The 72,089-nt window shown below is 27.6% G+C and overlaps 2 protein-coding genes across 3 annotated transcripts; one reads left to right on the forward strand and one right to left on the reverse strand.

Moving 5' to 3' along the window:
• Positions 1-16,754: 16,754 nt before the first annotated feature.
• LOC100212853 (TNF receptor-associated factor 4) lies at positions 16,755-42,961 on the reverse strand. The gene is made up of 7 exons (XM_065810060.1): positions 42,639-42,961; positions 27,081-27,135; positions 22,615-22,719; positions 22,249-22,410; positions 18,749-18,826; positions 18,572-18,649; positions 16,755-17,698 (listed from the first exon to the last, which is right to left on the reverse strand). The coding sequence occupies exons 1-7, from the start codon at positions 42,893-42,895 to the stop codon at positions 16,991-16,993; spliced, it is 1,443 nt and encodes a 480-aa protein (XP_065666132.1). The 5' UTR covers positions 42,896-42,961; the 3' UTR covers positions 16,755-16,990.
• Positions 42,962-43,689: 728 nt separating this feature from the next.
• LOC100211626 (GMP reductase 1) lies at positions 43,690-58,875 on the forward strand. 2 transcript variants are annotated; one of them, XM_065810062.1, is made up of 3 exons: positions 43,774-44,103; positions 55,477-55,677; positions 57,701-58,875. In XM_065810062.1, the coding sequence occupies exon 3, from the start codon at positions 57,702-57,704 to the stop codon at positions 58,743-58,745; it is 1,044 nt and encodes a 347-aa protein (XP_065666134.1). In that variant the 5' UTR covers positions 43,774-44,103; positions 55,477-55,677; position 57,701; the 3' UTR covers positions 58,746-58,875. The 2 variants fall into 2 exon arrangements, with proteins under 2 accessions (XP_065666133.1, XP_065666134.1); XM_065810061.1 differs by lacking the exon at positions 55,477-55,677 and having other exon boundaries at positions 43,690-44,103; positions 57,701-58,874.
• Positions 58,876-72,089: the final 13,214 nt, after the last annotated feature.

Raw genomic sequence — 72,089 nt, forward strand, 5'->3', positions numbered from 1 at the left:
TGTTAAATTTTCAAGACAAAACAAAAATACTTAATGATACAAAAAACTTGCGAGGAACAGGGATTTATGTTAATGAGGATTTCGCTAAAGAAACGATCGAAAACCGAAAAAAGTTGTGGGATCAAGTCAAAAAGCCGCGACTCGATGGTAAGTATGCAGTTATTAAATATGATAAAATATTTTCTAGAGAATTTCGGAAGTAAATGTGTTCGTTCTTAAAAAGAATTCCTTTTTAATTTATTTGTTATAACTAATCATGGCTTTAAAAAGTGACTTTGAAACTCTTGCCTTTAATTTTTTTGAAACAAAATTTTTTTCATTACACGAAAACTCCGACCCAGATATTAATTATTTTCATGATACAAAAATCGAATGTTCTTACTATTATCCAAGTGAATTAAAAGGAATTCTATTTAAGAATGTTAACAAAGAAAGCAAAGTTTAAATTAGAATTCTACACGTAAATATCAGAAGCATTAATTGTAATTTTGAAAAGTTCCAAAATTTACTTGAGGAATCTAAATACTTTTTTAATATTATTAGCTTAACTGAAACTTGGGCTACCTCAAACGACACTAAAAATTCTAATTTTTATCTTTCTCATTTTGAAATGATTTCTCTTGAAAGGCAAATAAATAGCGTGGTGGTGGAGTTCTAATTTACGTTCATGAAAATATTAGGCATTGCTGTAGAAATGATCTTTCTGACGGCAATGGAGAAATATTAACAATTGAGATTATTAATGAACGAACAAAAAACATTTTAATTAGCTGTTGTTATCGACCGCCAAATGGCGTAAGCGAGAACTTGAGCATGTTTTTACAGCAAAAAGTTATTGCGAAAGGTAACAACGAAAAGAAAAAAAACTTTCTAATTAGTGATTTTATTATGAATTGTTTTGACTACAATGACTATAACAAAGTTAGAAATTTTTATGATGCAATTTTTGAATCTGGAGCAATTCCTTTAATAAATCGTCCGACTAGAGTAACAAAAAATTCAGCAACCTTGCTGGATAATATTATTTCCACAGACTTGTTCAACAGTGATATAAAATTGGGCATCTTAAAAACAGATATTTTAGACCACTTTCCTATTTTTCTAACCATAAACACTAACCAACCACAACAAAAATTAAATAAAGTTATAAAAAAAACGTTTTTTAAACCATCAAATATTGAGCCTTTCAAAAATCAGCTCTCGTTATTACATTGGAAACACTTAAATTTTAATGAAAACGCAAACAACCTTTATGAAAAGTTCTTTGAAACATTCACCTCTATTTATGAATCTAATTTCCCAATTGTTACAGTTACATTAAAAATAAAACACTTTAATAATCCCTGGATTACCAAAGGATTCAAAAAATCATCGAAAACAAAACAAAAGCTATACATTAAATATCTGAAAACAAAAACACCAGCTAGTGAAATAATTTACAAAGATTACAAAAATCTTTTCGAAAAAATTCGAAAAAATTTAAAAAAAACTTACTATTCAAAATTAATTAATAAAGTTAAAAATGACTCAAAAAGCACTTGGAAAGTATTCAAAGAAATTACTGGAAAACAAAAAACATGCTCAAGCTCTTTGCCACAAATGCTGAAAGTCGATAACAATAGCTTGTATGAACCACAAATAATAGCTCATGAATTCAATAAATAGTTCACTGAAATCGGATCAACTCTGTCAAGAAAAATACCAAATACCCAAACCTCATTTTATGACTTTTTGGTACCTATTGATAAAGATATTTGCTCTGAAGAATTATCTGCCGAACTATCATTTGATGAGTTTGAAAAAGCTTTCAAATCCTTAAAAAAAAATAAGGCACCTGGTGCAGATGAAATAAACGGGAATATTGTTATAGATTGCTACGAACAATTAAAAAATGTTCTTTTTAAAGTTTTCAGAGCATCAATTCATCAAGGTATTTTTCCTGAACGTTTAAAACTTGCCAGGGTTACCCCTATCCATAAAGAAGGCGACAGATCCAATATCAGTAACTATCGTCCTATCTCTGTTCTTTCAATATTTTCTAAAATTTTAGAAAGAATTATCTTCTACAGAGTATACAATTATTTTAATTACAACAACTTATTTTATGACAATCAGTATGGTTTCAGAAAAGGAAGTTCAACTGAACATGCCATTATTCAATTTATACATAACATCTCTGAATCTTTTGAAAAATCTCAATATACACTAGGTGTTTTTATTGACCTATCAAAAGCTTTTGATACGGTCGATCACCGAATTTTAATCAAAAAAATTAAACATTATGGTTTAAACAATAAAATTTTAAAATGGTTTAAAAGCTATTTAACAAATCGAAAACAACTTGTGTATAGTAATGATGGTCAGCAAAGTGAACCCCTGAGCATAACCTGTGGTGTTCCACAAGGTTCTATTCTCGGACCACTACTATTTTTAATCTATGTAAACGACTTAAATAATGCTTCCAAATTGAAAAGTATAATGTTCGCTGATGATACTAATCTTTTCTTATCCCATACTAATGTTTATGAACTCTTTTCAACTACAAGCAACGAACTCAATCTCATTTCTAATTGGTTCAAAGCTAATAAATTAACTTTAAATATTACCAAAACAAAATGGATTATCTTTCACTCCTGCGCAAAAAAACGTTTTTTACCAAGTAATATGCCTCAAATTTATATTCATAAAACGATAATAAAAAGAGATATCGTTATAAAATTCTTCGGTGTTTATCTTGATGAGAATATTACTTGGAGAAAACATATTGATCATATAAGCACAAAAATTTCTAAAAACATTGGCATTTTATACAAAGCCCGAAATTATCTAAACAAAAAAAACCTAACCCAACTCTATTATTCATTTATACACAATTATATAAATTATGCAATCATCGCCTGGGGAAGTACGGATAAAAGTAAATTACAACATCTTTATCGCCGTCAGAAACATGCAATCCGCTTAGTTAATTATGCGGATCGTTTTTCACATTCAAAATATTTTTTTGATTATACGAAGGTTTTAGATGTTTATAAGCTGAACGTATTTAATGTCTTATGTTTTACTTTTATATGGAAAAACGATTTATCTTTATTTTTTTTTAACGACCTTTTTTTTTTAAAACCAATAAATAAATACACATTAAGAAATTTTAGTTTTTTAAATGAACCTTATTGTAGAACTAAGTTCAATCAATTTTGTATTTCATATCGTGCACCCCATCTTTGGAATAAAATAGTATTACCAAACTTTGATCCTTCTATTACTCTTCCTGTTTTTAAAATTCAGTTAAAAAAATTAATTCTCTCTACGGACAACATTCTAAAATTCTACTAAAAATAAATGTAAAATGTATTTGTTAAATCTTCAGCTTATTATATATTAAAATGTGTTGTATCTTTGCATAATGTAAATACGTTAAATCTTATATGTATATATATGTATATATATATATATATATATATATGTGTGTGTGTGTGTGTGTGTGTGTGTGTGTGTGTGTGTGTGTGTGTGTGTGTGTGTATATATATATATGTATGTATATATATATGTTTTGCATATATTTATATGTGTATGTGTATGTGTGTATGCATATATGTATATATTTTATTTTATATATATACGTTATAAATATTACTTTTTAAGGTTCCGATGATAAGATCCTTATGATCTTCTTTTGGAAACCTAGCTTTATATTGTTAGTACGCTGAATTGTATTATTTGCGTAATTGTATTACGACTTATGTTTATGTATTACGGCTTATGAATTATGTAACACGACTGACATTGTAAACTTAAATTAATAAAAAAAAAATATATATATATATATATGTATATATATATATATATATATATATAAATAATCGACAAAAAAAACTTTGAATAAATAAATAAAAAATATATATGCTTATTTTATAATGTTGTCAACGAATTTATGACAATTTCAATATTTTTTGAGCTGGTTCTTTATTTGAACGCGGAGTCAGAAGTTTGCATAGATTGTTCAAAAAAAAATTTTAAAGAATATTTCCATGATGTCGCTGCATCTCAAAGTTGTAAAACTCATAAATCATCATTTGAATATTGCTTAATGATACTCTGCATACTCTATCCTTAATTGCATTAAAAACTATAAAAGAAAATATTACCAATTGACAAGTATTATCTGTCGGAATATTAAGACCACGGTCAATTGAGTCTATGTATTGTCCATACTTTTGGTGGTAAAAAGTGGCTTTATCTAGTTATTCATTTTCTGATGGTTTTTTATCTTTACGAGTTAAATATATACCCCAATATATATATATATATATATATATATATATATATATATATATATATATATATATATATATATATATATATATATATATATATATATATATAAGAGCCATATTTGTAACAAGAGAAATGCAAGATTCAAGATCTGGTAGATTGTCAAATATCTCAGCTTAGAGCTCATCCAATAGAAAATCACAATTTCGACAAGAATGGGTTTTGAATGAATGGGTTGTATCAAGACTTATCTCCACAGCTGGGTTATCAAGTGATAGAAAAAGATTAGCTCTTGAAATATTCAACTTTTCAAATCACTTATTGTGCTACTATGAAATATGTACCTACTGAACTTTGACGCAATTTGACTAATTCTTTTTCCAATAAATCAGTAGAAAACTCACTAAGAATGGCATACTGATGTGAGCATGTGTGGTAAATTGACTGTGCAGTGTCACAACTAATTTGTTTCTTCCTTTTACCTTGTTTTTCAACCATCTTTAAAGCCATATTTCCAAAATTTAAAATACTTTCTTATCTATTATCAATAGGATCTCTAAGCACTACTTGAAGCTTAGCTTGAATATTATATCAACACCTGTTACCTTAACATTGAGAACTTTTTTCCATGACCCAACAATGTTAATAAGATCTGCTTGTTTTTCTTTTAAATGCTGCAGTACTGTATGATTAATTAAAGTATGATAAGTTTTGTCCCTTAAACAGGTAGAAACTGACTGTCTCTCAATTGGCTTTGGAAATATTGAAACTTTACTTAAGTTGGATAGTTTAACTAAACTTTTGGATTTAAGTTTTTTTAGATGAACCCATTGTGCATACATGCTCCTTTTATAAAAAATAAGTTGAGCAGTTTTTTCAGAAAGCCCATTATTTCTAATGTTTTTAAGCAAATGGACATAATCAAAGATTAAGAAAATACTTTCATTAGTCAACCAAGGTTTATCTGGAGGTAAAAAATTTTGAAAAGTCTCTGATTAATTCCATCACATATTATAGCTTTTACTTCACCCGAAGACTACTTTATTGATTGGATAGTGATGTCGATTTGTTTAAAAAGAGATTGAGAGTTTAATTTACTTATAGGTATCATTTTGGAAATAAAGGATGGTCCACCGAATAAGCAATTAACCATTAGACCCAATATAGTTTTTGCACGAAAAGTTGAATCGTCTATTGCTTTTCTGAATAATGTATCACCATGGTATAACAATATTTTTTAAAGATAAACCTGATCATGCAATAAAAATTAAAATTTCTGTTTTTCTTCAACCGATAGAAAAATGTTAGTCAAAAAATGCTTCTCATTTAATTTAGAAACTTTTAAAGTTGTTTTTGTCAAAGTTCATACAGAACGTAATTGATTATAAAAATATCTTGATATAGCAAAATACTGAAAAGATCTAATAATAACCTCTTCAGAATAAATCTTACTACCAATACACTGTGTAACCATAGTAGCTAAATGTTCATGAAACAATTTATTTTCTACCGTTAATTAAATTCTTCAAATAACGTGCACTTTGTGTTGATTTTTGAAATTCTGTTTATAGAAACTGTAGGAATTTTTTTTCGGCACCATCATGATAAATTTCAATATGCAAATCCTCACTAATCTTGATTAAAATACATGGAACTCTATTTAAATAAACTTGTGAGGGGTCGTCCATAAAGTACGTTCGCCAAAAGTTTTGAAATTTGACCCCCCCCCTCTCCCTTGTTGCCATGCGTATTTATATGCCCCCCCCCCCTTAAAAAGTACGTACGTTTCTCAATAATCCCCTCGCTCCCCCTTCAACTTTTTTTCTCAACAAAAAAGTTTATTGAAAAAAAAAAGGTGAAGGGTACCTTAGATACTTTATACGACCCCAAAGCCCTTTGTTTGCGCATTTAAAAAACGTCTTTAAATATATATGGAAATATTATTTATAATAAGTCTAAACTTCTTCAATTTAATGTGTAAGTTTGGCCGAAAGGATAATTTGGAGGTAAACACGGCGGAAACTCAAGTTCGATTCCCGGAGAACTCCCACTGAACTTTTTTTTTGTTTTAATAACGAATCAAATAAAAATAAACTATACTCAAGGCGGACGTTTTTTTCAGACACTCCTTTTTAGTAAGTAAACAACGAGTCTTACGCGAGATCAGTAGTATTGAAAACAAAGGCTAAAACCCAATGCCGAGGGTAGGCTAGCCATACTTCTTAATTGAAAAGAGGGAGGGGGATTTGGAAGATTTTGAGACGCTAATGATTCGTTTTTGGGGGGACTCTAACCCATCAACCACAGCCCTGCTAAAATCTGTTTTTTGTCGACCCAAAAAATAGGCCTTATTTAGGGCCAGTATATAAGGGGTGGCATGTGTGCATGGCCCGCAGAATTTTTTGATTTTCCAGATGGAACACTTTCACACATCGTGCAAACTCCAAATTTAAGTATGTTTATATGCCAAATGAGGTGGCCTTGCAAAAAATTAGGATGGCGGAGGCCTGGGAACAAAAAGCCCTAAAACGTTTGCCTCCCCCTTCCCTGCTCAAACGTGAGGGTAATATGTAGCAAAATTTTCAACTTTACCATCTAAAACTCAATTTAAATTTATCGATAGATTTTAATTTTTGTAGAAAAATATTGTAAATTACAAAAGTTATGACCATGCAAAATTTACACCCCTCTCATTTGGGGGACGTAGGTCGGAAAATTTGCATGGTCATAACTTTTGTAATTTGCAATATTTTTCTACAAAAGTTAAAATCTATCAATAAAATTAAATTTCGTTTTAGATGGTAAAGTTGAAAATTTTACTACATTAGCACCCTCACGTATGGGCAGGGGAGGGCAAGCATTTTAGGGCTTTTTGTTCACAGGCCTCCGCCATCCCAATATTTTGCAAGGCCTCCTCATTTGGCATAGGTATAAACAAACTTAAGTTAGGAGTTTGCACGATGTGTGAAAGTGTCCTATCCGGAACATCAAAAAATTCTGAGGGCGCCCATACATGTGTGTGTATAGAGGGAAACTATACCCTCCACTCCATATACCATACATCTTTTTATGTTTGCAAACTAGAATCTTTAGTCAGAATGGAACTTTTCTATTGATTAGCTGGATAATTGTGATAAATTAAAAAAATCGAAGTACGTACTTTTAAATTGAACCCTCCTCCCCCCCTCCGCCCCATACGTTTTCGTACTTTTTTTGAAGACCTCCCTTCTCCCCCCTATGAGCGTGATAATTTATGGATAACCCCTGATTGTAGATGAATAGTGTTATTATTCATAAGCGTACTAATTGAACACCTGAATCTCTTTTATTATTTAAAAAAACTTTTTTTATTTCAGTTACTCTATCTTTTTTTTAAAAAAAGTTGATAGTTCATCTTGAGTGAAATTTCGAAAACACAAAGAAGCACGACTTGTTGCCCGTAATGGAGGAAGATGGGTGGAAGTTCTATATTAGTCGTGTATTAAGAATGTCGAGAAAGAGTTTGGTAGAATTGAAAAACCGACGAAAAAGACTTAGGGCAAAACACAATGGACTTAAAGCAAAACACAAGGGAAAAGGATTAAAATGAAAATTCATATATACCTGATAAATTTAGATAAGATAGTTAAGTGTTTTTTATGATTAAAGTTTAGCTTTGACTTTACCTTCAGTTTTCAGGTATTATGTATTTTAGTATTTTTGCGGAAACGCAAGATTTCAAAACACGATATCAATCAATTAACCCATAGGTTTTATATAATGATTTTTACTTTTTCCATTTGACTCTTTTAAACAGCACCTTTTCCAAAAAATTTCATTAAAATCCAAAAAATTTCATCAAAATCCGAAAATTTTCATTAAAATCTGAAGAAGCATTTTATGGAAATTTAAAGAGATTGATTTGAAAATTGTAACTTGAGATATTTGGTTTCAAATATTCCAGTTTTGCCCCTTGTTTTCGGGTTTATTTCCGCCATTTTGAATAGTTGATAAATATTTTAAAATAACTTTTATTGGAAATAATTTATCTATATATTGTATCACAATAAATAACCGACTTTTTCATTGAACCTCTATTTTAGATTTCTTTCTGTGATACGTATGGTTTTCACTGGACATAGGACAATCTGAATTTTGTGCATTTCTTCCAAAACCTTGAAGTATTACTATGAACTGGCAAATTCACCTTTTCAACACGCGAATTTAACTGAAAAACGAACCTAGGGCATATGTGTAACCTGAATTTAAATAAAAGATAAACTTGAACTTTTGAACCGAGTTTGAATTTTAAAAACACATTTAATAAAGAAATTTAATAAAAATAACGAAAGTACATCTTAAAAAAATGAAAAACTGTTACTTTTTAGCTTGTATCATAATATAATATATTTTGTGCAGTTCAAGTTTAAAATGATGACTTCAAATCAAACTGTTTTTTCAAAAAGAGAAGGAAAAATTGTAAAATCATGACAAAAACTTTTGTCATTAAAAAGTTCTTTTATGTCATAGCCATTAACCATATTTCAAAACATGATAAAATGCAAGTGAAACAAAGCAATTTTTTATTTATTAAAAACTATACGTTTACAATTCAGAATGGGGAAAAAAAATCTAAAAATGCAGTAAAAACGAGAATTGAAGTTATGGAATCTTTTAAATGTTTTTGAACGAACATGAACAAAAGAGCATTAACAACGTTCATTAAAATTTCGCATGTCAATTTTTTTAAGGAACAAGATTGTGAAAAATATAATGTTAAATATTTAGGATTTTTTGAAAGCGATAAATAAGATTTAATAAGTGATGAATAGACTTTGTGTCTAGAAAAGACTTTTAACTAAAATTAGTTGACTAACTAATTAGCCTATGAAAATAGTCGAATGAATTTTTAGTATGATTAAAGTTAGTCAAGATGACTAATTAGTTGATTGACTTTAGGCGTAACTAAAACTAGTCACATTTATATTACCGACTACATTTCATCCAACTAAAATTAGTCAGCTACAACAAGAAAAATATGTATTATATGTTAAATACTGTTTTACCGCATTAAAAATACCGTCCCAAATATGGTTCTTAGGAGCCTAGCACTTCGCTTTTGTGACAACCTTGTGTCTAGAATACGAATATGCTTATTTTCTATATATTTAATTTTAAATAAGAGAAAAGTACTAAATTATCAACGCAATCTTCCATTATTTGTCTCCCAAAACTTGCTATAAAATAAATGTGAAAGAATTTAAAAATAAGAAACAAACAGTTTCATTATACTTTTAATTAAAATGTACGAACATGTAAGCACGGAATTGTACTTTAATTGGTTGGTATATTTAAGTTTCCTACAATTTATGCAGAATTTAAGCTAAAACAATTTATTAATTTTATGTAATACTAAATGTTATACGTATTTATCGTATTTTAAATACAAACAATAACAATTAGGAGAGCATTTTTATTTAGTTAAAAACTAAACAAATTGCTCATAGAAAAGTTTTAAGAGTCTTTTTTTACCAATTTCCAATGATCAGTTGTCACCTTGTTTTGCTTTGCACACAAATTACTTGATGCGTCAGGGAAAAGGCGTTCACTTATTGCACTTAGTGTAGTAGGTGTACATAAAACTACTATTAAATATAATAAAGTATTGAAAACACATGTTGATTTTGAACGTCAAAACTCTAAAACATTTTGTTCAATGAATGACAATTTTATATATTCACTGATTTTTTTTTTTTAATCTAAATTTACATTTTTGTCACTATTACTTCTTCATCATCGAATGATAGTTTAAATTTATTTGAATCTTTTGTCACCCTTTTAATTGGAACTATTTCACTAACTTTTTTTTGCAAAATAAAAATCTGACAAAAAATTCCTTTACGCAATTTAAATATTTTTTTTCTCGTATTTTTCTAAGAATTGAAAATTTTTATTATTTGGATCCAAAAAAGTAAAAAAAAAATAGCTCGTAATAAAAAGAATTGTTCGCTAATTTAACTATTACCACCGTATGTCACTGATATCATTGATGAACAATGAGAATAAAGTAGGTCCTAGAACACTTCCAAGTGGAACATTACTTGTTACAGATATTGTGTGAGAAGAAACATTGTTTAACGTAACTACTTAAGATCTTATATGTAAATAAATGGTTATCCAGTTCAGAATATTGCCAGTTATGCCATAAAGTTTTTAATTTAGGATGTGAAACTGAATCAAAAGCTTTAATAATTATTCTAAAACCCGTTTTACGAGTTGCTCACAGCTAGTTCGTATGAATCTTTTTACGTTTATTAAGATTATAACAAAAGCAATTTTAACAGCACATTTAAAGGAGGATTTTAACAGCACATATGATGGAGGATTTTTTTCTTATTTAGTTGCTCCTCAAGGTATACTTAAAATAAATAAGGAGCATTTTGGATAAGTACCTCCAGATAATAAAAAACTTCTGTTTTGCTATCGTTATGAATTAAATGAATCTTTATATTATTAATTAACATAATTTAAAAATACATTTTCTTGGAAAAAGTTTTGAACGGCGGGAAACCGAAATTTCTCTAGTATATAACAGGAGACCATTAATTTGAGTTGTCAATTAAAAAATTCCTTAAAACTTATTGCACTGAGATATTTATTGAACATAATATTAATTAGGAAAATTAAATTAATTAAAATTTATAGTTTTCTGTCATTTAATAATAGATTAAGGGGTCCTCCATAAATTACGTCACGCAATTTTCGACCGTTTTTAAACACCCCCTTCCTACCCTCGTCACAACATCGTAACACTTTAGTAACAAGTCCCGTATGAGTCGTCACAAAAACACTAAGCCCCTTCTTCCCTAAACCGTGACATAATTTATGGACGTCCCCTTAGTTGTCTAATTGTTGCAGTATTATTGTCGTCACTATATATATTTGCGTTTTTATGCGTGTAGAACTAAACAAATTACGATTATATGAAGGAAATTCGAAAATAGTTCTGTATAATATACTTCGTTTAAAGATATAGCGCCATCTATTTTAAAATAATTTCTTATATACACTTTTATAATTTATGAACTCACTTTAGTTATAAATTGAAAAAAATCATTTACAGCTTTCAATGTTTGGAGCTATGGCTCTAAAGTGGTTGAAATGGATAGGATGGTTAATATGTAAATACATTAAAGTGGTTTGGAGCTATAGCTCTAATGAAACTGCTGCACTGTAAATTGTAACTTACAGCTATTTGTAAGTAAAGAAATGGATATCAAGTCACTTTTACACTAACGCATAATATATCTTAAGCAAATTAAAAAGTTAGTCGACTAATTTTAGTTAGATTAAAAGGCTAGTTGATTAAAGTTAGCTACACTAAACTGCCAGTCGACTAACTTTAGTTAAACTAAAAAGTTAGCTTTTTATATTTCATAAAGTTAATAGGGCAAGTTAACGATTAAAAGACGACTCAAAAGATTGTGAATATTAAAGAATGTTTGAAGAAAAAGACTAGACAAATAAGAAATTTTGGAGCACTTAGGAACAGTCACAGAAAAAGGATGAGACTTAATTGAATGACGATTTCACAAGAATGATTTTTAGTAGATGGCACAAGAGACGCTAGCTCTTTAGAGCAGTGCCCATGATAGATTTATAGAAAAGAGAAAGAGAAGCAACATTATGACGATGTGATAGTGGTTGGAGGTTAGCTGCAAGAGCAGATCCAAGTATGTATACAATACGTTTTTGCACCTTGTCTAAAAGAGAAAGGACATTTTTGAAAGATTCGCCCCCAGATAAGACAACAGTATTCTATAGAAGGATGGACTTGAGATTTATAGAGATAAAAGAATCTGGAGTAAGAAAGTGGCGAGCACAATAAACAGATACAACCTTAGCAGATTCTAATTTTGCACCTTAAGAAGAAAACTTGTGGAGAAGACCAGCATGCCAAACTTTATAAAAGGCTTTAGAAATGTCGAGAGCAATCACCTTAACATCTCTACATCTATCTAATGCACAGCAAAACCTATCTGTTACTATCGTTAATAGTTCAGTAGTAGAACGAGAAGACCAAAATCTATATTGTAAAAATCCATAATCAGAAAGTAAGTTATTAGATTCAAGTTGAGAGAATAAATGTTTCTTAATTAAAGACTCGAAGAAAAAAAAGTTAGTCGACTAATTTTATTTAGACTAAACTCTTATTCAATTAATTTTAGTTAAATTTAAAAGTAATTGACTAATTTAAGTTAGACTGAAAAGTTAGTTAATTAATTTAAGTTTGACTGAAAAGTGGTCGACTAAATTTAGTTAAAAGGTACCCCAAGAAATATAAAGAAAAACTATTGAAACTATAGTAAAACTTTATTTTACATACATAAAAGCATCGTTAAAACTTATAAAAAGATATTTTTTTATTTGAAATTTTTTACCTCGATTACCCAATTAAAAAGTAAAAATAAGCAAATTTTTGTGAAATAGTTACATTTTTAATAATCACAATAGTTTTCTATTTTTATATAAATTTTATACCAGTCATTTTAACGTGAAATTTGAAACATATTTTAAACATAGTTTTAAACTTAGTATCAAAATTTAATTGAGAGAAAATAAATGAAAATAAAAGAATGCTTTAAAAATGTTGCATAAAAAACTAACATAATCTAAAAAATTAGGAGAGCCAAACAAGAGCTGTATCATAAATCAAAATTTTAAGAACTAAAATGCGTAAAAAAAAATCTTTTCTCAAACTAAGCACTGGCGGTACTGCAATGCGATTACGATTAGCTTTCAATTGCGATTTTTAGATTTGCGGGCGATTAGTTACGATTGCGCTGTTTGGTTAGGTTATTGGAAAGTACTTTTTTGCATATTACGATTGACCATTAACTAATTAAAATGCAACTTTTTATGATTTACAAACATTACAAAATTTAATCTCAGGATAATTTTTATTTAACTAATACCATTATTTTATGCGTCTCTGAAATTAGATTGTACCGCCGATCAGTGGCCGCCCAAAAATGTTCTTTCAGAATATTTTTGGGCGGCCTATCATGCATAGATAGCTTTTTGCAAGGCTAGCAAGTTAAAGTAGTTGCATTGGTTTGCTAAACCAACATGTTAGGCTTCTTGCTTAACTTTTCTTTTCCTAGCTCTTACCCTCTTGCATTTTAGGAATCAAGGAAATGTCAATTTTCTTAGACATTTGGACTCTTGTTAATCTAACTTAAGCTTTGCTTACGGAAACATATACGAAGTAATAATAACATTAAAAAGTAATAAATAAATACTTAAAGTAATAATAATATTTATTTCATAGTTAAGACCTCCCTACAGGTAAAATTCTTTAGGTAGCGTCTTAGTTTTATTTTTCCACCGTGCTAAAACGTTAATATTCTGAGAAGAAACTATTTGCCATAAATCCTATAAATTGCAAAAACCCGCGATTCAAAGCGACATTTTATCGCTTTTTATCAAAAATAATCACATAATCAAAAAAATCAGTCTTTTTGCATAATTATTTCAAAAGTAATTGTTTCGCAAACTTTTTACAAATGTTTTGTTTATATATTTGCTCCTACGATATTGTTTCCAAAAAAACTATTAATTTGGTAGACATAATGCTGATTTGTTAATAATTGATTTATACAATATAATAAATAATTTATATAATATAATATAAAAAATTTATATAATATAATAAATAATTTATGCAAAATTTATATTCGTTAAAGATATTTTAATTGTTAACTAAATTGAGACTATAAGTTAGTATATTTTTGATTTTAAGTAAATGCTGAAAATGTTTTTCATAGTTACACCCGTAGCAATGGCATTTAAAAAATCTAAATTGTCTATATATAAATCGAACCAAAGTTGTCATTGCCGGCTGCTATTAGAGTCATTTTAAAACCTATTTTATGGATTAAATGCTTTCATGGAATGACCCAGAATGTCAATGAGCTTGCATGAAATGACCCAGAATGTCACTTAATGCAATGGTTAGGTCTCGATGCCCTAAAAGTCAATATTGCATTCAAAAAATGATTAAAATTGCTGTTTGTTCAGCTATTGTTTATTTTAATGATGGATTTAATGGGCATAATGATGTATTTCAATTTTCAATTATTACTCCTGGAGCTTCATTTTGCATAAATGGTCCAAAACGAGGCTTATGTCTCGTTTTGGACCATTTATGCAAAAGTTTTTGTAAGAAATCAAGTAGTTCATTTAAAAACCAAAGAAAAGTATTAAGAGCTAAAAGTGAAGGTTTTATTGATTAACAGACAAACACAAATTACTGTAAGTCTTATAGGACTGATGCATATTGACTTTTTTTTGTGTGAATATGCTTGTTATTTTCAATTTAGTTTCTTATTTTCGTTTTTCTGAGTTTTCGATTTTTGCCTATTTTAGTCACTCTTTCCAGAATAAAATTTCTCAGACAATTTAAGCTAAAAATTTCCCTAGTTTTTTTTTTTAAGATTGATCAACGCCTGAACTAAAATGGAAGTTGTTTTACTTGTTATTTTTTGAAATTTTTGTCTTGAAACAAACGTAACTTTAGTCATTTTATCATTTAAATTGTCTTTTATTTATAAAATCTAAACTACTTAATAGATTTTATTGATTTTAGTTCAAATTATTCTTCATACTAATACAAAACTCTGTGTAAAATTTTATTTAATGAATAAATATGGTTTAAAAGTTATAAAGGAAAAGTAATTGGGTTATTTTGGGTCCTATCATAGTTTATTGAGTCCGTAAAAAAAAATTTTCATATTTTTTTACTTTTTTATACGAGCATCCTGTTATATGCAGTAAAAAGTGTTTTAAGGTTAAGCAATTAGCAAGATAAGTTTGATGGTATAGGACCACCTTTACTCACGTTATAGAGACAATTTTTTTTCTTAAAGAAAAAAAGATTTTACATTAAAATTTTTATTTTCTTCAAAAATAATTAACGGGGCGAGGGTCCAAATAAGCTGCGGATGGTCTGCATGAAATCTTAAAGAAAACTTTGTAAAAAAATTTTTTAAGTCTGTGCTCGTCTTTTTAATAGAATTTTACAGTTTTACAATAAGAAGTTATAAAGTATTGAACTTTATAACTTCTTATTGTAAAACTGTAAAATTCTATTAAAAAGACCAAAAAACAGTATTCTAAAACCAAATTTGAAAATTTAAATAATAATTCCATAATTTTATAAGGTTTTTTTTAATATTTTAGCTAAATATTGAGTTATTTGATAAAAAATTATAGGATTTACCTTTCAAGATAGACTTGAAAGCTAAATCTATCACCTTAAGATGTTGTTTATAAAGTTGTCAGCGTAATTACGTTGTATATAAAGTTGTTGTCTGTAAAGTTGTTCAGCGTGTTTATTCCACCTTGCGTTTATGCAGATTTTCATTTTTTCTAGTTTGTGTAAATATAACGCGTACATTAAAAACACACACATTCAATTAAAAAGAGTTTAAAAAAATTTTAATTTATTAAAAAGAGTTTAAAAAAAAAAGTTGCTTAAACAATAAACTAAAAGGAAAAAACTTTCGGTGGTGGTTATTTATTAACATAAATATTGGAACAGAATTTTTTTTATGACAAGAACTTTAAAATCAAACCATTAAACGTTTTTCTTTATGGTATGAAAAGAATCGGTGCAAAAAGCTAACAAAACTTTCAAATTATAAAAATCTATTGACAAAGTTTATGCATAGGTGAAATTTTTATTTATTTTTTATTTAGCCGTATAATACCGTATAATGTTTCATAAAGATAACAAAGACAATAAAGATTTAGTCTTATCAATAGAATAAAAAACTAAATTTTATGAAGAAGTTTGAAAAAGATGTAAAATAATTCATAAAAGCGGATTAAAAAGTTAGTATAATTGAAATTTTAGAAAAAAAAAACATAAAAAAACTTTCAATTAAAATTTGTGCTCTAAATGCCTGAAGCCAATTTTCCGAACATTTTTTTTTGGAAATTTCTGCGCGGGAAACTTTCAAAAAAAAATCTGAATGGAGAAACGACTCAAGAATAGACCAAACCTATGCAACTTTGTTAAGGTTTGGTTATATATATATATAAAACACTGTTTTTTTATATTTAAAGTAATAAAACATTTAAGAAAATAGTATGTATATATGTATGTATATATATATATATATATATATATATATATATATATATATATATATATATATATATATATATATATATATATATATATATATATATATTGCAATAAGTAAGTTGCAAACAATATATTTATAAAATTAAGTTCTTATCAATTAAAAATTAAATAAAAAAACTTTACTTTTGAATAAATTTGTATTAAAACATTTTGAAAAAAACTGATTATAAATAAACAAAGGTTTGCTAAAAAACAATTAAGCAAAAATTACTTTTTTAAACTTAAAACAAGTTTTAAAATTTTTTATGAGCAATATAAAATAAGAAAAATTAGGTTTTTTTGTTTATTAAAAAATTTTTGAAAATAAAAATGTTTGTTCGCAAGGTTTACTTTGAAATATTTACATCATTTGTTATCTGTTTACTGCTCGCAGCAAACTTTGGTTTAATAATTGTGCTTACATGCTGTTTAAACTAATTCATCGAATTATAAGTTTTTGTTATTGTCAAATATGTTCATAATAAACATTAAATAAGTTATTTATTTATTTTTTCTTTTTGCTATTTTAACGTCTTCTTTTCTAATTTAGGGTTGAATTTCACACTTGATCATTATTGTATTATTCATAGTTAACCCAGGGTTGCTCAATATTCTATGGGGTATTATACATCCTACTCTTTTAGATTGTGATACTGGTTTTGTAAAATATTCAGGATCGTTTGCATGAGGATCTATAATAAAAGTTTTATGTTCTCTACTTTCGCTTTGATCCAGCAGAGACATTGTGATTTTCTTTGTGAATGGCCAATCTAGCAAATTATCGTATTCTCCCTTCATTATATGAAGAAATAAAGAGATACCCTTTCCTCTGTACTCACCATATCCGTTCAAATAAATTTGCAAAAAGAGTTTGTAACCAAATGGAGCTGAATAAAACGGACTGCTACATATGTCTTGTTCTTTTGACGATTTGTACTCTTTAGATATTCTGCTAGCTATGTTATCTATGGACCATATAAAGGCGTTATTTGAAGACGCTGATACTAAAAGACATTTATTTTCAATGTTAAAAATGTCTTTTTCTAACTCACTAACACGTTTCTCTGTAGATTTAACTGATCTTTCAACAAACTCTCCACTACTTATGATGGAATCAAATAAATTTTTTAAATTATTGATTTTTTCTTCATGTTGACTAACAGTTATTTCAAGTGAGTTGACTTTGTCAATTGCTAATGAAAGATGAAGGTCTGAGGAAGAAATTGCATGATTTTTTTGTTCGTCTTTTGTACCCTAAATTATATATATATATATATATATATATATATATATATATATATATATATATATATATATATATATATATATATATTATATAATTAAAAATCAAAGTATAGCATATATATAATGAGAAGGGAGCTGGATTTAAAATTTATAGGCCTGGAGTTAAAATTTCATCTTCATGGAAAGGATATGGAAAACAGAGAGTAAAAAACGATAGATTCTTAATTTTTAAAAGATGTGCTCTAAGGAGGAGGGAGGAGAAGGGGGATTAAAAGGAAGGGGGGTGGGAATTTTAGTCCAGATCCAATAAACGAGAGGGTGGGGGTTTTAGAAAGTAGGGGGAAGGGAAGGGAAGGGGGATTTTTCTCAAATCTAATAAACAGGAACTTGTATTATAGTTTATAAATCCAAACTAATATTTTTTACAAACCATGCATAAAACTATTTAATTCTAGCATGGCTTGCAGTCAAATGAGCATTTTCTAACAGCTGCATTATCATAATTTCAATAGGATTTAATATACTGATATAGGTGTAATACTTTGGTGAGAAATAAAGCAAAAGCTCATTTTAAATAATTGAGATTTACTAGGCCTGTTTACATGGAAAGTTTTTATCTTTATCACTGACGAAATAATTATTTTCTATTTAGGCCGATTTTCACAAAATGTTTTTTAGTTATTAAATATAAATTTTTGTTGTTAACAAGTAAAAATTAATAAACGGGGTAGGAAAACTTTCCAAAATTAATGTTCCCCCTCCCCCTTGTATTAAAGATTTGAAAGTAAAACAATATATATTAATTTATACATAATAATTTACTATTAATACAATTTAGTATTAACAATCACAGTACATTATTATGCAAATAGTATTAAATACCTTAAAAACGCACCCAATTTTAAAGTATTGGCAAGGTTGAAGAGTTAATGGACAATCATTTTCAACATGATTATTCATCTAAAATATAAAACACAAACTTATTATTTTTATTTTAACATTTTTTGTAGTATAATACTATAAAATATTTTTTTTCAAGAACACTATTTAAAAAAATACCATAACACGTAATATATCTTTTTTTCCACATTTGTTCACACACTCTATCGGTTGTTCTGGGCACTTGTTTAAGTGGTTCTAAACAGTATAGAAATATTATAAAATGTTATGATCATATTTATAGAGACACACTCAAGAAAGCTTCCACAGAGTATCAATAGAGTATCTACTCTTTATTAGCCAACTATAAAATAAATTTAGTTTTTTTATTAATTATAAATTAAATTGAAATGAATGCTTAAAAGAATTTTTTAGGCCTCTGCCTTAAAAGCATCACTTTAAGCTATGAATGCCCTACTTGAGTCTCATATGACAAAATTTGTCATCCCAAAATTTACATTAAAGCTAAATTTGTACTCAGTCCAACACCACACACCTTATATGTGGAAATTTTTCCCCCAAGATTGTATGTGGAAATTTTCCCCCAGATCATCAAAAAAAACTTGAATAGTTCAAATCTAAAGCAAAACATTTTTTATTATCTAAAGGAGTTCAACTTACATACATTTTTGACCCTTTTTTTTTCCTTTCTAAAACACATATTTACGCTCAAGGATGTTAAAAAACAATATGAAAACTACACATTACAATTTCAAAATAATTTCAAACCCAAAAAATTCTACATATATATACATATATATATATATATAAAATATATATATACATAATTATATATACATATATATATATATATTATATATATTATATATATATATATATATATATATATATATATATATATATATATATATATATATATATATATATATATATATATATATATATATATATATATATATATATATAAACATTTTAAGGAACTGTTTAAGTTTTAAAAAAAAAAAAAAAAATTGAAACAGTTATGCAAATATATTGATTTGGCGTATTATTTTTGGAAAATAAGCATGCAAAAATAATCAATTTAACAAAATTTAAAAAACTAAAGCTCTGTTACATAATTAAATATTGTCTCTTTTTTCAACATAAATGCCTATGCACATTTCTTATTTAAAAACCTTACATTGCATTAATTAAAGCTTTTTTCAGTTCTTTATACTTCATTTACTGTTTATTTAACTATTTAACATACAATTATGGAGGATAGAATCAACCTAATACGGTTAAAATCCACACTTTAAAATGATTTAAAAGAAATTAGAACAACAATTATCTAACTCAAAATTAAAATGCAATTACTTTATTTGAGCTTAAATAATAAAAGCTCAAAATATATAATTATAAACTTTTTTTTTTTTTTTTTTTTTTTTTTTAGATTATTCACCTCCCCAAGGCCCGAGGGGGGCCACTACAGTCGAGGAGGCTACTCATTTTTTTTGTGTTTTTTGTGTTGTTTTTTTTAGTTATTATTCATGGTGCAACCCTCTCTCAACTCTTTAACTCCGAAACACAAACCTTGCCGAGCAAGGCCGCTGCGCGGAGAAACTAAGTTGAGCGCGGTACTTCCAGGGACGTGGTGGGAGTCGAACTCCGAACCTCTCGCTTACAAAGCGAGCGCTCTTACCACTACACCACTACCGCATGATATAATTTCTATTTGATATAATTTCTCTTATTGAAAGTTGTGAATGGGATAAGGTAAAAACTATATGGATTCTTCTTGTTATGAGATTAAAACCAAATGATTTATTAACTTTCAGTACTCTTAATACAGAATGCAATGGCTCAGCTGTTTTTAAATTTTTAATTCAAGATTTTCAGACAATTCAATTTAATTGTTCAACTTGTAACAAAAATATTTGTCCAAACATCAATGAGTTTGTCTTGGTTAAAAACGAAGAGAATGTAGCATATTTAAATATTGAATGAACTATAAAATCTGCCTTAATGATTCTACTGCAAAGATTTTATATTTTCCATTTTGCTTATTTGTAGAAGTGCTTCAAGAAGATGAACTAAATATAAATGATATCCCATTATCATTTATAACTGATAAAAATTGTTTTAGTTTTATGTTGTACAATATTTGATAAAGATACAAACCACTCTAAATCAACATTTTTATGAAATAGAGATTTTTATTTGGTAGATGATTTAAGCAATTAAATCAAAAAAGCTACCAAAAATGTATAATATACAAACTATTTTTCAATATTTGGCCTATTATTATTAAATATTGGCTTTAAAATATTAGTATAAGCAATATATACATACATATATATATATATATATACATATATATATATATATATATATATATATATATATATATATATATATATATATATATATATATATATATATATATATATATATATATATAAATATATATACTCCCCGTCGACCGAAAGACATTAAAGTAGGACATACTCCTATATTTTTTAAAAAGAATTTATATCTTAACAGTTTATATCAACTATGAAATGTAGATTTACAAATTTTGTATATGAAACTTTAGGGCTTTTTTATTCCCAGCCTCCAATCATCATAATTTTTTGCTAAGCATCATCATTTTACATAAGTATAAACATACAAATGTTTGAAGTTTGCTCCATGTTTGCATCTCATACACCAAAATATGTTGGATCCATCACTGTATGTTAAAACTAAATATTTAACTAAAAAGCCTTTAACTTAATAAAAATCAGTACAAACAGAAATAGACATTCACAAACTTTGAGTAAAAAAATAAATTAAAGATCATGTAAAAGATGAGGTCAACGGACGCAACAAAAACACTTTTTGACCTTTGACATCATGCAAAATAGTAAGTTACCTAGAAATCTCTTCAAGTTTATTTAAAACCTTTTTTCTTTAAAGTTCAATACATGTCAATAAAATTGTTAGTATTAAATATAAGGTAATCTAATATTTATTCAAAAGGTGACAGGTATATCAATTGTTAAATGTTTTATATTTTGGGTTCCCCAAAAACGCACAAATTTGTACATACTTTATGGATGCTCCCTTATTATGGATATTAAGAATATTTTTAAGAACTCATTATTATGGATATTAAGAATATTTTTAAGAACTCATTATTATGGATATTAAGAATATTTTTAAGAACTCATTATTATGGATATTAAGAACATTTTTAAGAACTCATTATAAGCATAATTAGTAAAAGGTTTAATTGTAACTTTATTGTTAATACTGCTGGGTTTTCAGTTTTCCATCATATTGTAACCGGAACTTTTACAGTGTCCTAATTAGAAACCTATTTTAGTTTTATTAAATAAATTATCATTTAAGTCAAACAACATCAAGCTGTTAATTTATTTACACTGAAAATATGAAATATTTTAATAACAAAACATTAGATAATAAAACATTCAATGTTTTAGATACTGAAACTGTTTAAAATTTTTATTATTTAATAAGTTAAAATAAAAATGTAAAATTCTGAAAAAGTAAACTGAACAATCATATTATTTAGAGACCAACTAAGGTAAAAAAAACTGATATAAAAACTTCAAAATGGTGAATGAAATCATGGTGAAATAACATCTTAAAAAAAAAATTGTAAAGTAAGAACAAACCTGAAAACTGTTAAAAAAGCATTTTTTCCAACAATATTGACACTCAACAATTCGGTACTCACAATCTGACTGTAGATGACATGTTACATCTTTACGCATAATAAAACTTTTACATTCATTTGGACATGCTACCTCCACATAAGCGCAGCTTGTAATATGATTCTTTAAAGAATTTAAAAATAGTTTAGCAAAATAACTCATAAACAGTTTATACCATGCATACACAAGGAAAAATACAACAAATCATACAAAAAAAATTTGACAAAAAAATTGATTGTAAATAATTTTTAAAGTCTTAGAGATTTAAAATTTTTTTTACATCTATTTCATAGATATATTAATTTAAAATAGGAGAATAACACTTACATCAATAGACCTTAAGTCTCCAACCCAATCGCACTCACGTTCAAAATGACGACATTTAACAGGAGATGATAATATTACTCTGTTTGCCGCTTTATCTAGAAAGATCTAAAAACAAAGTATATTAACTTTAGTTCTAATTTATTTTATTTTTGTCAGTTTATTTATTTTAACTTGAGTAATAAAAAAACTTTAACAACAACATTACAACGAAAAATTATCATTCTAGTTTTAAGGGGGTAATAGTAACAGTATCGAAAACAGCCAAACTGAACTAATTTGAAAAGGGACTTTTCGGATTAATATCGAAATAAAGAATAAAATCAAAATTGTGAAAAAAGAAATAAATTGTAAAAAAAATCCTAAAAGCAGTAAAAGATCGAAATTAGTAGAAAATGATTAACATTGAAATAATTAAAATTTGAATAATGTTAAAAATTAAAAAAATTATTATGATTCAATTTTTTTAAATTGATAAACTTCCTGCCCAAACCAAACCCTCAGTCGATGCATGCCAAGCACTTGTTGCATGTTCTACATATTTGTCAGTTGAGGAAGCAACACTTCTCGCATGTTCTACCTCTTTGCCAGTTTCTTAATTCCTAAGACCAAATTTCAACATTATTTCGTAAAGGCATTTTTGACATTTTTTGGCATAATTCCTTCTAAATGAACTTTAATTTTTTTTTTCTCGAATTAATTCCTTAAAATTAATTTTCAATAATTTCAAAAAAAAAATTTTGATCAAAAAAATTTCGATATTAATCTGTTTTCAAGCCATTTTTAAAAATAATTTTCTGCTTTCCCGTTTTTTGGTATCTTAATATATAAAATATTATTAATGAATGATTGAAAACTACAGTAGAGACAAAAACTCACACATATACAAACATCTCCATGCTAACAATAATTGTTTTGATAATTCAAGCATAAAATCAAGGAAAGTTTATTCATTGAATGGAAAAATTCAGATATGAACAAACAGCTAAACAGTTTATAAGATATCTCTTTTCACATATTAGTTTAAAATATTTTAAAAGTAGTTAATCTTTAGCAAAATATTTAAATTTATTTTTATTGTACTTTTTGTTATTGCCTATTTTGTCATAATTGTAAAAAAAATTGTAATTTATATTTAATTATTGTAGAATATTTGTATATAAAATTAAACAAGTTTTTAAACCCAACTGAAGACGACTATAAATTAGTCAAAACAAGAATTGTTGTTTCATTTGTTAAAAATATGGTTTTTATTGATGAGTGGAAAAAATTTGTCTTATTTCTCAACTGTTTTCTCAATAGTATTCATATTGCTTCAAGTCCCAGTTTTTATGTATAAAAATTAAGAAAAAGAAAAAATTATGCACAGTAATGGAAGTGCCTAAATATTTCAATAGTTTATAGAAATTTTATAGAAATTTTTTTCCTGGGTTAACATACTGATGTGAGAATATTGTCCTCTTAATAAATCTAGAGCTTCCCAAAGCAAAAGTTTTTTTTCAAAATCAGCAACCTTTTAAAAGGAATGTAGATTATTTTTTTTAACTTGTTGCAAAGGCTAGAAATTTTAATTATAAAATAATAATCAACTTTTTTAAGTTTAATTCAATGTAAACTTTGATTTTTCAACTCTGTTTTAACAGTAATACTTCATAGGATATTCAATAAGAAAAACACACTTAATAGAAAAAAAAACTAAGAGAATAAACCATGTTAGATTATTAAATCAATAAATCAAAGTAAAAACATTGCAGAGTTTAGAGCAGTTTGATTGGCAACTAATTTTTCACAACTCATCCTAATATTGAATAGTTAATGTTGAGGAAGTAATTTAAAAACCTGGTCAAGATATAAGAAGTAGGTTAGACCTTGGTCTGACAACTAAATTAAAAGAATTTTTAACATCTATGATTGTTGAAACAAACTTTTAAACTAATAAACTTTCAAGAAAATTAAAAAAAAAAAGAATATAAAAAATTACATAATAGTGCTCGTTCATGTCATTGTTTGTCTACAAACAACGACATGAAATATTTAATGCATAATCAATAAATTATAAAAAAGTTTACAAATATATAAATATACTAAACTTAAGAAAATACAATTACTTTCTTTTTTTTTAAAACAACACAATAAACTGCAGTCTCAAATCCTTTTTTTTCCTAACTTTTTTTTAAAAGTCTTTCATTCTTTTGTTTTTTCTGCAAGTATAAGGCTCAATCTTTACTTATCTTTTTATAAAACGCTAAGCAATGTATAAAATAACTAAAATAATTTTTGATAGGTTTTAGTTTTTCATCATTTTTTCCAGTATTTACTACTTTTCTTGTTGTTACATGGAACAAGAAAAAAATTTGTTGAGAGTAATTGTTATCAGTTGCTAACAATGAGTTAATTAAACATTTTATAATTATAAAATAATGATAATGCATTATTTTTTAGCACAGATTTTACTTTCTACTCATCAGAATACTAAATTGATGAAAATACACAACATTTAAAATTTTAAATGAGTTTCATCTTCTTTTAAATAGAAATACTTATGTTCTGAAAATAAGTGAAACTTAATTTAAGAACTTGTGGTTCTATGGTACCGTCAAAGGGGGTAACTTTGGCCACACTTCGGTAAAAAGATTATTTAGCTGATAACTCCATTAAATATATATTTTTTCCCACTTTAATACATGCAAATCATAGATTACACTTTAACTTTAATTATTATGTGGGTATTTAATTTTTCAGCTTTTTTTAGGTTGGCACTACTGGCAGTAAAAGTTTTGTTGTTATGGTTACATCAATATTTACCTTCCAAACTTTTCCATGTACACCTAACTAAATACGAATTTACAAAGCAAGTAAGTACTCTAATTACTTATATATATATATAGTTGTTAGACATTATCTAAATTATTACAATAATATGTAATCAATTTTTTTTGTTTATTGCTAAGAATGTTATGGCATAACCTATTCCAGCCTAAGTGGGGTAACTTTGGCCACTTGGAAAGAATCTAAACATGGAAGAAATCTGGCAAATATTCCAAAAGATATATTCCCTAGACTGCTAAAAGAGCTGATTGATGAACTTTATGCAGAAAAAGGAAACAATATTGTTTCGGGATTTAGAAAAACTGGTATTTATCCACTCTGCAAAGAAAATGTTCTTAAAAGACTTCCGCAGAAAGAAGTGGACTCCAGCATTGTCAGTGAAACCTTTATTGAACACATTTCTAAGAAAAGAGATGAGTGTAAAAGTAACACAAAAGAGAAGAGGAAGCGAAAGAAATTGAATGCACTACCTGGCAAAAGCATTTGCTATGAAGATTTGTTACTCTAGGAAAACGTCCCTTCAAAGAGCAATGGAGGCAAAAGTAAAAAACCAAGAAAGATTATCTGTGAAGAAGAAATTGGCAGTCCTGATAGCATTAGTGATGATGACTCAATTATGTCACTCCACAACATTTCAGATAATTTAAACTTTTCAGAAAGTGAAGATAATACTGGACTTGAAAGACAGGATTTTCCTACAATGAGCTTGGACGAAAAGAAGTGTTTGAAGGAAGGCAATTTTGTAGTGGTGTTGTATGACAAAACTACTATGCAGGACTCATTGACAAGATGCCTGATGTAAATGAAGAAGGGCCAACAATTGATTGCATGGAGAAGAAAAGCAAGTGCTGGATTTGGCCCCAGAAGAAAGACAAGTTAATTTACAGTTGGAAGGATGTCATTTCAAAAATTGAGCCTCCAAAACTATTGAACAAAAGAGGACATTTTAAAGTTCCTGAACTGGATGTTTTTTTTCCTTTTTAAGTGCTTTAGTTTGCAACTAAAATCTTTTAGTTTAGAATTTACTTGACAGGTTTCAGTTTTACATGTGTAACCAATTTTTTCAATTAAGTTCAATGTTGTGTTTTGCTTCTAATGTTTTATAAATAAATAAGATTTTGAATTTTTAAATTTGTCTATTACTTTCCTTTGGGCCATAGTTACTCAATGGGTGGAGTATCTTTGTACTAGAATATTTTTACAATGCATTTTATATGAGAAAACAACAAGTGGTCAAAGTAACCCCAACCCCTGGGTAACTTTGGCCAAATTTTTAAAATAATCAAAAATAAATATTTTTAAATATTTAAAAAAGTGGTATGGATGGATAGGGAATCTTTTATTTAATAGTTTAAAAATGTTTTTACTAACTTACTACAATTCATATTAAATATAACATTACTAAAGTGTTAAGGTGCAAGTTTTTTGGTCAAAGTAACCCCCTTTGACGGTATGTAAAACTTTTTGCTAAGTACCAATTGCAAATGAACATGTTATTACAATTACAAAAAAATGTGTTTATTTGCAATAATAAAAATTTTATTTTAGTAAGATAAGCAAAGCAAAACAAAGGTGAAGACCATTAGTTTTTAGAAAACAGTTTCATATAATATTTAACACTGTAAATAATAACAACTTACTTTATCTAAATCGATTACTTGCCTATCAAGAGGACAAAACAAGATTCCTTGTTGTCTAAAAAGAGATTGTACAAGTATTAATTTAAAAAATATTTAAATTGATTTACTTCTAACCTCTTTCAAAAAACTGTTATTTATAAATGCTTTTTTAAACTATGCATCATTTTTAACATTATGTCGTATAAAATTGTTATATCAATAGGAATTTATAGAATATTTTTTTAAGTATATATAATACTTGTAGGGGAAAGCAGAGAATACTATACATGTTTTGCGAAGTGCTAACCACATTTTTAGACAGTAAAGAAATTTTAGAACCCACAAAAAGGTGTTACTTGGGACAATGGCTTCGTTCAGGTTCAAGTAACTCTTTTATGGATTTACTTGGTTCAATCAAGATGACTTAGAAAAACTATGAATGTCAATATACTAACTCAAATTACAATGGAAAGAATCATTTTTGGTGAATATTTATTGGAAAAAAACAATAATATAATAACAATTAATACATTTTAATGGAAATTAGAGTTTATAAAATAATTGAATTGGAATTTAATGAAATTAAAAATCTTTCAGATTAATTACATTCATGCTTCAATGAATTTTAAATTTATCAGTGTAATCAGCATATGAACAACTTCCAAGTTTTTGTTTATATTTGCAGCATATTTTTGTAAGATAACTTTAACTCTGACTTGTGCTTATGGTTCTGATCCAGAGTTCTTGCTTAGAACCATTAGGGCTGAGCTTCGTAGCCACTCTGAACACATTTGCCATATTTTTGGAGCAACTTAATAACCTCACACAAAAATTAAAATAAAATAAAAAGATAAAAAGCAAAACAAACAATTATAATGTAAACTGATAAAACAGAAAATGTAATAAAAAAAATGTTTGAAAATAGGTGTTTTAAAATTGGAGGGTAGCCATAAACTTAACTATGATTTCACTTCTTCTACCAAATGTATTAATTAATGGCAGGAATGATATTAACACAGTTTTTTGTAACTAATTTTACAGAATTTTTTAGATTTAGAGTTAATTTCATCCAATATTATAGGAGCAGAATTATTTTTGTGTAAAAGAATTAGTTTTAAAAGTTCTCAACACAAATGTTTACTTTTATTTTATTTTCTGTTTTATTTTTTTTATTTTTACAATTTACTTCGATATGAATTGCTATGATCCGATATGTTTCGATATGATTCCGATAAAATATCGTTTGGGTATCGATATGCACAATATCAATATCGCTTTTAGCGATAAATATCGCATAATTTATCGCTAAAAAATGTATAACGATATTTTTTGAGTTTCGATATGATTCGATACGTTCCGATAAAAAATCTTTTGGTTTCGATATTTTACAATATTTTGTATTAAATATAACTTAATGTTTAGTTGTTTTATATTAGATATTTTACAATATTTTGTAATAGATATAACTAAATGTTAAGTTAAGTTATTTTGCAATATATTTTCTCAATTTATTGATTAAAATATTAATAAAAATTAATGATCGCCTAATTTTGAATCCCATTTTTTAGATTAAATTGTTAAAAACGGCTCAGGCGGTTAGGAGAACAATCCAACTGTTTAGTTTTTTAAATAAAAACATACCGTGGTGTGACCTAACAAAGTCCTATGCTTTAAGAAAGTCCTAATTTAAGAAATGACAATTTCGTATATATAAAAGAAACATTTGCGGAAAATAATTTTGTTGTTTTAACTTGATATGTGGGGCCATGATGATTTCCTAATTATATTGATGTTTTAATCGTTTGTGGGTAAATCAATTTTTAATTACAACAATTGTAGTAATTTTTAATTGAAATCACGTGACAATTGAATCAAGTTACTATTCAAAAATCATTCTTTAAGCGATCATCAAATATTAAAATATTTTCACATGCTCTATTTTTTATCAAATCATGTTACATACTGATCGTTTAAATGCCTTATACCATGTATATTTAATTTTTATGGGCTAGTACCACATTAAATGCCTTATACCAATGCCATAAATCATTACAAAAACAAATCTATTTTATTTTTTCAAATATTTATTTATTCAAACAAATTTGAATAAATATAAATTTGAATAAATATATTAATAATTTTGATAGTTGTTTGCAATAACTATCAAATTTTGTTTACTTTGACAATTTTACCGTTACTTTGGCAATTTTAAGTTGATCAGAGAAAACTACCTTTTTTTCTAAAAAAAAACTAAAAATTTTTTCTTTGTCTTTCGAACTCTCTAGCATATATATATATATATCGAACTCTCTAGCATATATATATAGAACTCTCTCTCTCTCTCTCTCTCTCTCTCTCTCTCTCTCTCTCTCTCTCTCTCTCTCTATATATATATATATATATATATATATATATATATATATATATATATATATATATATATATATATATATATATATATATATATATATATATATATATATATATAATTAATTAGTAAAAAACACTTATCTAACTTTTATCTTCGACTCGGAGTTTCACCATCGCTGGATCATCAGGAAGAGTTCCTGGACTCTTCCTGATGATCCAGCGATGGTGAAACTCCGAGTCGAAGATAAAAGTTAGATAAGTGTTTTTTACTAATTAATTATATATATATATATATATATATATATATATATATATATATATATATATATATATATATATATATACATATATATATATATATATATATATATATATATATATATATATATATATATATATATATAATACATATATATATGTATATATATATATATATATATATATATATATATATATATATATATATATATATATATATATATATTAATAATTTTGATAGTTGTTTGCAATAACTATCAAATTTTGTTTACTTTGACAATTTTACCGTTACTTTGGCAATTTTAAGTTGATCAGAGAAAACTACCTTTTTTTCTAAAAAAAAACTAAAAATTTTTTCTTTGTCTTTCGAACTCTCTAGCATAATTTTTGTAAATGGTTTTATTTTCAACTGATTTGGATTTCATGTACTTAATATATAATTTTTGTTTAATTGTGGAAAATTTTCTTAGTACATTGGTTATTTATGGGGATGTTATTTTTTTAAGCATTTGGTTTATTTCAATTTTAGGAAAATTTGCGTCATAAATATCATAGAATGTTTTAAGAAAATTGCTATAGGCTAAGTTGGCGTCCTGAAAATGATCAATATGGTGCCAATGAAGCATTGATAATTGATCATTAAATCATGCTAAAGTTGCTTTGCTATAAATGCGTTTACAAAAGCTATTTTTTTATCTAGTGTTAATTTAGAATCTGTATTTGTGGAGAAAAAAATTGGAAAATGATTTATGATATCGCATTTAATGATTCCTTTTTTAAGAGAAACGCTCCGTTTGTAAATAAGTCATTGTAAAACTCTTTAATATTGTATTTGACGGATACTGTAAACAATCAAAATTAAAATCACCAATTAAATAGTTTAATTTTTTTCGTGGTTATTTTTTTTAAAAATAACTTTTTTTTGGTTTTGGTTACAGTTTCAAATACGGTTTTACTGAACCGAAATTAACTAGCTAGTTGTAATAAAAACGTTTTTAAAAACTCTTAGAAAAGGTTTTTGAATACTCTTTAAATTACTTAGATATACATTATAAGGCTCTTAAAATAATTTTTTTTTTATAAGGAAAGATGTTAAAAATTTATTTTAAATTAGTATTAAAATTGTAATTGAACAACATTTTGAAGAATGCCAAGGCCAAGGACCGAAATTTGGAATCACTTTGATGAAGAGGTCAGTACTACACCTGATGAAGAGCGACTTGTTACTGCAGAATGCAAGTATTGTTTTGCAATTTGCAAGTTGACGGACAGAAACACATCTGACATGAGATCACATTTGACAAGGAAGCATCCTGTTCAGTTTGCAGCCCTGGAGAAAAAGCGCCATGTTCCTTTTGATGAGTTAGAACAGGTGCAATAAAGTTTAGAAAAGTTTTTACTTTTTTAATTTAAATATTAACTTTTATTTTCATATGTGTTAGTTATTATTACTATTACAATACCAAGATTTAACAAGATTTAACGATAAATATTAATAACTTTCAATAAATGTTGATGAATGTTTCAATATTAGGTATTTTAACAGGTTTCATAATAATTTTTAAATCTACAATGAACAAGAGGCTTATGAGCAGGTCTAAGATGATAAGATGCCATTAGTGTTGGGCAGTAAAGTTAAACAAGGAAGACTTTTCGGACCATCAGTAGAAAAGGTCCAAAATCTAAGGCATTGGGTAAAATACAAGCCACAAGACCGTGAACAGCTTAGAGGAGACATTGAAATTGTCAAGTTTTTAACCCGTTTAAATTTGTCATTCTCTTTGGTTGAACATGAAGCTTTTAAAGATTTTGTTCACTTCTGGAATCCAAAAATAAATGTGAAGGCTGCAACAACATACTCCCGGTTCAAGTATACAAAACTTTAGTTGTTTTAAATAAATTTTATTTTGGGGTGGGGAGTCAATTCAATGGGAGTTCCAAGAGAACTTAATTTTTTAAAAAGCTAATTTTTTAAGACCAATCCACACCAACTTTTTTTTTGGTTTTCTTAGTAGGTAACCAAATTGATATGTAACGAGAAATACCGATAATAACTAATTTTATATTTTAATTTTAGGTTGCCATTGTTGTACAAAAATGTGAAAATCTGTGTGGATGACATTCTAAAGGAGAAATTGCCTAAGACCGTTGGATTTACAATCTCAACTGACCTCTGGCATAGCAGAAACAATGATGCATACCGAACCAGTAAATTGCACTATGTGAGTGAAGAATTCCGGTTAAAGATGTATGTTTTAGTACTTTATCTTTATTAGGTTAAAATTTCTGTAAATTAAGTTAACCGTTTGAATTATTTAGATAACTTTTTGTTACAAAAAAGCAAAACCGCCATTTAGTTTAAAATTAATGGCGCAAATTAATACTTTTACTTATATCTAAAATAACAACAAAAGTATTAGTTTGTATTTTAAAATATCATAAAGCAAGCAACTAATTTTACTTTGCTTTTCAGAAATGTCTCAGAGTTGGCCGGAAACAATGGAGTTTCCTCCGTTGTGTGTGCCCATGATTCAGCCGCTAATATGAAGGCGGCAATAAACAATTGCAATTTTGTAGATGCATCTCTTTTGTGTGCTGATCATCTTTTGAATTTGGCAGTTGAAGCAACTGTCAAAGAAACAAAAGGTTTTGACAGTTTGGATTTTCGTGAAGTAATCCAAAGAGCAACTGAATTAAGTTCAAGATGCCATAAGTCACCTTTGTCTGAACAAAGAATTAAAAAAGAGGTAACTAATTTTTACTTTAACATCCTTTTTAGCTTTTATAGCAATTTAGTTTATAGTTTAATACAATGCAAGCGCAATTTAAACTTCTCAGTACACTTTGTGTACACCAAACTAGCTCCAGTCATTCTTTCAGAAGATGAGTTCAATCTTTATGATAAAATTTTGCTTATTCTGAGGAGAGTTGCTGAAATTTCAGAGTGTTTCTCTGCTGACAAAGAAGTAAGCATTCACCTCGTTATCTCAAACATTTAAACACTGAGGCACAAATGCCTGGATTTCATCAAGGCTGGTGAGGCATCACCAACAGCAAAAATATTTCACCAAAAAATGGTGGAAAACTTGGATGTTCGTTTTCCGGACACTGGTTGTCAAAACCTTTTTTACTCTGTTGCCAACTTGCTTAACCCCTTGTACAAGGAAAGAGCTCTGAAAAAACTGGATGGATTTGATGAAGCATATGAGGCACTGATTACTCAATCCAATGCTTATCAGGAATGGATTGCTGCAACAAGGTTATTTAATGAACGGTTACATGGTGAAATCCAAGGTCATATTGCAGAAGATGATCCTTTCTATAATGTTGGAATGGAAGAAGCTCACGCACTTATGACTTCCTATTCTGGTCCGGCTCCACCTGCAAAGTTGGACACTTGAATTGAATGGGACATTGTCACTGAATGGGAAATATTTTAAAAACCTCCCAGGGGTTGTTGGTGTAGACGTGCTGGAATTTCGGAAAGCAAATATGTACAAATTTCCTCTCCTTTCTCAAGCTACTAAAAATGTGTACCTGCTTCCTCAGCATCTTCAGAAAGAGCCTTTAGTGCCGGTGGTAGAATCGTCTCTTATAAAAGAACAAAATTGCAGCCTGAACAAGTTGAAAAATTGTTGAACATCAGCAAAACTTCCCTAAGATCAAGATCAAAAGATGGTTTCTAACCAGTCAGGATGAAAAAGAAGAATTGTTTGAAGAGGCTTCTACCAATGACTCTGAGAACTCAGCTGTTTCAAGTCAGGGATCTTCCACTTCAATACTTACATCAGCAGTTGAAATGGATGACTAACTTAAATTGGTTCATTGCATAAGTGGCGTCATTGGTCTATTTCACTGCTTAGAGTTTATAAAATTTGCCATATGGTGATTTAGTGATTTCAATAAACCTTGTCTTTGAGATTAAATTTTAATATTATTCTTATATTAAGTCACAAGCACGAACCTTAACATGTTAAACATGTCAAGCCAACAATTTATCAAGTAAAACATTGTTATTTTTTGTTTTTAGTTGTTTTTTGCTTCCGCTTAAGTCTTAAATAAATTAAAAATCAAAATTACAAATAAAGTTTTGTTTATTTCTTTTTTTACATTAAATAGTGCACTTGTCAGTAATTTTATTAAAGTTATTTAGGTTTTTAAAAAAATTATTTTTTTAGTCGGAAAAAGTAACATCGTATTGAACCGATAAGTATCGTTATCGTTTAAGTTACGATATGAGTTACGATGTTTATGGTAATTGAACGATAAATATCGTAATGAATCGATAAATATCGAAACTTTATCGTTCAAATTTTTTGGTTACGATACTATCGTAACATAAAAAATCTTACGATACGCACATTCCGATATTTTATCGTATCGTAATAAGAAAAGCTTCGAGACGCAGACCCTGCATTCAAACAAAGCACTAAAGTTCATCAAAAGGTTTCAACTACTTTTTTAAATAAAGAATGCATGCTTCATATACTAGTTTAACTTATGCCATAAAGCATTTATAATCTTCTTTTCTGTCACTTTCTTTAGGCTTTCCTAATATATTTCAATAGCTGGAAACAAACTGATTATAACTAATATCCTCATATTTGCATAAATCTTCTGTTTTAAATGTGTTAAAGCTTCTGCTTTAACTGTGTACATAGAAAAATAATTAAATATTTTCAAGATAACTGTTTCGACAGCAATCTTCATTGCTGTTGAAACTTTTGTATGCAATTGTGCAAAGCGTTTTAACTAACATAAGAGTTTTGGTTTGGATACCACCTACCTTCCAGTGAAAGTATTGAACAACGATCTGAAATTTTTTATGTAAAACGTGATTGCCAGCATCTGTGGAAAGACTAAAACATGAAATGCTATCTAATGAATTCACCAGTTGATCAACAGTGTGGGGCTTGTTACCTGGTTTATGATTGACTCAGTTTTTGTTTTTGAACATGCGATAATTTTTACAATTTCGGAATCTTTTAATAATTTGTGCATTAAACCAGCTCTGCAGGCCATCAAGTTGTAAGACTATGTAAAACCAAGTTGTAGGTCTAAGCGTTTCAAACTTAATGTTGAACAAGGAAAAAATGTGTCATTTGAAGATATTAATGATTATACTACTACAAATGAACCTGATACTTTCAAACACAAGAGACTTAACAAAACCAAACAACAACCAAACAGAAACTGAAAACCAAACCAAAACTGAAACAAACAGAAGTCACGGCAACAAAGAAAAACACGAAGAAACCTTGTCAAATGTCAAACCAGTAGAGATCACTAGAGATGTCACGAGTAGTGATTTTGCCGAGTACCAAATACCGAATGTTCGACTATGCGCTTGGCCAAAGCACCATATATTCAGCTGCCGAATATTTGGTGACACTTAGTTAATTTTGAAGATTCTGACCAGCTTCATTAAAATGGATACGTTAACTAGGCTGTGTGCGTTTGTGTTTCATTAGTAATTAAACCGTCACAGCACGAATTATTTTTTGATTGATACATTAAATTGCTTTAACTATAGTTATATCTAAAAGTATCTTCAAACCATTCAAAAAGATTACAAAAATAACCAGCCTAGGTATGTCTTGCACTTTTGAAAGTAATTTAAGAAGTTGCTATTGATAGATATTGCGCAAAGAACTCTAAACTTTAAAAGTTGTATCTTCACTACAACCTGAACTTTATTGAGTTTAACTCATGGTTTAACTTTAATGTGAATCCCAATTATACGTTAGCCTTTTCATCAATACACGTTTTTAAAACCTGATTTCAAGAGATTATTTAATATACAACAAGAAAAATCTAAAAAATTTAAAAAGTACTTAAAAAGATTAATTCAGTGAAGGGTTAACTATTTTCAGTGAAAGGCTGCTTGACACCGATAAACCATCACCGGTGCTTCATAGCACATATGATGGTTCATCTCCACAACGTAAGAAAAAGTAATGTAAACGAAAACGATCAAATCAATCTCTACAAAAAATATGCACACATATGAAGATGTGGAAAAGAAAAATCCGATGGCAAATTAACCAGTTTTACATAAAAATAAAAACATCAGCCTAAATTGGACAACAAACCCTTACAAGTTGTGTTACAAGCAAGCGCAAAGCATTATCCTAGCACAGAACTTGCTAAAAAAAATTTTTTATTATCCGGTGATAGTGTACATATTAAATGGCTATTTTTGAAAGTATGTATGAGGAATTCAAAATCATTCGCCTTCGTTAAAGATGAAAATATTTTTATCATACCTCCCACAGTGCAGAGTCACTTATTGCCAAATTTAAACTTTGGCTGCCGCAGGAAACATATAATGGTAAAGGATTAAGATTTAAAATCCTTTTTTGTACCCTATTAACCTTTCCTTTCATATTTGATCCATTATCATACCTTTGACCTCTGCAGTTAGAGATTTCAAGTCCTTGCTTAGTTAGCAAATCGATTAAAACTTCAGTAAGTCCTAAGCCTGTAGAATCAGAAACAGAAAAGAATCCTAAAAAGTAAAGTTGTTCTTTTCTAGAAATATCAGGTGTACAATCAACAATGATTGAATTGTAAACGGCTTTCAAGACTCGGTTTATTATTTCATCATTAACTTTTTGAGACGATAAATCTATTAACTCATTTTGAATATTTTTTCCGCAGTAATGATCTAAAGTGCCACCTTTTATTGCAAGTGGTAAATATTTTCGCATCACAAGCTCAAATTTTGCAAGCGCCTGTATTATTCCTAAGACTTTGCCGTTTTGAGGTGTAAACATTTTATCTGAACTCCCCCGAAAAACCATATTGTTTTCAGCTAGGTAAAGAGTGATACTCATTAACCGAAAAAGAACATTTTGCCATCGCAAACTGTCTTTTTCTATAATTTTAAGTTCTACAGTTTTTCCAGTTTTTAATCATATTTCAGTTTCCGCCCACTGTTGATAATATTTCATATGGGAGACGCTATTTTCATGAATTCCCAATGTTTCAGTTAAATGTCTCCATTTATTGAACCCATCAGAGACTAAGTTTGACTTTAAATTATTATCAAAAAGTAGACAGCAAAAATAAAATACGGAATTTTTAGAATAAACCATCTGAATAAACCACCCATCTACGGCAAAGGGTTTTTCCATTTGCAAGTTTTCTATTGTAATAAGTGCAAGAAAAATGTTGACCATTTCTATCTTCAGGGTATTTTTCCTTTGTAATTTAAAAAGGGCCACGTTTAATTAAATGGACCACAATGTTGCTAGATCGAACAATTGGCCACTTTCCACAATCCAATAAATTATGTATTTTTTGTAAAAATATCTTCCGATAAATCATTTGATTTCTTTAAAATAACTGGTTCATTATCTACTTCAATGTGCAATAAAATTATGGAATTATTTTTGAGTACTGTTAAAGGTTCGTCAGGTTTTTTATAAGCAATATATTTTTCAATGCTCATGAATTTTTTATATTTTTCAAATTTTTAATCTTTCTCGGACTCTCTTTTTCTGTACTCATACCCAAACAAATTTTTTCTCAAATTTAAATATTATGTGACACGAGATTATTTTTTATTCTTAAGATAAAATTATTTCTATAAGTAAAAGAAAGAAAAAAAATTGAACAAAGTTCTCGAAAAACATTGATAAAATTCTTAAACAAAAAAAAGCTTACAGATTTTTAAAAATTGCTTTAAAAATTTAACATTTAATAAAAAAAAAATGAACTTTTGAACTTCTTTATAAAAAAAATTGTGCAACTTTTTGAAATGACTCCTAGGGGAAATAACGCACAAATGATACTACGTATTACAGTAGAAAATCGTGCGTAAATTATATTTTTAGGTAAACTTAGTAATTTTTTGTTGATTAAATTTAAAATCGCGTTTTTTTTTAAGGTCAGGCGTAAAATCTTTTATTTTTAATTTACTATTAGAAAATTAACGACCTTGCCCCCCTCCCTTCCCAAATAAAAAGCCGGCCCGAATTAATATATAGAAATTTTTTAACTAAGATTTTAAAACTAATTGTGCATATAGCTTAACAGTTTTATTTGCAAAAATTTCTATATATTAGTTCTTATATATAATAGAGCTTTTTATATATTATTACATTTTATACATGTTCTTACACTATTATATAAATATATATATATATATATATTATACATTCTTATAAATAAAATTAAACTTATTTTGTAGTTATTCTATATATTGTATATGAAAACCATTCAGTTGTTAATATAAAACATATTTAAAAACGTAACGTCAAACGCTTACTGTACGCCTTTGGTGCGTACAGTAAGCGTTAGATGGTAGTTTTGCGCGTTTGGGGTTTGTACGCGTTTGTGTACGCGTTTATATATTAAAAAATAGCAAATAAAATTCTTTCAAAAAGTATTATTTGAAAGTCTTTTAATAAATGAATTTTCTAAAATATAATTAAAAAAACAAAATGAATAAAATTCCTATAAACTTAACTATAAAACACGAAACTAAATTTATTTCCCTTAAACATTAAAAAAAAAGTTTTTAAAAGTCCCATTAGAGAAGAAAAAAATTACTTCAAAAGATTTTTCAACCGCAACAAAGAAAATACGCTCGTTTTACGCAAATTTTGTCTGCCTTGTAATATCTTTTCCCCTAAATATTGTAAACAACGCTTTGCGATTTATTTTCATAAGAAGTTCATAAAAATATGTGTTCATAAAAAAGTAATTTAAGGTTTTTATAACTTATATATATATACATCAAATTCAAAATATGAACAGTAAGCAGAGAAGGTTAAACACATTTAATGATAATTTAAAGAAAATGTTTGCTTTTTTAACGCAGATCAAAGATGAGCTTCTCAAATGTACTAAAAGCCTATTTGATATTAGTAGTCGTGGACGGTCTGCAATTCAAGATCATTTCAAATCTATCAAACACAAAATGGCATTGGATGCTTCTATATCGTCAAACAAAATTACAAAGTTGATAAAGAGTCGGAGCTTTGGTCAAAATGAAAAAATATTAGCCATTCAAGAAGGAACAATTGCATTCCACACAATCAAACACAACCATAACTTTAGAAGTGCTGTACATCAAAGCTAATTAAGAAATTTTATAATCCAAGATTTGCTTGAGAGCGTACAAAATGTGAAGCAATAATTGTAAACGTGTTTAATAAATATTGTGAAACTCAGAAAATGCTTTATTAAAAACATCATATGTGTCAATTCTTTCTGATGCATCAAACAACAAGGACATTAAAATGTATTCAATTTTGGGCTCGTTATTTTGATGTTAAAGAGGAAGTGCAAATTCAGCAGATTAACATGGATTGCGTAAATGGAGATACATCAGATATTTTATCATAAGTTATCTTTAAATGCATTAGTGCTAACAATATTTTTTTAAAAGTTTTGGCTATTTCTGCAGACAACACCAATACCAATTTCGGAGGTTTTAAACGAAACGGTAATAACAATAGAGGCCGGTGTGGAATATCAAAAATTGCTAGGATTCTCAAAAGTTCGTTGGTTGGCCTTACTTCCAGCTATCGAAAGAGTTCTTAAGTTTTATCAGCCACTAAGATCATACTTTTTAAGCTAGAAAAATTTCCGAAACTTTTATTTGACTTTTTCAATAACGAAATGGCTTAAATAGTACTGTTTTTTGCCAATGTTTCTCATAACACGGCAAAAAAAATTGAGAAAGATGATATTTCTATGCTGAAGTTGCCGTAGTATTAAACGATTTGAAAGACCAAATATAATCTAGAAAAGAAAAAAAATTTCTACCTTTCATGGTAAGACAGCATTTGCAAGTTACCGAAGAAAGTAGTCATTTCCAATTTCTGTAAGAAGTAGACATTTTTACAGTGTCTGTCTAGAGTATATAGATGAGTGGACGGGTCACTTTAATCAGGTTGAAGTTTTTAAATGGTCTTTACTTAACTATGAAGTTGAATGGATTGAAATTATTGAAACTATAATTTTTTTGAAAAAATCAATAGAAATTACATTCGATGACAATAAATTGTTCGACGAAATTTGGAGAACTAATTTATATGGCACAAAGAAAAAGTTTTCTTCTTGGGAAAGGGAAATCCCAACTTACAATGAAAACTTTGGAAGCTATTTTGTTCGTTAAATTTTATTTAAGAAAATATAGCTCCTTAGAATTTGCAGAAAAAATTTAAAAAGATTAAGTGTTGCTGAAAATAATTCATTATTATGAAAAATATCTGTGATTTAAAAATGCAAATATTGTTTAATATTTTTTCCATAATTTAGTTTCTTCATATGCTATTTTAAAACAAATGAACGAGTTTTTAGTCCAACCTATTTAAACTAGACTGTAGGCAGGGCGGGAGTGGGGGGGGGGCACGTGCTCCCCTGCTCTTTATCCTGTTTGGCCACTAGAAAATTGAAATTAAGCATATATTCAAAAATTGTTAGTACAACACAAAAAAGGGCAAGGCAAAAACGTCTTGAAAATATAAAAAATAAAATTAATCATTTTATTAAATTTATGCAAAATCTTATCAAAAAAATAGATGAATATAGACGCTAAAATAATTGCCCTTGGGTGCCTTTATTTTTATTTTATTATTGGCGTCTCTTGAAAAAGTGCTCCCCTTTTAAAAAAATGGTAATAAAATCAGGCAACGGGCCTGATTTAAATACCATTAGTATTTATACATACCAAATTTATTCCTTGTTTTAAACATTTTTCAATTATTGCTTGTGAGATTTTCATTTTATATAACACTATTAAAATTTCTCGATTTTTTATTTTATCGCATAACAAATAGTTGCTATAACATTATAACATAAATCTGGTATTTTTCAAATATGGTCACCTTATCTAAAAAAAAACCATCGCAGTGGTTACTTTAGACACATACGCTTTTTTAAAAAACAGATACTAGAAGAAGAAAAAACACAATAAAATTACATACTTTTTTTTTTTGTGTCTATATATCAGGAAGAAAAAAAGAATAAAAACGTCCATAAATTATTATGAGACAAAACATTACATTTTATTGATAATGTAAAAACTGCCCAAAGTGTGGTTTTACGGTATATAATGTTTTTATTTTATTTTATTTATTTTATTTTGTTGTATAGGTGCCCCAAGAAGACCTAATGGTCATGTCAGAGAGCACCTCGGAAGTGCATTTAACCAGGAAGATCACGCCTCCTTCCTTACCGTGACGCGAATATATGCCTAGAGTTCGTTCCGAACCTGGATCTCCAGCTTTTAAAGCAAGCGCTCTAAACCACTGCGCCACGGCCGCTTTATTTTATAATGTTATAGTAACTATTTGTTATGCGATAAAATAAAAAATCGAGAAATTTTAATAGCGTTATATAAAATGAAAATCCCACAAGCAATAATTGAAAAATGTTTAAAACAAATATAAACTCCGGCATGCAACACTAATTGGCGTTTATTATAAATGATACAAGTTTCTGATTTATTGAAAAAAACTGTTGTTGCATTTATTTCTCAGTTTCAATTTTTTTTTTAAACTAGAACTCAAATATGTCAGAAATGAAATAAAAATCAGAAATATACTCTATTTAAATCTAAAGTTTTCTCATTATTTTAATTAACTTGTAGATAGAACTGATGAGTAAAATGACCAGTTGTTTCAGGTTCATATCTGTCATTTTACTTTGAATAGTTATTCGGAAAAAGTTTTCTTGAAGCACTTTTATATATATTTTTTATTCTCGTAAAATTTCAAACATAAGTCTTAAATATTGCTAATTATAAATGTAAGTTAATTCTTGTGACTGCATGTTTTACGCTTTTTTTTTGCTTACTCAGCATATTTTAAAAAATAACTTTATTAATTATTATCATTATAATTAATATTATTAACAATTGTGACCACTATTTAAATAAAATCAGTAAAAATAATCAAACCTGCCATTTTACTTAAATCAAATGCAAATATTTTGTAAAATTAAAATAGTAGGGTAGTATATCTTAAAATGCAGCCATTATTCAAAATGCAATTATTATTATGAATATGACTTCATATCTTAATAGGTTTGTTTTAAATACATTTTTTAATGTAAATAAATTAAAAAAATTCTGTATTGGTTGTCTAATAATGTCAAAAATATTTTGTTGACATATATATAAGAAGAAGGATTTAAATAAAAACATTGTCTCAATGAAGTATAGTGGAAGCGAGGAACTATTTTAAAACATTTAAGTGATAAAAATAGTTTTGCAACTACTCATGAGAAAAGTATTTTACAAAAAAATATAAGCTATTCAAATAATTTACGTATAGAGAAGGATATTTAAAAAATGCGCTGCTCTATTCAGAAAATTTCCTAAAGTATATCAACTATTTCTGAAATCAAAACAAAGTTTTTATTTTTAAATTAAGTTTAATTCTTTTTCCTGATGTATATGTCTATGCGTATATGTATGCCTATCTATGCATATGTGCGTGTTATACATGTGTGTATGTTTTGTACATGTATTATTATATAAATGCATATTATTTTTTTATTACATAAAAAAATTAAAGTAAGTTTTAAACAATTTTTTAACACCCTTAATTTTATTATTAATCAATTGAATTGTCTTGCTATTTCAAAATTAATAACAGAGACTAACTAATAACAAATTATTTCTAACATTAAACTTAACTGCTAACCAATTTTCGTCTCTAAACAATCAAAAACATTTTTAAGCCGTAAGTTTTACTCAAGAAATCCGAGCAAAATTAAGTTTTTACTACTTGCCTGATGATTGTGGTAACACATAAACTCTGAGTAGCAATATTCTAAAATCTGTGTCAAATAACGTAATCAACTTGTACGCAGACAAGTAAAAAATTTGTTTTTAATAAAAACGACAACATTGAAAACAGTAAAAATGAAAATAAACTAAATTTCTTTTTAAATATAAATAAAGAAAACTCTTTAACTAAACAACCTGGTTACCTTTCTAGTCGATTAAAGCACGATTCGCAAAACCTGTGACCACATTCCTCAATTTGGATAGGATGACGCAAAGCCAAAAAGCAAACTGGACATTTAAGATCATTTGGAAGAGTATCAACAAAAAACTCGTCATATCCACCAAAATAAACATGGTCTACATTGTTTGAATTTTGGGCAGATAGATCTTTGCTAAACATATGTTCTTTTTCATCCCTAATTGGCGCTAATAAATTTTGAGATGAAACATTATACGACATTTAAATATCGCTTTCATAAAAAATAACTTCTCAAGTTTATATGTTTGTAATGATTTATACTGAATTAAATTAATCCTGAAAGAAACTAAAAGGGATTTTTAACACAAAAAACGGAATTGAATAAATCTTTTTGTATTAAATAATCCGGGTCTTTTTAGCATTGAACAACTATTAATAAAAGCTAAAAACTACGAAACAAAATAAGAACAAGCTGATTATGACCAAGCATTAAGTTGCGTGATTTACGCAACGTAGTCAGCTAACCAAATGTTAAAAAAATTAAGATAAACGAGAATTTTTTTAAATGGAAGTATAAGAGTTTTAAAATTGCTATAAACAAAAAAAATTAGGAGTTGGAAAAAAAAAAAACTTAATTAAATATCTTAGCCTTTTTTATTTTCTATATTTGTTGTAGTTGTTTCTTTGTAATTTTTGTTTCGTGTTTATCCACATGAAACAAAACAAAATTTGGTTAAAATACTTTTTAGACTAATTATATTATTTTAGTTTGCAAATATATAAAATACTAAATGTTTTATTAAAAATTATTTCATGCTCTAATATTAATCTTGTAAGTTACAATAAAAACATTCTTTTACGAGTCTCTGGCGTCTTGTTGGAATTATTTATTATATGAATTATAATTTTTAAATTATTTTGTTGGAATGTTTTGTCTTAAAGATGATATGCATTATATTTGAATACGTGCAGACGTACATTATGAGACAGTTCAGATTAGGCAAACGTAAAAATCTCTTTGATGAATTAATAGTGGACAATAATAGTTTTGTTTCATTAAGAGAATGTTATACTGAAGATCATTCTAATAAATTTTGTGATTTATTCAGTAAAACAAAAAAGTTTGCTGAAAAGAAAAAGAAAACAGTTGTTTTGAATCTTTTTTTATTTAACATTTAATAAAAAACAACAACAAATACTAATCAAAATTTTCTTCCAAGTGATAATTGGTTACCTTTTCCAAACTAAAAAATTAAATTGACAAACTTTAATTAAATTAATTTACTTAGTTAATAAAATAACTAGTAATAAAAATTTCAACATGTTCGAAATTTCAAACATGTTTTGCTATTTCATTAAATTATTGTTTTAATTTTATATGTTTTTTTATATACTTCGCTGCTGATATAACTGATTGCACGATAGATGATTATACAATTCGCAATGAAGGGAGAAGATATTTTTAAACGGTAGGGTTCTTTTTGTGATTTTTATTGAATAAAGTATAGGTTTATTTTATTAATAATGAGATTTCATCAGTCTTAAACCATTCATTTAAGTTCCTTATCTCAAAAGTTATATAAGAATAAAGTTAATTGATTCTAATATTTGAAAAATTCGAGTTTAACTTTGCTGATGCATTTAATATTATTAAAATCATTACTCTAAATTATAAACATGAGCGGACTAATAACTGACCTTGCGAAACTCAATTTATTAGTACGGATTCCCTATATATAACATATTGTTTTCTATTAGTCAGATTTTATTTCGTTATAGGTTTTATTTACTACTCCAATAGTGTTTTACTAAGTGTTTCATTTTTTCTAAAAGGATGAGATGATTTTAATAAAAAAGAAGATTTAAACTGACAGGAGCTCAAAAAAGATGAATAGAAAAATATTACCTTCTAATCTTTTATATGGGTTTAAAAAAATGTAAAACAGAATTTAGGGCTTTAACGTGGGTTTAAACCTCTAAGTGTAAAATCTACAAGTGTTAAAACTAAAAAAATTCTGTTAAAATATATAGAAATAAAAGCCTAATTGGACATGTATATAAAAAAACTTTGTTTGATGTAGTCTATGAGACTGAAAAAAATCAAGTAAAGACTTTTCCATTGCTTGTTGACCTTGAAAATGGATTTTGTATTGTAAAAGCTTATTTTACAATGTATTTAATTGGAAAAAAAACTAATATTGTTAATTAACCACTGCGGCCGTGGCGCAGTGGTTAGAACGCTTGCTTTATAAGCAGGAGATCCAGGTTCGAATCGAGCTCTGGACATATTTTCGCGTCACGGTAAGGAAGGAGGCGTGAACTTCCTGGTTAAATGCACTTCCGCGGTGCTCTGTGACAAGACCGTTAGGACTTCTTGGGGCACCTAATTTAAAAAAAAATAATAATAAAAAATAAAAAATAAAAAAATAAAAAAAAATTATATATTAAATATGATATTTGAGAAAATTGAAAATTTGTCAACCTAGTATTTTAATTGTTCACAATTTGATGTTATAATGTTTCAATTAAGTAAAATCAGGGCTATATTTATATTAATGACAATGATTATTTTTGTTGTTCTAAAGTTTAGTCAGTTGTGAATTAAATGTTGTTTTATTTGTTTATTACTGTTTAAAAGTTTATGAATGAAAAATAACAGATTGATTATTGCCTAAAGTTGTTGCGTCAAATTTTTGCGCATATATCATTGCGCTAATGACAAAAAAGAAAATCCAAATTTTTTGTGTAAAAAAATGTCAAATCATGAAGTATAAAATTGCAAATTTCCTAATAACCAGAAGTGCTACAAAATTGATTGAACCCATTTTAAAACAAGATTAACATTTTAAATGCAATAAAATTAAAAGTAACATTTCAGGTTAACTACAAAAATTTTTATAAAAGGGACTGAAGTGCCTACTCTTAGCTATATATTTTAATCAAAAACTCATTTATAAAATTTATATAAAAAAATACGAAATCTAATTTCCAACATCTCAAAACAAAACTATTTTTATTCGTACCCAGCAAACTCGCCACGCTTGGCCTATGCATGGCCCACCATCGGCATTGTTACTGGCCCATCATCGGCATGGCCAATCATGGTTCAATCCAAGTCTTGCTCACCGTTTAAGGCATGGTCCATGGATGGCAGCCGTTTTTCGAACGGCGGTTCATTTTGTTTGTTATTAACATTTATTGCTATTTTTATAAATAACCAATACTTTAATAAACGCGAGATTTTAACTCAGAGACTAGTTAAAGAAGTAAAACAAGTCAGAAAGAAAAAGGTGAAGCGGGGTGATGTTTGCCTACCTAAAAAGGTCACATGGGTGATATAAAATGAAATGTGGGATATTTTAAACTATAAATATACAGTCATTTTAGCAATAAGTTTTATATTCTCAAATATTTTTATTTCAATAAAATTGCCTTGCAATACAATATATATAAAAGTTTAAGGCTAGGGAACGGTTAAACTTCTACCATCATTTCAATTTGATGCTTGCACGAACTAACGTTTGGTACTTTTCGATATCCATATTTCTCTGCCTGTCAATCTGATAGATTTAGCAATACGGTAGTGGTGTAGTGGTAGAGCGCTCGCTTCATAAGCGAGAGGTTCCGAGTTCAATTCCCACCACGTCCCTGGTAGTACCGCGCTCAACTTGTTTCTTCACGCAGCGGCCTTGTTCGTGTTTCGGAGTTATAGAGTTGAGAGAGGGTTATAACCACAAGTAGCCTCCTCATCTGTAGTGGCCTTCTCGGCCTTGGGGAGGTGAATTTTATTTTATATATCAATTTCTATATCAATGAAATTTCTTGAAATACAATATAAAGAGAATATCTTACGTTGTTTATCCAATAAATCAGAACTGATTGACTCCATGATAACATTAGATAGTCGTGTTGTTTTCAAAAAAATACTCTCAATGAATTACTACATATAAAAATTATAAAAACATATTCTAATTATCTTAAAACTATAAACATAATGTGATGTAACAATAAATATTCTGTATTTCAATAAATTAAACATGTTTAACTTGCAAAGGAATAAAGCAAAAGCATAAAGGAAGATCATCATTTCTATTTGATGTCTTCATGTGCTAACGCTTGATACTACTCGACCTCCGATTTTTCTGCAATCTTTTTCTCCTGACGATGTGCCAGGTGATTTAACAGTCATTTAAACAGTTTTGCACCTAATTTTAAACCTATCTTAAAGCACTAAACTTATATTAAAAAGTAGTAATATATTTATATATTATAACTTATCTATAGATTAAAAAACAAATTTACTCACAATATTGTGTTATCTTCATTTTACCTTTTAAAATTATTAGTTTTAATCATTCTTGATTACATTGTTAAGCTAATATCATTATTCAATTTAATTTTAACGGTTAATTTAATCAATTTTTAAGTATGTCAAAATATTTAAAAAAACTGAACAAATGATAATAATGATGATGAAAACAATTATGATTCTACACTTATTGGCATAATTAAATAGAAATGTTTAATCTACATATGATTTAAACCCAGTCACGCAAAATGAATGCCAGGTCAAACTCGTAAAATAAGTATAAAATTGTAACCAAAATAAATTAAAATAAGTAAAGTAAACGAAGGAATAAAATATAAAATAAACTGTAAAAATGAGTATAAACTATAAAATCTAATACTCTGTAATGCTTGACTAATAGGGTAGATTAGGGTATTATGAGCACCTTAAGCAAAAATTGGAATAATTTCAAAAATAATTAAGCTGAATCCAAAATTTTTGCGAATAAACGATATTTAGGGATCCCTTCTCATGATCCACTTAGATATTTGGGCAACCGAAATTTTTTCTTAAAAACACAGAGGTTTTAAAAACGTCACAAAAATGCTCATATTACCCAGACCACTTGGTAATATGAGCACTTTAAATTAGCTCACAAAAAAACATTAGTTTTGTAAAAAAATACCAACCTGACAAATATAACTAATTTTTGGAATATAATGATTCGTTATTAACAAAACTCATCATTAAAAGATCAAATTTTAAGCCACTTTTTGTTGAAACAATACTACTATGTTTTCCGCAAGAAAAAAAAAAAAATTAGTTCGTAATTTTTTCAATTTTATCAACTCAAACCTTTGAACGATAAAAATTCAATTTTTTTGAATTTAAATTACAGAAAAATATTTAGTATTGTTAAAATATTAAAAAGTTTTACTATATTTTATTTTTATTCAAAAAACCAATTAAAACCACTGCTTTTTTAGGACTTTAAACTAGGTAATTTCAATGAAAATCACTGGGTAATTTGAGCATGCTCATATTACACAAAAATGGCATCTTTAAATAAAGTCAAAACTAAATAGTTCTATGCATTGTTTTTCAAGGCAAAAAGGATTTGATATTTAGCTAACATATTTTTTTAATGAAAAAATTAATTTCATTATTTTAGCACCAAAATTTCGCGCCACAGACTTATTCATGCGTGATGATATTGTTTTAAAAAAGCAAAAAATTTAAAAGCGTTTAAATTAGATGATACCCGCTAATTACTTCATATAGATTTACGCTAATTGCACTGATTCCTGTAATCACCACATAAAGTCGATTCAAAAAATACATAGCAACTTTAACTTCACTGCTTACATCTAAGAAATCTTTAAGTATGATCATATTACCAAGGTGCTCATATTACCCTAATCTACCCTACAATAAAAAGATTGTAACAATAAAAACATTATATTTCAAGAAAAATATATAAAATATCAAAGAAAAGTTAGAACGAATAAAAAAACCATCTAGTATTTTTAGCTTTCACTTTTAAGGCACGTTTTGCACAACCACCATTTCTGTCAGCAGTTTGCATTAGCCATCGCTTTATGGATCACTCAACATCTTTATTATATGCTCCTTTTTCATGTTTTTGAACTGCAACTGTTAAATTTAAAACAAGGTATTTAGATGTGATCCACTAAATCACCACAAAATAATTGTCTATTAATTTACTTACTGTTGATTATGCCAGAAATTTGTTTTAACTACAAGGGAGTGCTGCTACATCAACTATCTTATAGCCTGCTGCTACAAGGAAGTGCCACAACATTGACTGAGGGTTTGATTGGGGCAGATAGTCTTTTAAATAAAAATAATTAAAAAAAGTATATTGAAATATTCCTAATGTTTATATTTAAAAGTCACCACTTTGAGCAAGTCTCACAACAAGCGAAAAAATAAAATTATTTTATGCCGCTTGATTGCAGATTTAACCATTTATATAAGTAAATTATATAAATATATATCTATATTTATGTATTATGTATATAATTATATAAATAATTAAATATAATTATCTTTATATCATTTACTTATACTATAAATGATATAAATATAAAATAAATAATATAAAGTATAAATGATTCGAGATCCTTAAAGCTACTATTAGTATAAAATTAACAACTCTTAGGTTATACCTCGTTGAAATATAACATTTGCTGAATGTTATAACCTATGACAATATTCATTATTAAATAGTCTAATCTATGTAATATCGTATAACTTATGACAATATATTACATAATATCATAATATTTGATTTTATTTTAATTGTAAGTGTTTTTTTAGGATCCTAAATTTGCTTTATAATATAAAGTATAAATGATTGGAGATCCTCAAAAAAACATTTACTTACTTTTAAAATCAAATTAAATATATATACCACTACAATTTGTTTTGCTTTAAAAGATTTCTTATCATTCTTTAATGAATTCCAATAAAATTATAACAAATAGAAATCAATAAAAAGTAATAAGGAAATTGGCATTTGTTAAAAAGTTGAAGATTTTTATCTTTATTTATTTTTTTATTCTTTACTTAACTTTAATTCTTTTACTCATTAAGATTTTATTTTAAAATTCTTTATAAAAATAACGCGTGCGCAAACTCAATTTTTTTTTCAATTTACAAATATGGTTTAAGTCTGGAACAAGATCGGCATGATCGGCACAGTCGGCCGATCGTAAAACGAACACGGCAAACCATTGGAACATGAATGACATCACTGGCGCAGTGGTGCCAGTCATCAGCCAATGAAATCCATGCGTGGACCAAGTATGGAGAGTTTACTGAGTATTTACCTAACTTTGATGAATATCAAAAGTAGGCGGTTGTGTCTCCTGTGCATCTCTGCGGTTCTGCCCCAGTTCTGAGATGTTGGAAATTAGATTTTGTATTCTTTTATATAATTTTTATAAATGAGTTTTTGATTAAAATATAAAGCTAAGAGTATATAGAATGAGAAAACTCAGACTGTAAATACAAAGAATCCTTACACAGTATGCAATCGTGCAACAAAATCAGCAAATAATCTGAACTGTGATAACCATGAACGAGACTAGGTTTTTTCAAACCGAGACGAGACCGAGATGAGAAGTTAGTACTTCTCGTGAGACCGAGAACGAGACGAGACGAGAAATTTAACAATTTTTGAAAACAAATTTATTAAAATCCAATTTAAAAAAAAAAAGTAAACATGGTTTTGACAAATAGACACAAATGACATTTGTCAAATGTAAACAACTTTTTCAAATATTAATTCAGAATTTTTTTGCCAAACTTTTCCAACAAGACAATGTTTTCTCTGATTAAGATGATTTGTTCTACTTTTTCTGGGTGTAAGTTGTGTCTGGATGATCGGACGACATTTCCACCGCTTAAAACTCTCTGATTTAGTTGAACTTGCTGGAATAGCTAAAATTTGTCTAGCTAATGAAGAGAGTTCTGGCAATGTATTTGATTGCAATTTCCACCAATCATGAATCGGAAAGTCTTTTTTGGCATCAGGGAGATATTCATATGGGCACATTTTGCTCAAAATAGGATTCAGTTCAGATGTTGGCTCTTGTGTTTCAAGTCTGACGTTCAACTTGCGCTTCAGTTTTGAATAAGGGGACAAATCTGCTGAAAGGACTCTGGCAACAGGTTGGCACTCAACATTATCCTTAACCTGTGAGGCTAACCATTCTTTTGTTGTTTGAAACTTTTTGAAGGGCTTCAAGTGAAGTCCCTTTAAAGCAGGATTTAAGTAGTTTGCTGCAGCACTCAATAAGTTTCCAGTATTACAAAGAGGAAATCTTTTCTCAATGCAGCTTTTCAAGTTTTTTGCATACAAGACACCGTAGCCATTTTTTCCATCCGTCTCAATAAATTGATCAACTTTGTCATGGATTAAATAAAGAGAATCGGCGACAGTGTTAATTGTTGGAATAGACTCAGCCGACCACGTTTCTGTAGCTTCTTTAAGTAGTGCCAAAATTTCTACTGCTCCCTCGATTGATTTCCGCTGTGATGCATTGATGGTCTTTGAAGAAAAAATATCTTCATTTGCACATAATCTGATAATTGCACTCTTTAAATGTAGGACAGAAGCCATGCAATCCAGTTCACTATTCCATCTTGTGTCAACAGATTGGCGTAACTGTCTAAAATTGATTCCTTGAGTGTCTGATTCTGATTCAAGCAACTCAGCTGCAACTGTTGACTGGTGAGTTAAAGAAGTCAACTCTTTGCATGTTTGCAACGCATCATCCATTCCAGCAGTCATTCCAAATGAGTCTCGAACTGCACATTTCAAAATATGATTGTTGCACAAGTATTGGTCAAGGCGCTTTGACAATTTCATTGCAAGTTTCATGTTTCTTGCCTAGTCGTTCACGCAGTACATTGGCAAATCAGCAGGCAAATTCAGTTCTTCTAAGAAAGAATCCAGCTTTCCTTCAATTAAGATACCTGTGTGTCTGCCTGCGAACTATTGGACATGGGGTGTCCAGTGATGTAGTCTCCAATTTTTGTCAATAGCATGAAAAGTCCAAGAGATGTAGTTGTCCTGAGCTCTAGAAGTCCAAAGGTCAGAAGTAAATGCAGCACTTTTTAGATTTGACGTAATCTCCGTTATTATGCTCTTTATTCCAGCTTGAACTTCTCTTGATCGAATTGAAAACTTTCTTGAATATGTTGTTCTGTGATGAAGGCTCAGTTTAGGATTTGCAATGTCAAACAATTTCTTGAAACCTCTTCCTTCGACTGCTGAAAAGGATGCCATATCAATGCAAAAGTAATCCAGCATTGCAGAGTCGAACTGTTTTTGAATGGAATTGTCTTTGTCATAATTGGACTTTGTTTCAAGCATTTCGACCATGGTTAGGGAGGAAGAAGAGAGTCGTCAGTTTTTTCAGAATACTCAACGTAATCTTGGCTGTGTTTTTTATCTAATTCTAAAAATTCTAAAATCTAATTAAAATTTTTTAATTAGATTTTAAAAAAAAATCTAATTAAAAATTTAATTTGTTTTTGTCAAAAACAAATTAAATGTTTAATTAGATTTATTAAAATCATGGAGTCAAAATATTAATTAATTAAAAAAACAAATTATTAAGCATTTTGTAAATTATAATAATTTTTAATTTGGAAAATAATATAATATTTAAGTCTCGTTCTACTTCTCGCGAGAATTTTCTATTTCTCGTTTCTCACGAGAAGTCCCATTTCTCACGAGAAACGAAAACGAGACAAGATCTCGCTCATGGATAAACTGTGACAATTGTATAAAAAATGTACCAAGAAAAGTGTAACCCCAACAATTTTTGTGAGGGTGCGGTTGTGCCGGGGCAAAACCGTTTTTTTCACTAAGCGTAATTTTTGTGTAATAACATTTTCAAAAACCGTTTAATTTTTTTTTTAATTGCATCAATTTAATGTTTAATAATGTGGTTATTGAAATAAACTGTTAAAAAAAACACATTTCGTTTTTATTTTCATATAATATTAATCCAAACGTTACGGGGGCGCTTTTGCCCCCACTTCCCCTACATAGTTTATTATTACACAATCTTTATAAGTTACAGAAGACGTCATTCACAACAAGTAATAAAATGGTTTTTTTAGAAAAAATTATCTCTTTTATGAGAACTTATTTCCCAAGATTTAAGCTTTATGTAAAGTAAGATGCTAAACGGACGAGTTTTTATGAAACTTTATGTTGTAACAACTATATTAGCACTTTTTTAGTTCTGATGAAAGTCTAAGGTGATCAATTTGAAATAATGAATAAGTTTATACTTTAAACTGCCTCTAACAAACGCGGGGATTTTGATAAACAGGAGGGTAAGAAATACAACTATAAAATCTAATAAATATAAAGAGCTGGACGAGATTAATTAGGCAAGCTCTTTTAATTTTTTAAAAAAATAAATTTACACTCTGAGCATTATTTGATGTTGCTCTAAAAAAAGAGAACCATTCTGGTATTCTAAAAGACAAACCTTGATGTCTTTTACTAATTTTTTTAAAAACTTAATGCCAGCCAATGAGTATTTGCAGGCCCGAACAAAAACTTTGTGGTGCCCAGGATCAATTTTTGTTCAGAGCCCCAAACTTTGGATTCCTGGGTATATTGAATTAAGCATGAAATTCACTGTTTATCGTCCGTATGTCACATACGGACGATAAGCAGTGTAATTATTGTTTTCATTAAACAAAAATAATTACTGTTTTTCGTTAAATTGTAATGTGTATAATACACATCATTTTACAATTTAGTGAAAAAAATAATTATTTTTGCGTTAACTATTGCTGCACATAAACACTATATTTGAACTTGGTTATTAATGGTAAAACGAAAATATAAATACAATTTAAAATGAATGGAATTTTATATTTCACCAATAAAATATTAATTATGAAGAATAGTCAGATCCCACTAATTTCACTTTGAGGGCTTTCTTCTTTGCGAAAAAAGAGATAATAATTTCGTACGATGAAGTCATGGCAAGGTTGTTTTTAACTGAAATCACCATAAGGTTAGTAAGGCGTTTTTCAGTTATTGTTGATTGCAATTTGGATTTAATGAGAGCAAGCTTACTGAAAGATCGCTCTCCTTCAGCCACTGAAACCGGGATTGTAATAAAAATGCGAAGCAAAATGCAGATCGAAGGAAATATTGACTGAAGACCTTCCCAGTAGATAATGTTGAGCAACTTGAAAGAAGAAAGAGATTCTATTTGTCCAAACGTATTTGATTGCTTCAGAACATCAAGATAGTAGATTTCTTTAATCAACTCCTCTTCTTTTACATCATTTACGTAGAGATTTGCCAAGACTTTGCATTTTTTTTTCTGACTAGGTTTTTCTTCATTACTACAAGGAGATTGAGAACACCATATGAACGAAAACATATCCGTTGTCTTTTGAGCTGTATCGATTCTGTATTTTATCCTAATGTTGTTCATGACATGCTAGAACAGCATGTCAAGAACTACATTAAATATGTTTACCTCAAAACCTTTTGAATTAGCTTTGTGGTAGTGAGCTGTGTTCATCGACTCGCCGTGAAGTGTTTTTCTATTTCTTGTCCTCTTCGTAACAAAATCATCTTGAAACCCAAACGAAGCTAACCCAGATGCAACCAGTTTCGCTGCTTGGAGGATTTGGGGCCAAGAAGAACGTAGTCAGTCAAGATCATTGATTAGAGTTTTTAAAAACTTTTTCTCGTCATCCAAACAAATGCTTTCTGATTGAAAAAGAAGGCAAACATCTTTGACACATAGAGAGAGCCTTGAACTATAAAGAAGTCATGACAATGACTTCAAATGATTGAATTGAAAATGATTGAATTGAAAATCCGTATGAGATACGTCAGTTTCATCGATAATAATGGAAAAATAAATGGCTGTGTGGACCTCTTCGATAATAGCAGCGAAAACAGTTTCACCACATGCCATAATGCCAATCATTTTGAGTTCTCCAGCTCAAATAGTGCACTTGCATTCTTGTTCTTTGTTTTTGGTATCGAGAAACTTCTTCTAGATGGAACTGAAGTGTTTTATTTTGTTTCCCCAACAGCTCAAGGGTGGCTAAAAAATTACCATAATCATACTCGTCCAGCATGTTTGATGTAACTACAAAAAAAAAGAACATAATATTGAAATAAAGATTACATCTAGATTAATATTGGGAGTAACATAAAAATTCTTTTATGAACACACCTCAAAAACTTAGATTTCTTGAAGCTAAATGGAGAGTGACGTCCAGGACGCAGCGTAAAATTTCATACAACATAGATCATTTCTTATTGACATTTTATGTTCTGAATCGATCCCGGTCTGATTTTTAAAGGCTTCAAAGGCTGATTTCCAGACGGTGCAATAATTTCTGTATTGAACATTACTCTGGTGGCTTTTAATCTTTTCTCCTAGCATTTGCCATTTATCTTTTATTCCGCCATTCCACATCAAAAGAAAAGACTAAAATCCAGGTCCAAAATTATGCTTTTGTTTAAAAATAGACCAGTGAAAACAAACAAAAGCTTTGCAGTTCCACTCCAGATAAGCCGGTCTTTGTTAATTTTTTCTCATTTGAGAGAAGTTTCAAAAAAAACAGAGGCAGGAACTTTTTTGTTTGTAGAATCTCTAGGAAAAAGTGCCGGATTTTGAGGTAGTCCATTTAGTATGACTAGATTGCGTTCAACTTTGGATAAAACCCTCTTCCACAAAGCGGGGATCGTTTCTAACTGCTTGATCCCCCAGTTTAATCGCCTCTTGATCCTAGATTAAAAAAAGCATTTGAGAATTGAGGTAAGTTTTTAATATCTGCAGATATTAAATGATATGTTTTCCATGGTACTCTGTAAAAAGTACGTTAGGTCTTCTTAGACCTAACGTACACCTAAAACAAAATATATATGTAAAAAAAAGTTATTTAAAATTAGTTTCCCTGTTTAATAATTGTTTAAAAAAAGTAGCCACTCAAACTTGTTCTTTTTTTTTTTTTTTTTGTTATATAGGTGCCCCAAGAAGACCTAATGATCAAGTCACAGAGCACCGCAGAAGTGCATTTAACCAGGAAGTTCATGTCTCCTTCCTTACCGTGACGCGAAAATATGTCCACACCTAGTTTCGAACCTCGATCTCCTACTAATAAGGCAAGCTCTCTAACCACTGCACCACGGCCGCAAATTCTTCTTAAGGTTATTATAATGACAAAGGTATGTATTTCGTTAAAATAGGAAAAGGATGTTGCAATAAAAAAAAGTTATATACTTTTATAGTAACAATGAAAAAATTTATAATAAAAAGAAAAAATATGTCATTATAATAACAACGAAAGCTGTTAGAGACTTTTCATTAATTATGTCAACAAAGTAAGATTGTAGTAATGATCTGAAATTTTTTGACTGTTAATTGAATTGTTAATACATGGAAGGAGGGGGGGGGGGGTAGGATAAAGTAAAAATTGCGGAAAATTTTTTGACATGATTAATGGGCAGCCCTTCATTATTTATGTTAAATCATAATAGTTTGAGATTTTTTCTCATTTTTCTTATAACTCTAAAATGCCACAAAAATTTGTTGTTATTTATTGTTTATTTTCCGAAATATTTAAAATCAGAAAAGTTTTCATTGGTTTTATGTTTATAATCATAAACACGTTTAGTTTTTTCAATATCTTAAACGACCAAATTATTAGGTAGCGAGAGGTATTGCAAAAGAGGCTTACGATTGTTTACAAATTTTTACCAATGTTATCGTTTAGCATAATAACAAAATTCATTTAAAAATTGCGCGATAGAATTTCCTATATTTAACAAAATTCATTGCGTTTAAAATTGTGTAATAGAATTTCCTAAAAATTGTAATGAAACTAAACTAAGTGAAAAAAAAAATTTTTAAACTTTTTTATTTAAAAAAAAAAATTGGTTTTAAAATTTTATAAACTGACACTTATTTTGTTTGTCACGTACTTATCAATTGATTAAATTATAGTTTTTTTAATCGAACTTAAGTATTTTAAAACTATTAATAAAACTTTTCCTGGATTTAAAAAGTAATAAGCCTTGCACATTTCCGTTTTTTTGAATACAATTTTTAATCATGACTACAATAAAAGTAATTGTCACATTTTATAAAACTTTTGACTAACTTGATTTTTCTTCATATAAACAACTCCCTTAATTAGTCAATTTAGTTATTTTGAAATTGTCTTTAAAACAATAGTCTTTAAAAGAATAAGAAATGCTACAGTTATGTTAAGTTTTAGTTTCTATATATCACTTTATAATTGATTGCACATTTCAAATGCACAGTTTAGAAGCAAGATTTTAGTTGAAACGTAGTTTGTTGTTTAATATGTATATACTATCTTAAAAGTTCTAAGGAAATGTTAGATTTATAAAATTATTTTAAATTTATCACTAATATATATATATATATATATATATATATATATATATATATATATATATATATATACATATATATATATATATGCATATATATATATATATATGCATATATATATATGCATATATATATATATATATATATATATATATATATATATATATATACATATATATATATATAAATATATATATATAAATATATATATATATATATTATATATATAATATATATATATTATATATATATAATATATATATATATATATATATATATATATATATATATACATATATGTATATATATATATATGTAATAACTACATAATGTTTACTACAAAAAGCATATATATATATATATATATATGCATATATATATATATATATGCATATATATATATATATATATATATATATATGCATATATATATATATATATATATATGCATATATATATATATATATATATATGCATATATATATATATATATATATGCATATATATATATATATATATATATATATATTTATATATATATATATATACATATATATATATATATAAATATATATATATATATATATTATATATATAATATATATATATATATTATATATATATAATATATATATATATATATATATATATATATATACATATATGTATATATATATATATGTAATAACTACATAATGTTTACTACAAAAAGCATGAAACTTTTAGTGTCATGCTAACACATTTAAATCAGGTGAAAATACAATATGTATTTTTACATGATATATAATTATGCTAAAATTATCACATTTTAATTTTTTACTTGACATTTAGAATGCCACATTTAGAAAGTGATATAAAGCTAGATTTTAAAGATGTGTTAATTAGACCAAAACGAAGTACAATCAAATCAAGAGCTGATGTTGATATAACAAGACAACACGTATTTCGTTATTCAAAGAAAACGTTTCCTAATGATGTTGTTCCCATAATTGCAGCAAATATGGATACTATCGGTACTTTTGAAATGGCAAAAGTTTTATCGAAGTTTCAACTCCTTACTTGCATAGACAAACATTATACCATTGACGATTGGTTTACTTTTGCTAAAGAACATCCGGACGTATTGCCTTATGTAATATATACATGCGGAATTTCAGAAAACGATGAAAAGAAAATGTATGAAATTTTAGTAGCTATTCCTCAGATTAATGCCTTATGTTTAGATGTTGCCAATGGTTACTCCGAATATTTTGTTCAGTTTGTTAAGAGAATGAGATCTTTATTTCCGGAGCATATAATTATGGCAGGTAATGTTGTAACAGGTGAAATGGTTGAGCAGTTGTTATTAGAAGGTGCAGATATCATAAAAGTAGGTATTGGTCCGGGCTCTGTTTGTACAACACGTAAAAAGACTGGAGTTGGATATCCTCAACTTAGTGCTGTATTAGAGTGTGCTGATGCTGCGCATGGTTTAAATGGACATATTATAGCTGATGGAGGATGTACTTGTCCGGGAGATATTGCAAAGGCTTTTGGTGCTGGTGCTGATTTTGTAATGTTAGGAGGAATGCTGGCTGGCCATGAAGAATGCAGTGGAGAAATAATTGAACGAGATGGAAGGCAAATGAAAATTTTTTACGGAATGAGCTCTGATACTGCCATGGTAAAACATAGTGGTAAAATGGCAGAGTATAGAGCATCCGAAGGTAAATCAGTTGAAATACCTTATAGAGGAAAAGTAAAAAACACCATTCAAGATATCTTAGGCGGTCTTAGATCAGCATGCACTTATGTGGGAGCTTTGAAATTAAAAGAGTTATCAAAAAGAACAACTTTTATTTGCGTAACGCAACAAGTTAATAGTGTTTTTTCATAACATTTTAAACCAAAAGTTTCATTTAAATAATTGTTAAATGGAACTTAATTTTTTAAATACTAAACTTATTTATGTTTATTAATTTTATTCTTGTTATTGTATTACTTTTTATATATTTCATACTCTTATATAAAATATTATTTCTCTTATATAAAATTTTATATCTTTATATAATAGTATGAAATATATCTTTTTATATATTTCATACTATTATATAAAGATATAAAAAATGTTTTTTTCCCTTAATGAATTTACTATTTATTGTTTTAACAAATTTTACTTATCTTATTCTTGATGGCATTATTTTGGTAATAAAGAATATTTTTGGTAAACGATACAATTTTAAAAATTACGATTTTGTAAACAATACGATTTTAAAAGTTTTGCAAAATCGATTTGATAATAATAAAATCTTATATTGATAGCATTGATAGGTAATGAAGAATGATTTTTGTAAATGATTTCAAAAACTTTGTGGAATTTTGAACTTCTTGATTATTAAAATAAAAAAACAATTGAAATTTCTGTCTTTTCCGTTACAAAAGGTTTTAATGGCGTGATCATACAACATCAATATTCAAAAACGATAAGCAAGGTAATTACAAATTTTTTCTATGCAGAAAAATTTGGTAAAATTATTAAAATCTGATGTATAAACTATATGTCCAAAAAAAAGTTGCACATATATATATATATATATATATATATATATATATATATATATATATATATATATATATATATATATATATATATATATATATATATATATATATATATATATAGATTAAAAGTATATCACCAAATCATCAATTGTAAAAATTAATTCTTTAAGTTTTCGTTTAAATGAGTTGTAGTTACATTGTTTAATAAAAACTTGAGAAAATTTTTTTTTAAACAATTTTTTTCCATAAAATGGTCCGCGATAAGCAATGCAAAACTTACTACAATTTTTTGAAAATATGGCTGCTTAATAAAATTATCATTGCGTAGAATGTATTTATTTTTATCTTTTGACAAATACAAATTATGAAAAGAAATCGGGAAAGAATTGATTTTACATAAAACATAAAACATAGTACATTATAAACATTAAGTTGATATATATTTAGTGCATTCATTTTTCTTAATAGAAGTTTTGCATGTGTAAAACGTTCACTAAAATTTATAAGACGTGCTATGTGCTTCTGATGAAGATGAAAAGGTTCAAGTTTTATTTTATTTAATGTGGCTGTGAATAAAAGAAAAATATAATTGAGTTAGAACTTTCTCATTCATATAGCTTCTTACCTTATATAAAGTTCCTATACTTTTTGAAGTTTTGTTGCATAAATTTTCAATGAGATTTTTCCAAGTAAGGTTATCATCAACATAAACACCTAAATATTTTGTAACATTTACTCTGTTTATTTCGATTTTCATCAATGAAAAGGGATGGTATTTTGTTGGGAATTAATTTTTATTTAAAAAGTGGATGAAAGAAAATCCAATTAGTTTTTTTAATGTTAAACGATAATTTGTTTGACTTAAACCAATAAGAAATCTAGGAAGAACGGGTATAGGCCGATATTTATTAACATTTGTTAGATCTCCTTTGAATATCGGTGAAACTTTTGCTATTTTAAACTGATCAGGAAAAACTCCTTGTCTTATTGAAGATGAAAAAATCTTAAAAAGAACCCAGTAAACATTGAACAGTTGGTAAGTAGTTGGCTCGATCCTAATAACCAACTATTAGCTACAGTTGGGTCAACAGTCGGCTATTTAGTTGGTACCGTGAAAAAAACGTAACGCTTTTACCAATACTTAGCCAACTGTTTTGTAAACTGTTGGTACCATTAACGGCACAACAATAATAAAACAGTTGGTACCATTACCAGCCCAAATATGTGATTTTTTTCGAGATTTTTTAAATTCACTTTTGCACTTTAATTGAAAGTGCAAATGTTATAAATGTTTACAACTTTACGTGATGGTGAAAAATGAGTTGCATATTTGAAATGAAAAGAGAAATGCTGTACAAAAAACAAATTGTTTGCTCGGCACCAGAAATTTTTTTTTTTTTGTTGACCTGTGTAATAATACAGTAATAATCATTGTAATAACAACAGTAGTAATTACAATAACAACTACAATTATAATAACAACAGCAGTAATTTACAACAGTAACAATAACAAAAAACTAGCAGTAAGCAACCCCTAATACGGGTTATGAGTAATTAGATCATTAATAACAAAAACACATTAATAACTTGATATTTTATCTAAAAAATTAAATACAAATTTATCTATAAATAATATTTTAACTTTGACTCTCTATCAGCACATCATTGTTTATAGTTAACGACATAAAGACCAAATTAACATCAGTTAAGTTTATTTTAAAATCTGTCAAAACACAAGTACCAGAAAAAGAAAGTCAAGTAAAGCCTGCAAATACTTAAAAAAAGAAATAAAAAAGAATTACAATTTTTAAATAAAAAAGTATTATTTGCATTTTATTGTTGGTAGAATTAGGATAATAATATTACAGAAAATATAAAGAATAAAAAAATAGCTATAACAGCCTAGGTTAATCAACGCAAAACACAGTAACAATAGCGCATAGCATAAAATATTTATAAAAGATTTGTAGCACACATTATATACACAAAATATTTCTTATAAATGGTCATTGTCAATTGAGGTATTAAGAAATACGTAAGAGCTCAGTAATTACATAAGTTTTATTTATTCTCCCTCTGATCTAAGAGAGAGAAGGAGAGAAAGAAAGTGTTTCCAAAGCAGCATGTTAAAAAAAGTAAAAAAATACGCAATAAATAGTAGTAACTGGTTTTATTATGTTACCAGTAAACAAAATTATTTTTACCTTGACATAATTTACAGCATTTAATCAAGCTCCAGCTTATCTCTAACTGTTGACTAATGATTTATAGAGTAAATTTCACATTATGTTAAATTTACAAAATAAAAACCATTTCAACAGTAAGCAAACTAATCAAGAAATGACAAAGGCAACTAAAAAAAAAAAAAGAATATAATTTTGTTTGAAATTATAAAAAAATTTAAAACCATTTAAATTTCAAACTGTTATTAATTGTTATTATAAATAGTAAAATTCATGCTTTGCTTTGTTCTAAATTGTCTTAAGTAAAATCAAATTATCATATATTAACACTGCTTGACACTGAATTCTGGCAAGTAAGTTTTCTGCTCGCTGAGCAGGATTTCTTAGATTTTAACAACGATTAATTTCATCTTGCCTAGATCTATCTCTTTCACTTGACAACAACTATTTTCAAGTTGCCTATTAACATTTACATTAACAACTTCTTTGAAACTAATATTATCCATTTCAATTTCACTATTATCATTAAACATATTACCAGAAATATTACTATTGTTACAACTGAGTAATAAAATAATGTAAAAGAATCTTACAAATTGTAATTTTTTCTAATCAAAGACTATATTTAAACTTAAGATTTATTGAAATCCATACCTTTTTATGTTTATTTGCAAAAGTTGTTTATCAAAAATATTAAACAATATTTATTTATATCAATTATTTTTAATTTAACAAAAAATCTAGATTACAATGCACACAACTATTTAAGTGATCAACAAATTACTGACTGTAATTTGTTGATCACTTTCATGTCAACAAATTACAGTCAGTTTTCCATGTTAAATAGATAAAATATATATATTTAATATAAATAAATCCAATATAAAATTAAAAAAAAAAAGTAAATTTACTCAAATCAGTACCAGTTATACAATGTGAAGTGACTAAAAAATACTTCTGTTCTTTCCAATTGCACTAAAAAATAGTTTTCAGCTATTTCCAATTGCACTAAAAAATAAATAAAAACTTGCTTAGTTCTTAAGAATCTGCCTAGTTCTTAAGAATCTGAAAACAAATAAGTAAAATCCAAGAACAAACAAACATTTATTTATTAAAACTACTATATTTAAACAAATTAAATTAAACAAAAAACAACATCAATTCTTCTTAAAGGCTAAAAAATAATTTTTCAGCTCAAATTTGCTTGCAGACCTTGTTTGTAAAACCATGAGAATAAGAAACACATTTAGAAACGCCTAGAAACTACTTAAAAATGACAGATGCAACATTGAAGTTTAGACATTGACTGGACTAATTATAAGTAGGCGTTTTTAAAAAATTCATACAAATTTACAATACTTTGTTCTCCTATATCGCATAAACCCATTTTTGGATAAATCTGAATTTAAAAAATGTAACAAATAAGTAAATACAAAGAAAAGCATCGTATATGAATAGAAAATCAATGTATCGATAGATTGTTGCCAATAACAATAAGGGCATAGAAGTAGTCGTTTAGGGAAGAGCTAATATTAATACCATATAAACTATACCAACATTTATAGATTCAGTCACTCTCAAACACAAAATGCATACATATAAATTGTTATATTGTATTATATATATATATATATATATATATATATATATATATATATATATATATATATATATATATATATATATATATATATATATATATATATATATATATATATATATATATATATATATATATATATATAACAAATGTCAAAATTTATATCTGAATATGTAACTAATGGATAAAAGTAAAATATTTGTACTTACTAGCGAAACGGTGAAAATTCACTTTTTATATTAAAAGGTGAAGGAGAGTTAGAGTTTAAAAGTTTAATTAAAAGGTAAAAAAACTTTGAAAGAAAAAAAAAGATTAATTGCTTCAAATTGAACTTTTTTCGCTTAGACCATGCTACTAAACATTTACATGAAATATAATTACATTTATAAAACTTTGGGAAAACTGGGAAACTTTTACGATTCAAAAACACGCGGTATACAGTCGGTTAATGGTTGGCACGGAATGCCAATAGTTAGTCAACTATAGCCAATACTGGCCCGTTAGTTGGACCAACTAAAGCGTGTTAACTGAGAATGTCTTTAATAACTTCGTTTGATTTTTTAATTATTTTGCTGTTTATATCATCAAAATCACTCGCTTTGTTTGATTTTAGCATACTAAAAGCATTTTCAAATTCCTCAAGTGATAATTCAAAAAGGACGAGATATCAATTTTTTTTTATATTTGGAATTTTTTTTGCTAAATCAGGTCCAACTGAGACAAAAAATTTATTTAGTTCAATTGCTATTTCATGAGAATTATATATGATTTCATCATTAATTTTAATGCCTTTTTTTAAAGCGTATGATTTAAATTTAGTGTTACCAGTAGTTTTATTTAGAATGTGCCATGTGCGTTTGGAATGATTTTCGTTTTACTAAAGTAAATTAGAATAGTATTTTTTTTAGATTCTTTCTAAGTCTTTCAAAAACTTTCGCATAATTCTTGTAGATGGTTTTACTTTCAATTGTCTTAGCTTTTAAATATTTAATGTACAATTTTTGTTTGACTTTTGAAGACTTTCTTAGACATCATATATTTCATAAAAAGATTTTAGGAATTGCTTGTAAGCTAAGTTAAATGAAGTGTTTATATTTTTTCCAATGAAGCAATGACAGTTGCTCCCAAAACGATGATAAATTTGCTTCCTTGTAGATGCGTTTAAAAAATATTTGTTTGCCAATTGGTATTTCATTTGGTTCTAAATTTATAGAGAAAAAATAGGTAAATGATCGGAGATACCACTTTTAATAAAACCCTTTTTTAGAGATTCATTAAAAATATCGTTTGTTATGATGTTATCAATTACCGAAGCTATTTTTTCGGTGATTCTAGTTGGTTTATCTATGAATGGAAACATTCCATTTTTAAATAAATCGTTATAAAATTTATTATGGTGTACTTGATGTGGTGTTCAAAACAATTTAAGTTGAAATCACCAATTAAATAGTTTAGTTTGTTTTTTTGGTCAGTTTTTTTATAATTGTTGTAATTAAATAATTGTTAAAACATCCAATTAGGCCAGAAGGTGGGTGATAGCAACAACTTAAAAGCATATTTTTAGTTTTTTTGATTAAAATTTCGATTGTTAGAATCCTTTATCGTTATCAGAAATACAAATGTCAAACCTCGTAAAAATTGAAAACTTACTTTTATAAGCACACCGCCACCTCTTTTTTCGCTTTACGCGCGAGTGATATAATTTTAAAACCAGGTAAGTGGATATTTGAATTAGAATTTATTTCATCAGAATCGCACCATGTTTCGGTTATACATATTAAATTAAAAATGTTCAGGGTATTTTTCACACTTATAAAAAAACTTTTTCAAATTTTTTTTTTAGACTTCTTATATTAATATGCAAAACATTTAAGCTGTCATGCTTTAAGAATTCTTTTATTTCATTTGCATAGAAATAAGTGCAATTTCATTTCATTTGCATAGAAATAAGTGCAATTACTTTGTAACGCACGTGCTTCGCTAAAATAATTTAGATCTGGGTTAGATCTTTCATCAATAAAATAGTGATTTGTTTGAAAGAAGTTAAATGACGTTAATTCAAAATCATTAACTAGAACGGAATCCATTTTAGTAATAAAAGAACTCTAAAATTCTAAAATGTTAAAAATAAAAGAATTCTTATTCTAAAAAATCACGCGTTATCAATTTATTATAAACTACTTTCGCATATTACCCTTTTGCTCGTAGTTCTTTAGCTTCTATAAACAATTTCTTTCTTATTTCCGTTGTTCTCTCGCTATAATCTTCGTTTATACGATCTATCAAGAGTTTTAACTTCTAGTAATTTTTATTAAATGTTTATATTTATAATTTAAGAATTTTACAACCATAGTTCTGTTTTTGATTTTTCACCATGTTCTTTTTTTCCAATTCGATGTGCTCTTTTTAATACCAGGTTTTGAATTTAACAACTCTAGTATAACTTAAATCTGCTGGACATCTCTGAAAAGGAAAAGTTTGTATTTCTTTTGTTATTTTTCCAGAACTAGAATCACATTTAAGTTCTATTGGAAGCTTTTATTTAATTTAAAGTCAGTTTTCATGGTAATTCATGAATCTTGCGGATGAATTGATTTTTTTAAAATCTGTTGTATCGCTTTTTGACATTTACTATTTTCTGTGTTCTCACTTATTTTTATCTTTTTAATACTGTGTGATTAGTCTTTTATTTTTTTACTGTGTTATCTGTCTTATTTTTTTTTTAATCATTGCATTTGAACCAGTGCAGGACAAATATTCATATCAGTTTTTAAGTTATAACCAAACTTTAAATAAAAAAGTTTTTTTGAAATCAGTATAAGTAGTATAATTTATTTATTATCTTTTTTTTTTTTTAATTCCAAAAGGCTATCAACTCTATAACTCCAAAACACGAACCTTGACAAACAAGCCCACTGCGCGGAGAAGCAAGTTGAACGCGATACTACTAGGGATGTGGTAGAGATCAACTCAGAACTTCTTGCTTTTGAGACGAGCGCTACAGCACTTTCGTATTGGTGCATTTATCGTATCTTAATTGTGGCAAAAACTTTTTAATTGAGAATTTAATTTTTAAACACGAGTCAAAAAAAAAATAACATCAGTCATTATTTGGTATTACCAATTATTGAAATTGATTTAAAAAAAAATCAATTCATCCGCAAGATTCATGAATTACCATGACAACTGACTTTGAATTAAATAAAAGCTTCCAATAGAACTTAAATGCGATTCTAGTTCTGGAAAAATAACAAAAGAAAGACAAACTTTTCATTTTCAGAGATGTCCAGCAGATTTAAGTTATTGCTAACTTTGCGTCTAATAATGAATAAGAAACTAAAGTGAACCAAAGAAATGGTGCGACCGTTATGAACAAAATGATAAAAAAGTTAGTTTATCTCACCGAACCAGTTTTAAATCAAAATGCGGCAGCTGCGAAGAGGATCAATTCTGAAACTTTGAAAATATTTCCATAACAAGCAGTATTGTTTCTTTTTGATCCAAATTTGCCCATCAAAGATTTTTATAACCAAGTAAGATTTTTAGCAAAAAATTCAAACGGTAAAATTTAACCAGGGTTGTTACGACATAATATGTCTGGCAGATCTGTCAACATATTTTCAGACATGTTTTCTGCCGACATAAAATATGTCAGACATATCTTCTATCCAAATAATTTGACATAATTTTGTCTGAACTTTTTTTTCCGACATAAAAATGTCCCACATGTTTTATATCGGCATATTTTGACATAATTTTACGTCTAAGTTATTTTCTGCTGACATAAAATGTCAGACATATTTTCTATTGACGTATTTTGACATAATTTTATGTCTGACAAATTTGCTGTTTGATATTCTTGAAAAAAATATCAATCTAACAAATTTATTGCGCATTTCAGCTTAATTTAAAGAGCCAAGTTTAAATATTTTAACAAATTTGTTGCTTTTTTGCAATCAATTATGCTTCGTAAAACTTTTATTAAAAACCCTATAAGCAAACATCAATTGTTTCATAAAGGTCTTTTTCTGTCCTTTTTAGCGATGTATCATTTGATAGTATTGACTAATATTATTGATATATATTATATATATATATATATATATATATATATATATATATATATATATATATATATATATATATATATATATATATATATATATATATATTATATATATATATATATATATTGATAATATAGTATTGATGCATCATTTGACGGTATTATATAGCATTGATTAGTATTGGCGATTTCCCTTATTAGAATGTAAAAACCATTTCAAGCTTAGTTTTTGTTACTGAAAGTGGTTTTTATTAATATGACTGAACTTAAAATTATTCTTTCGATTAAAATAATAGTAAAAAAAATATTTTCAGTTATTTTTAATTAATGGTTGATCCTGAAAAAGATTTCATTATGAAAAATTAAATTCAAAAGATTCTATGAAAAAAACGGTTCACAGAGTTTAAAAAATTTCGTGCCAAATTAAATTCATTTAAGCTGAAGAATTTGAAATATTTCGCAAAAATTATATTCAGCTCATTAAATTGATATTAAGAAGACTAAACGGTAATAATTTATAACTAATTACGAATAATATACTTATGGTTATAATAGTTATGATTTATTTAACAATAAAATAATTGACAGTTGCATTATAACTGCATAATTAACTGCCATAAACTTGCATAAAATGTTTTGAGTAAAATATATATTGGAATAATCATTTTTTTCGTTTTCCTTACGATTAAAGTCAAAAATGGAGAATCATTTATTAAATAAACTAGTAAAAAGTCAATTTGAAATTAATGCAAATTAAATAACCTCAAAGATCACCTTCTTCTAAAACTTAATATCAATTTAATAGGCTGAATATAATTTTTTCGAAATATTTCGAATTCTTTAGCTTAAATGAATTTAATTTGGCGCGAAATTTTTGAAATTCTGTGAACCGTTTTTTTCATAGAATCTTTTGAATTCAATTTTTCATAATGAAATCTTTTTCAGGATCAACTATTAATTAAAAATAACTGATAATGATTTTTTTTTAATTATTTTAATCAAAAGAATAATTTTAAGATTAGTCATACTAATACCACTTTCAGCAATAAAAACTCAGCTTGAGATGGTTTTTATATTCTAATAAAGGAAATTACCTATACAGTCGTCCCCCGGTTAACGAACCCCCCTGTTAGCGAACTTTCGGTTAACGAACCGAAAGTTTGCCCAAAATCCTCCCCCGGTTAACGAACCGGAACTCGGTTAACGAACCGGGACCACCAAATGGCGTGCACACGCGTGTGAAGGTCGGGCGCGCCGTCCAGCATTTCCCCCTCAGTTTTGTGAGTGTCATGGAAGCCTGGGAGGTGAATGGTTGTGCTGGGTGTGCTTTTGTTGTTTCATTTTTTCTTTTCTTGTTTCACTAATATTTTTCATGCATTTTTGTGCTTTTTTCTAGGTTTTTTTCCCACTTGCGATTTTTTCGATTTTGCGATTTTTCAAAATGTCGAACCCTGCGAAAAAAAGCAGAAAAGTTTTCACTCTTGAAGAGAAAAAGACAATCATTCAAAGAGTGCAAAAAGGTGAAAAGCAAAGTGACCTGGCTAAGGAGTTTGGTGTGAATAAATCAACCATTGGCACCATCATCAGCTCGAAGGAAAAAATCTTGGCTGCTTAAACTGCTACAAAAGGATCCACAAAAATTGTCAGCAAAAAGCTGTGGCAATTGTGGCAACTGCCAGGAACCTCAACATGGAAGTGGATGCCAACGATTTGACTGCCCTTGTTCAAGAGAACACTGACGACCTGAGTGTGGAGGACCTGAGGGAGTTGGCTGCTGAACTAGCTGAAGCAACTGGAGAGACTGCTGAGGAGGAGGAACCCATTAAGTCAGCTGACATCAAAAATCTTTTCATCCACTGGGACAAAGTCCAAGAATTTTTAATGGCCCACCATCCCAAGAAGTTTGAGGTGGAGCAAGCTCTTGACCATGTTGAAGCTGTTGGGGTCAAGCATTTCCGCGCCATGCTCAAAGCCAGGGAAAAACAAACGACCATTGACAAGTTTTTCACTGCTGGGCCATCTGCAGCTGCTGGGCCATCTGGAACTGCTCAGAAGAGGGCTGCTGCAATTGACTTGGCGGATGACTCCGACTGAGTTTTCATTTTTTTTTTGTAAAAATTTGACAAGAAATTTTCTTGTTGATTTTTCTTTCAAGTTCAATTTTCAATTTTTTGGTAAAAAATTTGACAAGGATTTTTCATGTTCAATTTTCAATTTTTTCGTAAAATTTTGACAAGCATTTTTCAAGTTCAATTCTCAATTTTTTGGTAAAAATTTGACAAGCAATTTTCTTGTTGAATTTTCATTTTTTGATAAGCAATGTTCATGTTCAATTTTTAGTTTTTTCTAAAACTTTGACAAGCAATTTTCATGCACAATTTCAATTTGTTTCAATTTTTAAAAGTGCATAAATCTCAGGTTTCAATCATTTCACCTTTGCCTATTTTATTTATCAAGTTGGACAATTTTTTGAATTTTTTCCCCCATTATTTCGGCAAAATCCACCAATTAAAATTTTTTAATGGCGGCCTATGGGAAAACGCGTTTCGGTTAACGAACTTTTCGGATAACGAACTAGTTCGTACTCCGAATTAAGTTCGTTAACCGGGGGACGACTGTACTAATCAATACTAATCAACACTATATCAAATACTATCAAATGATGCATCAATACTAGTCAATACCCCAGTAAACACACAAACGTCTATTAAACGTCAAAACAACGTTTTGACAAAACGTTCAAATTTAGTCGATTATCCGTTTGGAATGAAATCCAGATTGACGTTTAGAACAAACGTCCATAATACGTCTATATTTAAACGTATTTTAGACGTCTATTATAGGATTATTATACGTATATAAAGCGTTTAGATTTTGTCTAATTTACGTTTAAATCTAGTCTAAATACGTATATAAAGCGTTTAGATTTTGTCTAATTTACGTTTAAATCTAGTCTAAATACGTATATAAAGCGTTTAGATTTTATCTAATTTACGTTTAAATCTAGTCTAAATACGCATATAAAGCGTTTAGATTTAGTCTTTGTAAACGTATATTAAACTTTTAGATCTTTTCTAATAGTTTCTTTGATTTATTTAACGTAATTTCAATTTATTTAAGTTTTAAAACTAATATAAATTAAAATTACGCTATCGCCTTTTAACTTTATATAAGCAATATAGCATTATAGGTCTTGGAATTTATAAATAAGATATAGTTATAAAAGTAATAAAATTTATATATAAAATATAGTTATAAAAAACCTAGTTATAATTATAAACTTATTTTTTATAACTATTATAATATGATTATAAACTTTTATAGCATACTACTTATACTATACTTTAATTTTATAAAACTATATATAAAGTTATAAACTAATATAAAACGTTTTCATATAGTGGGAGTTAGAGGGGAGTTAGAGTTAGATTTAGAGAAAAAATGTTTGTGCACTATACTTGTTTATGTTTCGATATTTAAGAAAAATTAAATCATCAAGCTTTTTGCAGCGGAAATTTTTTAGTAACAATTTCTATCATATATTTTTTAAATTTAATTTCGTTAGCAGAAAATAAAAGTTTACATTAATATTAAGTCGAAGATTACTAATAAAATTAATTAACTCATAAACAAATATTTTGGATCACTGTTTTCTCTGGTTTATGCATTATCAAAAATCTTCCTAAAATACCGTCTACCGCTTGTTCATCACGCACCTGTTTGTGCAACATCATCTTCTATATTCGTATCCTAATTGTCTGACTTCGATTGATTCGTATATTGATCGTCTGATTTCGTAACCTGATTTGTAACCGCAAAAAACGAGGGTAAAATAGTTAGCATTTTAAATGTACATTCATAAATCAAAATTGGATTTACACAGAACAACTTTACATATAGAGGATTTTCTGAATGGAAGTTTCTGAAATATCCTGCGCCATCCATGCTTATTTTTGACATTAAAAGGTTAGTAACGTCGCGACATAACATATGCCAGCTCTGTTTCACTAACTTTCTTTAGCAAATGTAACTAAATTGAGCTAAAATACATCTTAAATAAAAAAAATAGATATTTAGTTATTAAACCTCTAGATTATTGCAAAGATAAATAACTACTGTTACACAATCATACTAGCGTTTACAAAATGAATTTAAACTGTTTATAAAACTTACGAAAAAAGTTCTTGCAGCAGGACTTTCATAACGAGAGACCAGCAACTCATATTTTTTAACTGTGTCAATGTCGCCATCAATAATTTCTAAAACATCGGAGTCTATCGATTTGTTGGCATTTAGGAAGGTAGATTGTCGTGATAAGTTTTTATTTCGTTTTAATTACGTCTATTTAAACCGCGTGACTTAGGCTGTTATGTAAGTCTTCTTACCAATGGCTATATTACTACAGCGGTGGCCAAAAATTAAAGACCACTCATTTTTTTTTCAAAATTTATTTTTAACGTTAGTATAATTTTATTTTGGAAAAAGGTATCAAAAAAAGTAAAACATTTTTAGAAAGAAGTTTTATTGTATTTTATATTTATTATAAAAGAATTTATAATTTTTTTACAAAATAATGTTAAAAAATTAAAAAACTGACTAATAAACAATATAAATGGGGAAAAAAATTGGACAAAATTTTAAGACCAGTTTCAAAAATATTTCAAAAAAGAATAAAAAATAATTTAGAAACGTGTTGTTCCTCCATTTGTTTTTAAGCACTCTTGTACTCGTTCTGGCATTGAATTCATTAAAGTTTTGATTACTTCATCAGGCACATTTTTCAAATAATGAGAGATAGAAGATTTCAAATCTTCCAAATTGCGGCTTGAT

The sequence above is a fragment of the Hydra vulgaris genome, chromosome 11 (assembly GCF_038396675.1).
Source record: "Hydra vulgaris chromosome 11, alternate assembly HydraT2T_AEP".
Classification (NCBI taxonomy): domain Eukaryota; kingdom Metazoa; phylum Cnidaria; class Hydrozoa; order Anthoathecata; family Hydridae; genus Hydra; species Hydra vulgaris.

Coding starts and splice junctions, on each gene's coding strand:
- LOC100212853 (XM_065810060.1), bottom strand. CDS start 42,895: ATGTCGTATAATGTTTCATCTCAAAATTTATTAGCGCCAATTAGGGAT. Junction 18,650..18,748: donor AAGATATATTACGTGTTATG/GTATTTTTTTAA, acceptor TTTATATTTTAG/ATGAATAATCATGTTGAAAA. Junction 17,699..18,571: donor AAATTGGGTGCGTTTTTAAG/GTATTTAATACT, acceptor TATATAATTTAG/GGTACAAAAGACGAACAAAA.
- LOC100211626 (XM_065810061.1), top strand. CDS start 44,060: ATGATTATACAATTCGCAATGAAGGGAGAAGATATTTTTAAACG. Junction 44,104..57,700: donor GGAGAAGATATTTTTAAACG/GTAGGGTTCTTT, acceptor CTTGACATTTAG/AATGCCACATTTAGAAAGTG.